The sequence below is a fragment of the Rosa rugosa genome, chromosome 4 (genome assembly GCF_958449725.1).
Source record: "Rosa rugosa chromosome 4, drRosRugo1.1, whole genome shotgun sequence".
Taxonomy (NCBI): domain Eukaryota; kingdom Viridiplantae; phylum Streptophyta; class Magnoliopsida; order Rosales; family Rosaceae; genus Rosa; species Rosa rugosa.
The window spans coordinates 15355297-15427385 of NC_084823.1; the positions used below are offsets into that span (position 1 = coordinate 15355297).

At 37.9% G+C, this 72089-nt stretch overlaps 3 protein-coding genes and 2 long non-coding RNA genes across 6 annotated transcripts; 1 reads left to right on the forward strand and 4 right to left on the reverse strand.

Annotated features, from left to right (window-relative positions):
- The first annotated feature begins 9977 nt into the window (after nt 1-9977).
- On the forward strand, nt 9978-16052 carry LOC133745612 (uncharacterized). Its single transcript, XR_009863681.1, has 2 exons — nt 9978-11115; nt 15772-16052. It is a non-coding gene; the product is annotated as an uncharacterized LOC133745612 (long non-coding RNA).
- Nucleotides 16053-18796: 2744 nt separating this feature from the next.
- LOC133745883 (putative methylesterase 12, chloroplastic) lies at nt 18797-23400 on the reverse strand. The gene is made up of 5 exons (XM_062174043.1): nt 22942-23400; nt 21587-21826; nt 21352-21495; nt 20449-20583; nt 18797-19258 (listed from the first exon to the last, which is right to left on the reverse strand). Exons 1-5 carry the CDS (start codon nt 23182-23184, stop codon nt 18986-18988), a joined length of 1035 nt encoding a protein of 344 aa, XP_062030027.1. The 5' UTR covers nt 23185-23400; the 3' UTR covers nt 18797-18985.
- Nucleotides 23401-28519: 5119 nt separating this feature from the next.
- On the reverse strand, nt 28520-40802 carry LOC133741964 (uncharacterized). 2 transcript variants are annotated; one of them, XM_062169666.1, is made up of 4 exons: nt 40430-40802; nt 31094-31323; nt 29874-30126; nt 28520-29312 (listed from the first exon to the last, which is right to left on the reverse strand). In XM_062169666.1, the coding sequence occupies exons 1-4, from the start codon at nt 40761-40763 to the stop codon at nt 29299-29301; spliced, it is 831 nt and encodes a 276-aa protein (XP_062025650.1). In that variant the 5' UTR covers nt 40764-40802; the 3' UTR covers nt 28520-29298. The 2 variants fall into 2 exon arrangements, with proteins under 2 accessions (XP_062025650.1, XP_062025649.1); XM_062169665.1 differs by lacking the exon at nt 28520-29312 and having other exon boundaries at nt 29593-30126.
- A 5731-nt stretch (nt 40803-46533) lies between these two features.
- LOC133743300 (uncharacterized) lies at nt 46534-47003 on the reverse strand. Its single transcript, XR_009863058.1, has 3 exons — nt 46976-47003; nt 46718-46789; nt 46534-46621 (listed from the first exon to the last, which is right to left on the reverse strand). It is a non-coding gene; the product is annotated as an uncharacterized LOC133743300 (long non-coding RNA).
- A 20005-nt stretch (nt 47004-67008) lies between these two features.
- LOC133744405 (putative methylesterase 14, chloroplastic) lies at nt 67009-68679 on the reverse strand. The gene is made up of 4 exons (XM_062172519.1): nt 68652-68679; nt 68489-68568; nt 68262-68405; nt 67009-67149 (listed from the first exon to the last, which is right to left on the reverse strand). The coding sequence occupies exons 1-4, from the start codon at nt 68677-68679 to the stop codon at nt 67009-67011; spliced, it is 393 nt and encodes a 130-aa protein (XP_062028503.1).
- Nucleotides 68680-72089: the final 3410 nt, after the last annotated feature.

Sequence of the window (72089 nt, forward strand, 5' to 3'; positions counted from 1 at the left end):
AAATTCGAACCTTGTCCCACTGGGCGTGCCAAAATGTTTGGCTCCAGTTTTGCTGCAGCTGGTCAACAGTCTATTTTCTTGCGCGGGCGTGCCAGCACCGTTCGAGTGCGGTCGTCGGGGGTGTCCCTTGACCTGACTTCTTTCAAGCGATTGTAGACGAGGAGAGCACCAACCTCGTCGTGGGATTCTTTGTGCCTCGTGGTGAGGACTTTGCTGAAGTTTCTTCTTGTTCACAAGTCGATACTCAATATTGCAGATTGAGCAGAGCGAAATCACCGGGAAATGTTGAGATCTTGCTAAAGCGTGACTTTAGCTTGGCTGGGTTGCTAGGGCGTTACCCTTGCTTGGCTGGTTCTGTAACCGTTGTGGTCGCGGCACTACCGTCGGCTCCCGAGGAGACTAGGACCGAAGCACGTTGACAGAGGGTTTGGTGGCACTGAAAGTCGGCTTCTGAGAAGACTAGGACTAGGAGTGAGATCACCGCTAAGAGAAAGAGAATGAGAGGAGTTGCTCTTAGAGAGGTTTGCTCTAGAGAGAACTTAGATCATCTTAGAGATGTTGTTGTTGAATGTGAATGTGTGTTTTAGAATGAGAAGAGAATGTGTTTATATAGGGAAGAAAAAGAAGAGTGAAATGATGAGTGGAAGAAAAATAATGAAAGTGGAATATGAAAGTGATTTGTAAAATATGGAAAAGATAGAAAAATGATGAAATGAAAGCAAGGCATGAAGGTGCAACAACATGGAAGTGATGATGATCTATTAAAGAGATTGTCTTGAAAAATATATCCAAGGAAAAGAAGAAAAGCATCTAGCTTTCTTCATGTGGGTAGGAAACATGAACATGTGAATATTGAGCTGGTTTTAGGTCAGTTTCTGCCCCTTTATTCCTTCAATTATTTCTCCAACAAGACTTCATTATATTCCTTCGACTTCTTCATATGAAATGTTCCACTATGAGTGTAGATCATCCTGACAAATTTTCAGATTTTTATTCCATGTGGTTGGGCCGAAAATGCTGCTGGACCTCTTACAGGTCCAGTTTTCCAGTTTTGCTTCTGTAGAAAATTGGGCTGATTGTTTGAAGGCCTTCCACTCAAAAAAAACTCTTGCACTCTTCATAAGAAATGATCCTTGGGCTATCTAGAATGGATCTGGAAAGTTTCAGCACATTTCGATTTCATTTGGTTAGTCTGCCACCCCTCCTTCCTTGTCTAGCTCGGTTTTTTCCTAGCCGAAGTAGGAAAATATGCTAAAGTTGACTTGTCATACTTCCATAGTAGGCTTTATTTAGCCTCTAAATATATATTTCGAGCTTGTCGACAATATATAGCTTGAGCCACTGACATTGGCTCAATTTCTCCAAGACACGCCTTGTCAGGCCAAAATGTTCATTTTGTGTCCAAACAACGGTTTTCAAAACAAACCGGTTTCCGCCGTCGTATCCGGTTGTTCTGCAGAGAAAGGCTGCCGCCTGCAGCTGCGCAAGATCGAGTTGAAGCTGTGGGAGATGGTTTGGTACAGATTGGTGGCCGGCGGAGAGAGAGAGAGAATTGAGAGCTTTTGCTCTGTTTTTCGGACGTGAAACAGAGAAAATGAGGGAGAGTAATCTGTTTGCTAGCTATTGATTTGTTCTTCAATCATGCACAATCATGAAAGAGATAAAGCACCGGTTTCTACGGCCTAAAACAAGAAAAGGTGTCTGCCACAATTTCACTTTGACTAAAGAAGACAAAACTCGGTTATTACATTTATGCCCCAACTTGAGGGGGAGTGTTGACGTGTGAGTCATTATGTTGACATGTCAGTCATTATTAGTTGACGCGTGAGTCATCTAGAGAATATGTGTATTCAGTAGTTTCCTTATAGGAATTAGTTTCCTATACTAGATTGTACTAATGTGTAGTACAAATATAGTACAATAGGGTTTTGTATATATATCCCTTATACAATTGTGAATAATATAGAAGAATTCTCACTCACAAATATTTTCTCAATATTTGACTATAACAAACTCTGCATGCAGCTCGCTGTTATTAGCATAGTCCATATATATATATATATATATATATACATATATAGGTTGAGGAAAGAAGTGGGATTATACCTAGCTGTCAAAAGGTGGTGAGGAAGGTAGGAGTATGGAAACTAAAGCCTAAATGTAGGTGCTTAAACAGTATGTTTGTCCAAGCAGCTTTAGACCATTTAGTATGTTTGTCCTTTTATTTTCTAAATCCCAGCCTTTTCTTTATTTTGAAGCAATTATATGTCTATATTTGTAGGTCGATGATGAGTTAAATGGTGCCAAGTGATGCGCAGGCTTTTTCTAAAGATGACGAACTTTAATTTGACTTTTGAGTCACCAACTTTTAACCGGAGAGTTGACAAAGACGACACTCTAGCCAGTCATCCTAACGCCTTTCCCACGCTAGCTTCTATGAATCCAGGTATTGATCACTTAAAAGAACTATTGGTGGCACCCTTCAACCTTATTCACTGATCAATTTTTAAAGTTTGCCTTTTCCTTTTTCTGATCTGTGTATATAGAGGTCATGTGGAGGATACGTGAAGCTTCTGTTGTGTGTGTGAATAGAAGAAATTAAAGCTCCCTATATATCCGTACCAGGCATTTAGACACCAATTTTCTTCTGCTAAAGATGGTGTCTGACAGGTTCTTGATAATAAGTTTATGATCTGTTGAGCAATGAGGAGAGCCATAAATTTACTAATGGATCGATGAGTGCTGAAGAAGCCAGGCCGTTCGCGAAGAGCTGAGAATTAGGTTGGTAGATCCTTATGTGAAAGAAGTATGGAGGTATGAACCGGTCCGGGACATGGTACGTTGATCGTTTTAGTGGCCAGAAGGAACATGACCCTAGCAGGTGGTGACGGCCCTTACGTACCATTGATGTTGTCATATCATTTTTGCTATTTGTTGCATGTATCATCATACATGTGATCTTCTTCAATAGGCCATATTACTACTTGCTAGGTTTAGAGTTGAAATCAGTATAATTGAAGAAATTTGCAGAGGGGTACATATTAGAACTTCTAAACAACTCAGTGCCCCACTGTTATGTTAATAAAATTTGTGAAACTTATAAATAAATTATCTGATTAGTTGAGAAAAAACATATATTGCTTTACTTGGTTTTGGCTTCTCAAGAGGTTTGCATCGCTATGCAAATTATAATATCAATTTGCTGTCATGTTAACAATTTGTGAATACCAATGGTTTCCATGAAAGTCCTGTGAAATTGGTATGAACAAGTTTAATATAATATTGCAATTATACATTTAGTTTGTTTTGGTATCTCTAGCTAGAAAGAAAATAGTGTGAACCGGCTAATTGCATACTTGTGATGTGAATAAATCATGCATATATAACAGACGGATGTGGCGTGACATCAAATAAGATTAACATGTGATAGTGTGAAATATATTATAGTTGATGAAACCAAAAAGAATTTGTTAACATGTGATAATGTTAACAACACTTTAAAATATAAATCGATGAGGTATTAGAAGAAACTTAACATAGCTATAGGTATCATTTGGTTGCATACTGATAGCAGCATTTTAATGTGGTATTTTAATAGTTAATTCCTCACATTTTGCTTAGTTAATTCCTTAACGAATCGATTTTTAACTTAATTTCTATTTTTTTAGGTACATTGGAGTAGATGATGATGAAATGAGCATTAGGTCCATAATTACCTATAAATGATGGAGAAAAATGGAAATGTACTAAAAGGTCAATTTTACACATTTTCCTACTCCGGCTAGGAGAAACCAAGCCAAGCAAGGAAGAAGGAGCGGCCGCCTGACCAAATGAACTCCAAATGAGCTGAAACTTTCCAGATCCATTCTAGACATCCTAAGGATCGTTTCTTATGAAGAGTGCCAGAGCTAGAATTGAGCGGAAGGCCTTCAAACAATCAGCCCAATTTCCTGCAGAAGCAAAACTGGAAAACTGGACCCGTAAGGAGTCCAGCAGAGATTCTGGCCCAAAGGCATGGAAATAAATTCTGAAATTTTACCAAAATGATCTACACTCATGGTAGATCATTTCATATGAAGAAGTCAAGAGCCAAAAATGAATTCCTGTTGGAGAAATAATTGAAGGAATAAAGGGGCAGAAATTGACCTAAAACCAGCTCAATATTCACATGTTCATGTTTCCTACCCACATGAAGAAAGCTAGATGCTTTTCTCTTTTTCCTTGGATATATTTTTCTGCTCCAATAGATCATCATCACTTCCATACTTCTGCACATTCATGCCTTGCTTTCATTTCATCATTACTCCATCTTTTCCATATTTTACAAACCACTTTCATTATTTTTCTTCCATTTATCATTTCACTCTTCTTTTTATTCCCTATATAAACACCTTCTCCTCTCACTCTAAATACATTCCTTCATCCATTCCATCTTCTTTGTCTCTCCATTTCCTTTCCATTTTCCCACACATTCCTTCATCCATTTCATCTTCTTTGTCTCTCCATTTCCATTCCATTTTTCTCTCCATTCTCTAGTTGCAAAATTCTGCGTTTTCAAGTAAGAAGAAGAAGAAGAAGAAGGAGCCGGGAATATCATATCCTCCATCGTCCACCTTGAAGGCTTGCTTCCAAGATTCAAGATTTCAACGTTTCAAGCACTCCATCTCCATCTCCAACTCACGGTGTAATTCATTCTTTTTCCTTATTTAATTTCGTAGGAATTTGTTTCTAGTTAACAATAACATTAAGGGCAAAGTTTAAGCCCAAATTCTATGTTTGAATAAAAATTGTGATTTCTTTATGTTGATTTTTATGTTGCTTATGTGAGATTGCTTAATTGATTTTGGATTATGGAAAACTTTTATATGTATGTGTTCTTTGATGGCCAACTTAGGATATATGCATGTAATTGGTGCTAGATTTAAGTAGTAAAGGCTTTGGACAAAAGTCGAAATCAATTAAGGAGGATTGCAAATAGATGGACTTTTTCATACTAGGTTGTGCACTTTGGTTGACATCCTTTCTTTGTTCTTCATGCATTGAATGTGTTCTTGATTAGCTAGTTTTCTAGACTATGATTGCATGTTCAATAGGTTTAATTTAGGTGTTTTCACTTAGATTAAATATTCAAGGAAAGTAAAATATGGGAAATCATTTGCTTCGAATGTTTCACATGGTCAACTTATTTCTCATGACATAGATAATCAACTATAGGAATTGTAATTGGATTTCATTCATATGATTGTAGTTTTGATCTTTGTTTCTTGTGTTCCTCCCTTGTATATGTGTTTTTACACTTTCTTTATTTCATTTAATTTTAATTCCAATTCTATAATCTCAAAACCCCCCTTTTTATATTAACTTGTATATATTTTTATTCTTTATTTTATTTTTGTACATAATACTTTTTACTTTATTATTTTAATTCTTTATTTGTTTTTGACAATGACAGGTGTACCCTCAATCCCCGGAATAGAACGATCCCTATTTGCTTATACTACTAACGATGTTTTCAGGGTTAAATTATGCGCTTGCTTTGAGCGTATCACATACATTTGAGGTTATGAGATTAAATTCTTATTTGATGGAAATAGATTATGAGAGCATTTGAGCTTATGCATTGAGAATTGATTATAAGAGCATCAGAAGTTATGCATTGAAAATTGCTTGGAGGTATTAGTTTGAACGTAGAAGTAACATGATTAAATTTTCTGTAGATACTAATGTAGTGCTGTGTAAATATCACGACATTAGATAGTTTCTGCAAACAAGTATATTTTGCACATCACAAGTAGCCGAGTAGCCGGTAGGCGGTAGCTACTCTCAATCAATTTCCCATGAGTCCCATGAGCCTGCTTCAGATCAATGCTTCTATGAAGCATGGAAACCAAGCCCATTTTTAATTATCAACATACTATACTAGAGTCTGATCGTTTTTAGAAGGTAAAAGAGGTAAGTTTTTAGGACAAGGTGTGTAAGGTTGTTAGGAACAATTTAGGTAAAGGAAGATTTTGAAACAGAGGGCTTTCTTAGTGTTTTTTTAATTTATTTTTGGGACAATTTTGCCCTCTCCTTCTTTGTCACTTAAAGAAAGAAGTCATTGGAGACTTTGCTTGACTCCGGTGGGGACTCCAGGGACCGGTGACCGGACTCCGGCGACCGATGACCGGAATCCGGCGACCGGGCACTGGAATCCGGCCCCCTAATAATACCCAGTAACCATATTATTGCCCCCCAGTAATCATATTATTGCCCCCCAATACTCATATTATTGCCCCCCAATACTCATATTATTGCCGCCCAATACTCATATTATTGCCTCCAATAATCATATTATTGCCCTCCAGTGAATTGCATAAACTCCCAAAACCAAAAGGAATACACTACAGGCACAATTGATCAATTTATATGCATATTATTGCCCCCCAATACTCATATTATTGCCTCCTAATAATCATATTATTGCCCCGCAATAGACATGTATAACTACTCAATAAAACTTTTTTTTTCATTCTTCTTTCTTCTTTCCTTATAAGCCTTCTGCAAAATTTACCAAAAAAAAAAAAAAAACCTTTAAAATCGAGTTACCCATCATTTTCGAGTTACCCGGTCAACTCACTTCCACATAGCTCTCACTAACATAGACATAACCAACCAGGCAACTATGAAAGTTCTAGACCCAAAAACAGCCCAGAAACTATCTTCATGACATCAGCCCAACATTAGCCCAGCTCAACTAGTCGTCCTCAACATCTCCTCCGTCTTCTCCTTCTCGAGCCTCAGAGTCAAAGGAAGAACAAGGCCGCTGAATCCATCGTTGATCAGAATAAACTCGTCCCCGGCCATGATCTGGCAGAGACAGCGTTTGCCGGCTGTGGAGAAGGCGGCGGAGGAGCGAGTTCGATCTCCAAGAGGCGCTGACGATGTCGTTTTCGTCGATTTCCGGGAGGACCCATTCCTTCTTGCTCGACGGCTAACATTCAATCACAGCATCCTCATCATAATCAACGAACTAGCATTATTATTGTGCAGGCGATCTGGGAAATCAAAATTGAAGAAAGTTTAAAATCGAAATCCGAGGCAAACGGATTATGTGTCTAATCGCCGCTGGGCTGGATCGAATTCGGTCGCCTGTGATTTATGAATGGGAAGACCTCGGGCTCGGAGACATGGAAAATTAGAGATTCGGTGGGCTGATGCCATGGTTTGAGTCACCGGAGGCCTGGGTCGATAGCTGGAGATCAGTTGCAGAGAGAGAGGCCGTCGTCTAAGTTAGGAGAAGAGAGAGAGTGGCAAGCTTGTAGTTTTATAATAAGTTTCGTCCAAAATAGTCTTTTTACTTTTAAATGGAGTAAGTGGGCACACTAATCTCTTAGTGGAGTAAATAGGTTCATGTTGGCTCAAATTTGGGCATTTGGTCAAGACCCCTAATTGTTAACCACACATTAAGTGATAATTCTAGATACATTTAAGACTTTCTCAATTACATTAGAAACTTTGATAAAACATTATACAACATCAATCACTATATAGCAATACAAGGATCAAATCGTATCACACATAACGAACCATATAAACTTGCTGTACACAACCATGAACATATGCAGAATAGCTTTCCTAGAGGAATTAGGACTCCACCTGGATCAATGACACTTTGGATTCTAGCAGAGACGATTTGGCCAAGGTTTGACATCTTCAACAGCAACTAGGATCAGCAACACAGCTTGAGCAGAGCAAGTAGATCAAGGACCACCGCTGGTACTTGAAAGATACTCACTAATATCTTGCTTCAGAATGGGGCTGATCAATATGCAAATTAAGGCGTAGTGAGCACAGGGACTTTCTCCTTACTTATATAGAGGCCTAAAACCTATCTTGTTCTCATCCCATCAAGGAGTCCAAGATTAGCTTAATGTTTATTAGTTACGAGACTTAATGTTTATCACAAATACTTAATGTAAATCAGGTTATTTACTAATGAGTTTCATACTTCTATTAAGAGATATACATCTCAATAAATAACTGGCAATAGAGTTATTATCATGTATTTCTTGTTATTTTCATAGAATTAAATCAATTGGTTTTATCTTAATGTAGTTCAGATAATGTTAAGTCCATATATTCTAACACTTTCTACACTAGCTAACATGATTAGTCTATATTAATCTAGCAAGATTTGTACAAGTTCTAGATTAATCTAGATAACTAGAGAATAGTTTAGAAAGTTCCAATGTGCATCACTATTTTAACACCCCTCCTTAATGCGCATTGGTGATACTCCGAGCATTTCAATCTTGGCTTTCTGAGTGCCTTAGTGAAGATACCTGCTAGTTGTAACTCTGACTTGCAGTACTGGACCTCAATTTCTTTGTTGGTTGATGCTTCTCGTAAGAAGTGATGCTTGATATTGATGTGCTTCATTTTTGTTATGGAACAACGGTTTCTTCGTCATTGCAATAACTGACTTATTGTCGCTGAATATTCTTGTAGCATTTGCTTGGTGCTCTCCCATGTATTCAAAAATTCTTCTTAACCATATTGCTTGACATGCTGAGCTTGCTGCTGATACGTACTCTGCTTCAACTGATGACAAAGCTACTGTATCTTGTTTTTTTGAAGACCATGAGAATATACCAACTAGCTTTGTCTTTGATGTAGGCCAATACCAGATACCATAGTCAATGGTACCTTGAAGATATCTTAAGATCCTTTTTACTGCACCATAATGAATTTGACTTGGACTATGCATGAATCTTGATATATAGAAGGCTAGTTGCATACATTATGTCGGGTGGAGTAGTAGTCAAATAAAGTAAGCCCTCAATGAGACTTCTATAGCATGATGCATTTGCTTTCGGATATCCATCCTCCTTTCTAAGTTTCTCATTAGTGATGAGTGGAGTAGCCACGGCCTTGCACCCATTCATCTTAAATTTAAAAAAAAAAGATTATGTATATTTCTTTTGACATGTAAAAATCCCATTTGCTTCTTGGTTTATCTCAATACCAAGAAAATAGTGCATTAGCTGGGCCGAGGTCATTCATATCAAATGTCCTCTTCGTGTCTCGTTTGAATTCTTGAATAATTTCTTCACTAGTATAAATTAGATCATCCACATATAAAAAGATGATGAGGATAAAGTTACCTTGAGTTTTGGTGTAGAGTGTTGTCTCACTTTTGCTCCTCTTGTATCTGGGATTGATGAAGTATTTGACGATGCGACTGTTCCATGCTCGTGGCGCTTACTTAAGTCCATATAGAGCTTTCTTCAATTTGAACACTTTGTCTTCTCCTTCTTGCTTTATGAAACCTTGTGGTTGCTCCACATAGATTTTTTTCTTCAAGTTCTCCATTTAGAAATGCTAACTTAACATCAAGTCGGTTTTTCATTTCTTTTGAGCTACAAGTGCTACAAGGGCCTTTATTATGTCGAGCTTGCAACTGGTGCAAAGGTCTTATTGTAGTTTATCCCTGGCTAATGTGAATAGCCTTTAATTACTAGTCTTGCTATATATTTTTGTATTGAGAAATCGGGATTAAATTTGGTCTCTGTTAGAATTTGTGGCTTTGATACCACTGTTGTAATTTGGTGTGGAAGCTTTTGATAGTGGTGGGCTACAACAATGTGTTTAGAACTTGAATTTTAGGAGCAAGATCGTTTGGGAGAAGGAGTTTAGTAGGATAATAACTTTGAAAAAGAGGAGAAGATTGGAACAGAGGAGGGAAAACTTTGCACTTCTAGCTTATTTGTTTCTCCTTGATACTTCTTCTTCTTACAATTACAAGAGTTCATACACACGCGCGCGTGCGTGCGCGAACACACATATATATGACATGTTAACCGACTTACATCACCACTAGCACCACCGACCTTCTTTTGTGGTTAATTATCAACCAGATAATTGTGAACCATTCTAGATACATCTCCACTTGGTTAATTACATGATCATTCTAGAAATGTGCTACACAAACATGATAATTGTAGATCAAATTCTAGATTACTCTAGAAGCTCTCTAGACTTCTCTTGAATGATATAGATTATTTTAGATGATCAATGTGCATTAATTTTCAACACTCCTCCTTAATGCACATTGATGATACTCCCAACAATCTCGTAGTAATTCTAGTCATGATCTTGAAAGTGTCTTGACGAAGGTGTACATGCTCTTGCCTTCTTTTTCCATTGCTTTCCTTTGTTGCTTTTTTTCATTGCAACTTCACAACTTTTACGTTGTTGATGATATGAACTTGCTTCTTCATTGGCTTGATGTGGTGGAGTCTTCGGCTGCTTTCTTTTGAGGACAATATCTTTCTTCTTAATTTCTCCTTTCATGGCCATATGTTGCCATTGGATGGGAAAACTTTTATTTTTCATTCTATTTTGAAGATTAACCTTCTTTTCTTATCAAATATTGTGCAGAAGTCCCCATGAAATAATAGAACATATCCATTTTCAATCATTTGTCCAACACTTGGGAGATTATGCTCCAAACTATGGAAACTAATAGAACATTAATATATTTAGTTCCTAAGTTAGTCAGGATGGAAATCATATATTTTTCTTTTGTTTCTACCATTTCTCCATTTCCCAATTTCACTTGAGACTTTTGTGAAGTATCTTTTTTTTTTTTTTGAGAGGAATAAATATCTATAGATATAATCATGACTACACTGAGTCATTGCTAGGATAGTACATACACCAAAGCAAAAGCTCCTGAAGCATAACCTTACTTTGCTATTCAGCTGAACTAGAAGCAGATCCCTATCTAATAACATCCATTCTTCCAATACATGCTCATTTATTTAACTCCTAACTATAATGAAAAAAGCTAACTGGGTAAGACCCTAGACAACTATCTGAAGAATCACCAAGCTTTCGCGTAAGAACGCAATTGTTGTATGATTGCTTACCAATTCCTCCAAATAGCCTCCCACGACGTCTAGGATCAGACTTGTCAACCTGAACATGCTAAATTTTACCTTTACCCTTCTCTATAGAAGGATTAGCAGTGGTGGTTGGTGTCAAATCAGAGTACTTAGCCTCCTTCTTCTTTGTCTTATTTCGGTTACCCCGCGGCCTTCCTAGAGTCTTCTTCTTGCCCAATACACATAGGTCTTGTTAGAAACTTGTAACCCTAGACTTTACTAAACACACTCTGGAGCTCAAAGCCTCTAAATCTTTATTGAATGAATAACAGTTGGCTTTATACTAGCCAGGCAATACAGGAATGATAACAAAATAACAACCACGTTTACAAACCCTAATTCAAACCTAATCTAAACCCTAATGACTAGGGCTTTATTAACAGAATAACAATAAACCCTATAATAAATGAGACTAAGTCATAGTGACTTAACTAACAAGAAACCCTAACAAATCCTCCCTTAAACTGAACTGCTATCTACAGTCAGTTTACACACACCAAGTTGATCTCTCATCTTCAAGAACACCTCCAGCTTCAAGGGCTTAGTCATCACATCAGCAACTTGATCTTTTGACCCACAATGCACTAATTCAACTACTCCATCTTTCAATAAGTCACGAAGAAAATGGAATCTGACATCAATGTGTTTACTCTTACCATGCATGACTGGATTCTTTGACAACTTAATGGTTGAGCTATTATCACAAAAGATGGTGGTACACTTACTTGGTTTGTGATCAAGCTCTTCAAGAATTCTCTGCATCCACACACACTGACATGCACAGGAGGCTGCAACAATGAACTCAGCCTCCGTGGTAGAGAGTGTGACGACTGGTTGTTTCTTTGAGGACCAAGCCATTGCACCGAAACTCAATAAAAATACATAGCCTGAGGTGCTCTTCCGATCGTCAATGTCTCCGGCATAATCACTATCGGAGAAAGCCAGCAAACTTCCATCTCCACCTTTCTTGTATCGAATCCCTAGCTCAATTGTACCTTTTAAGTATCTCAAAACTCTCTTCACAGCTTGATGATGCAAGTCAGTAGGCCTTTCCATAAAACGACTAATTAAGCTTACCACATACATCAAATCGGGCCTGGTGGCCGTTAGATACATGAGGCTGCCCACCATTTGTTTATAAGCTGTGGCATCAATACATGCACCTCCTTCATCCTTCACAAGCTTGGAACCTGGCACGATCGGGTTTTTCACAGGATTGCAGCGTTCTATGCCAAACCTCTCTAGCACTTCGTTAGCATACTTCTTCTGGTTAATGAAAATTCCATCAGAGCTTTGAATAACCTCCACACCTAGGAAATACCTCATTTTTCCAAGGTCTGTCATATCGAAGTGCTGCTTCATGGAGTCTTTAAATCTCTCAAACATAGCCTCATCATTTCCTGTGAAGATAAGATCATCAACATACAAACTTACCACTAGAAGCTTCCCACCTTCTTCAGTCTTAATAAACAATGTGTGTTCACTAGGACATCGCTCAAACCCTTCAGCAGTGAAGTAAGACTCTATTTTGCTGTACCAAGCTCGAGGAGCTTGTTTGAGTCCGTATAGGGCCTTTTTCAGTCTGTACACCTTGTCTTCTTCACCCTTCTTTTCATACCCCAGAGGTTGATCAATGTACACTTCCTCATTGAGTTCACCGTGCAAAAATGCACTCTTCACATCAAGTTGGTACACACTCCATCCCTTGTGTGCTGCAAGAGCTAAGATCATTCGAATAGTATCCCATCGAGCTACAGGGGCAAACACTTTGTTGTAATCAATCCCATGCTGCTGAGTGTAGCCCTTGGCTACAAGCCAGGCTTTATACTTGTCAACCTCCCCATTCTCGTTCAACTTGGTCTTATATAGCCACTTTACTCCTATTCTCTTTGCTCCTTCTAGTAATGAACATAACTCTCAGGTGCCATTCTTCTCGATGGCTTCAATTTCACACTCCATAGCATCTCTCCATTTTAGACTATTGATTGCATCTTCAAAGAACACAGGATCAGCTGATGAGGTGTACATCACTAGGTTTTCTTCCCCCTCGGATAAACCTTCTCCGCTCACATAATCCTCCATCCATGTAGGTGTTCTTCGTGTCCTCCCTTGAACTGGACTAGATGGTGAATCTGACTCATTAGGTGAAGTTCCTGAGGCATCACCTCCTTCTTCAATCACATTTTCTTCTTCGATATTCTGCTCCCCTGCATCACTTTCTTCTTCTTGTTCACTTCCCTCCATCTCACCTTCATCTCCCCATTCTAGTACATCACTCTTGCTACCTCTATTAGCTGCATCCCAATTCCACCTCTCTTCTTCCTCGAACACCACATCTCTACTTATCACTATTTTCTTCAACACTGGATCATACAATCTATAGGCTTTTGACTCCTCACTTAAGCCTAAGAAGACACATTTGTAGCTCTTGTCATCGAGTTTTTGTCTCTTGTTGTCAGGAACATGTACATGCCCTACACACCCAAACACTCTTAGGTGAGCTACTGAAGGCTTGTACCCACACCATGCTTCCTCTGGGGTCATATCCTTCACTGCAACTGTAGGACATCTGTTGAGAACATGGACTGCCCAATTGACTGCCTCCGGCCAGAATTCCCTTGGAACTTGCTTCTCTGCTAACATGCATCGTACCATATTCATAATGGTACAATTTCTTCTCTCTGCCACCCCATTTTGTTGTGGGGTGTAGGCTGCAGTGAGTTGTCTTCCAATCCCATTTGAGCTACAGAACCTGTTGAACTCCTGTGAAGTGAATTCACCTCCTCTATCGGTACGAAGACAACATATGAAGCTTCCTGTCTCTTTCTCAACTAAGCTCTTGAATTTTTTGAACATGACAAAAGCTTCTGACTTGGCATTCAAGAAGAAAGACCATACTTTTCTGCTATAATCATCGATAAAAGTAATTAGGTACCTCTTTTGGCTGTTGGACTCAGGTGTAATTGGACCGCAAATGTCTGCATGAACTAGCTGTAATCTTTGTGATGCTCTCCACAAACTTTTCTTTGGAATAGCTTCACGGTGCTGCTTGCCTACCATGCAGCTGGTGCACACCTTTGTGGAAGCATTAAGTGATGGCAGCCCTTTCACTAGTTTCTTGTAGGACAAGGTTCTCAGGCCTTTGTAGCTAAGATGTCCAAGCCTCCGATGCCATAATTCAGTCTCATCCTCTTCTGTAGCCTTAAAGCATGTTGTAGCTTGAGTTTGCACTGATGCAAGCAAGATGAACATACGATTGGCAGACATGGCAGTATGCATGATCAACCCTCTCATAGGGTGATAGATTTTGCACATGCCATGGTGAATCAAGATGGCCAAATTTTTCTCTTGCAATTGGCCAATACTAAGCAAATTGTTTTTCAATTCAGGAATATAAAATACCTCACCAATCACCTGAGTTATCCCATCAATCTGTAACCTGATGCATCCCTTCCCCATTACTGCCATCTTCATGTTGTTGCCAAGTTTCACTACATGTCGGAATGACTCATCAAGGTTGAAAAACCATTGTTTGTTGCCACTCATGTGGTTGCTGCAGCCTGAGTCTAGGAACCAAACTTCCTCTCTTCTTGAGTTGTGGAGCTCCACATATGCCATTAACAACATCTCCTGCTCTTCATCAAGTTCTGCATAGTTAGCGCCTTTCTCCCAGCTAGGACACTCGTATTGGAAGTGTCCCAGCTTATGGCACTTGAAGCACTCCACTACTGCCCTGTTGAATGGATGCCTTCCACGACCTCTGCCTCTTCCTCTCACTATGCCTCGGCCTCTACCCCGGACTCCCATCCTCTCCTCATAGCTTACTTTCAGAGCTTGTTCTTCACTCCCATGGCCATTCATCCTTTGCTCATGGACCAGTAGACTACTTTGTAGTTCATCTACTGTCAATGTATCCAAATTATTGGATTCTTCCACCGAGCATACCACATAGTCAAACTTTGTGGTCATAGACCTCAGAATTTTCTCAATAATGACCACCTGCTCCATTCTTTCTCCATGGATCTTCATTTTGTTGACAATTGTGAGAGTCCTGGCAAAGTAATCATCTACTTTCTCTCCTTCCTTCATCTGCAAGACTTCGAACTCTTTCCTGAGGGCTTGAAGCTGTGCACGCTTAACCCTAGTTGAGCCTTGATATTTCTGTTTCATGGAATCCTAGATATGCTTGGCTATATCTTTATTGAGGATTGTTTCCATGATTGTGCGGTCGATGGCCTGGAAGAGATAGTTCTTCGCCTTGAGATCTTTCAGCTTTTGATCCTCAATCGATTTGCGTTGACCCTCTGTCAACTCAGCTCCTTCTACTGGTATCGTGACACCATTCTCGATCAATCCCCAATACTCCTTGGAGCGTAAGAAATTCTCCATCAACATGGCCCAGTGATCATAATGGCCATCAAATTTTGGGATCGCTGGCTGCACAAAGCTGCCCTCAGTTGCCATCCTCACTCACTCTTTTCTTACTCTTCTTTCTCTTCTCTCTCACTCAGAAATCTAATCTTGGTCAGGCTCCATGGTGGAGCTCTGATACCACTTGTTAGAAACTTGTAACCCTAGACTTTACTAAACACACTCTGGAGCTTAAAGCCTCTAAATCTTTATTGAATGAATAACAGTTGGCTTTATACTAGCCAGGCAATACAGGAATGATAACAAAATAACAACCACGTTTACAAACCCTAATAACGTGGAGCATTAGTTAGAGAATAATTCAAACCTAATCTAAACCCTAATGACTAGGGCTTTATTAACAGAATAACAATAAACCCTATAATAAATGAGACTAAGTCATAGTGACTTAACTAACAAGAAACCCTAACAGGTCTTTCAGAAGCCCCTCAAGGGACCAAGTTAATCCCAGGTTCTCCTCTTCGAGCCTTGCAGGGGCTAGCGAAAGTGCATGACGCCTGCGCTTGGGCTGCGACTCTTCCTCCTCCTCTCTAGCTCGGCACGTCCCAGTAATTCAGGTTACCCCTATTGTCTCCTGGGTTGCCGTAGCCGTTGTCGACGTACCACTTTTTGTTTTTCTCTTCAATCGCTGAGTGACATATATAGAAGATCTGCTCATCTTGCTCATTTTCTTCTGAAAAGTCCGCTGGGTGATTTTTCTTGAGAAAATAGTTTTCCTTGATATGACTAAACTTGTTGCATTTTCGGCATTTTGGTTTTCCCCAAAACCAACAGTCTATTTCTCGATGATTATTCAAAATAATCATCGAGAAATAGACTGTTGGTTTCGGAGAAAACCAAAATGCCGAAACTGCAATAGATTCAGCCATATAGAGAAAAATTTGTCAACTCAAGAATAAATACCAAGCCAATTTTAGAGAATGAGAATGAGGAGGACGAGCACCTCTTCTATTCTTGTCAAGCTGCATTTGAGGAGAAAAACAAGAAGTGGTATGTTGACAGCAGTTGTAGGAATCACATCAATATCTTATAGTTTTTAGAAGGTAAAGGAGGTTAGTGTTTAGGACAAAGTGTAGTTTTTAGAAGGTAAAGGAGGTTAGTGTTTAGGACAAAGTGTGTAAGGTTGTTAGGACAAAGTGTTTAGGTAAAGGGAGATTTTGAAACAGAGGACTTTCTTAGTGTTTTAGAAACAGAGGATGTATTGATTGTTTCTTAATTACATTGACATGTCTTCATACATATTTATAGAAAAAGTCCACCGACTTAGCTTCACCGACCTTCCTCATGTGGTTAATTGTTAACCACACATTAAGTGATAGTTCTAGATACATTTTAGACTTTCTTAATTACATGATAAGTCCAGAAACTTTCTAGTTAACATGATTATTCTAGATTAATCTAGCTAGATTTATACAAGTTCTAGATTAATCTAGGTAACTAGAGAATGGTTTAGAAAGTTTCAATGTGCATTAATTACTATTTTAACAGAGTACTTTTAGCCTACCACCTTATGGTTCAATTCGATCATGATCAATTTAAGGCGCCATGCATCTGGGTAATGAATAATGATTCATTCCAGATGACGTACTCTTGTTCATTACTCAGTTACACACACCAATTCAGCCAAAACAACCCCCACCAACCGTTCACTGTGCTGTATCGAGCTTCCTTGAGACCAAAGATTTACACTCGAACATTTCAGTACCACCACCATTATATGCTTCCACCACCACCCAAGTCCCAAAAGTGTTCACACATCACCAGTCAAATGGCCTCTAATCCTATGCTGAGCACGGAGGAAAACCACACTATCATTACAAAATGCCCCCAAAACAACCTTGGTCACGTACACTTACACTGACCCAAATCTAGTAATCTACATACTAGCAGGAAGCAAATGATCGAGGCTCGAGTTCAGTGTTTTGGAGAAGCGGAACCCATAGAGTCTCTATATAAGGCTACTCATATCTTTCTTCATAGATATGATGGCCATAAATACATCTCCACGGCTCAGTTTCACTCTAGCAGTGTGGTTAATTGGAATCAGTAATTCACACTGTACGTGTAAGAAGCCCTGAACCTATCACTAATGCAAGGAGTCGGCCTTCCTGCTCTCAGATAAAAGCAACGCCAAGTGTAAACAACACTAGTACTACTAGTGGAAGAAAAAGGTTGGACTCAAGCCAAGTATCAAGAAAAGAGAGAGCCAAACATTTGTTCTGTCAGGAGACATTCAAGCCTATTGGGGCATAATCGAAGGAGAGCACAAGCCCTGGTAATGGAAGTGGTGTAGGTAGAGAGTTACCCACAGAACAAACTAAAGGGAGTGTTTAACAAGAAGAATATGTACTGGTGGATTCTGAAGCAACACGTAACTCTTTTCACCCCACTCTTTTGAAGACTTGAAGATAAAGAAAACTAAAGCCTAATGGGGCTTAACTTGATCTCCAAGTAGCTTTCGAGCGACCATTTAGGCCATATATACCTTGCTACTTAATTGTGAAGATAATATTTTCTGTCAGTATGTTTGTCTTTTCTTTTTCTTTTTTCAAATCCCAGCCTTTTCTTTATTTGAAGCAATTACATGTCTATTTATAGGTTGATGATGAGTTAAATGTTGCCGAGTGATGGCCTGGGAGGCTCTTTTTTCATTGATGACCAACTTTTGAGTCACCAACCAAACTTTTGACAAAGATGACACTCTAGCTACCTTTCAACCTAATTCAACAGCTATTGATGGTTAACTAACTAGAATTAGAGACCTTTTATTGTAACCTTATGGTGATTTAAAGTGTTTCAATGTATTCATAGTGCAGTGAAGTCAGTTTACTACCCTGGTTTCAAATTTAAAGAGCTGTCATCTGTTGTTATAAGTATTTGTTGACTAGGCTATCATAAATTAGTAATTGTACAGAAACTTTATGTGTTTTGAAAGTTGTTAACTAGTTCTTTTTTCTGAGTTGAGCTTCAGAAATTGTGCAGAATGGCTTCTGTGGTAATTAAAGGATGGGCAATAGATAGATGACAGTTCTAATTGAAAAATTGATGCACCCTAGTAGTTTTAATGTGGGTTGGGATCCTTCCTGCGTCAAATTTCAACGCAGCCGATAATGATCAAAGTGAAAATTTTATATCCATGTTTTGTAAACCAAGAAATTATTGTTTTCGGTAGTTCAAGAAATGGGATTCCATCAATTCCATGCATTGCAGAACCAAGCGCTTCAAAGTATGTGTTATTTGTTCGGACCCTGTAAGCTGTGTCTTTCACTTTTCAAAGTTGAAGCTGCGCTCAAACTTGCACATAACTTGATTCAAAAGGTCAAAGAAAAATGTTGTGTCATCCCAACAGCGGGTACAGCTAACATTAGCAGAACAAAAAACACTGTCGTAAATTGAAGCTTCTTGAGCCATACTGAGGAATGACTACAAGAGACTGCTTTTCTAAAAAGTGAGTCGCATTTCTTTTGATCTGTACTAAGAAGAAATTGCACAAAGAAACTGGGCCAGAATGTTCTACATACAAACATGGCCTTCCATATGATCACATTGTGGAACTAAGCAATCAGCTACACTTCTGTTCTGTAAAGGGAAGGTAAAATACAGGAATCTCATTCCTGATATTTATGCTATGGGATTTGAGCAATTTCCACCAAAATTTTGTGCAATGACGTTGGCTTTGAGAAGAATGGGCAGTGGTCACTGCCTTTTATCTTGAACACACCCTCTGGTGGATTTTCCCTGACCAGCTTTTCTTGGACATCTGGTGAAAGTGCCCGATCATCTAATGTTTGAATGAAGAAGCGCCGGCTAGTTCCATACTTCTCAGGCGACAGTGATAGTTTTTCCATGATTGGACCTAGTGGGATAGGTCTCATGGACACCATGGCCAGAGCGACATCCTGGAATGAACAAATAGCTGTTATAAACTTATAACTAACAATAAAATAAAAAATGGATGAATTTTTCCATATAATTTTATCATGTCGGTGTAGAAACCCAGGTGGATTTACAAGGTCACAGAAACCACAACTGAGGTCGTGTTTTGGTGGAGAAACCCATACTTGTTACATACCAGAATGTTAAAATGAACTGCAGAATCTACCATGATTCGTGATTGTACTCAAGGTATCTATTATGTACTAGATGGTTAAGAAAACATCATCTACATTAAATGATTCCAATTTATTTTACATAATACAGATGCGCACGAAAAACTTTCGAGTGAAATCGATCCATGAATATGGACATTATATTGTCTGAACTTTGTTTTGATAGTTATAAGCTAGGATCTCTATCGTCATCCCACCCCCTCACTATAGTGATAAATCTGGCCACCTATACAGTTACAGTTCTGCATTTACACATGCATGTATGTCTATGCGTAAATACAGTGTTTGGGACATTAGACCAACCAAAGCCGCGTGCAGTTACAGTTACAGCTTTTTAATATATATATATATATATATATAGGAATTTTCTCAGGTGCGAACGTCAGTACCGAATTTTCGGTACAGATTTCCTGTTTTCGACCACTTTCCGGCCACATTTTTACATCTTAACCGTTCAGTTTTTAGGTCCTAGTGTATAGATCACCTCTACAAAATTTCAGCCAATTTGGTGATCGTTAAGGCATCCAAAACTACATTTTACACGAACGGACCGAATCTGTCGAACCGGAACCGTTCGTATATATAATGGTAAATTGCAGTTTTGGATGCCTTAATGATCACCAAATTGGCTGAAATTTTGCAGAGGTGATCTATACACTAGGACCTAAAAACTGAACGGTTAAGATGTAAAAATGTGGCCGGAAAGTGGTCGAAAACAGGAAATCCGTACCGTCCGCTCGGTACGGACGTCCGCACATGAGACGGACTGTATATATATATATATATATATATATATATATATATATATTAAAAAGGAAGTTAAATATATTTGGGCAAGTTGAGGGTGCAGTGGAATAATATATAATTTAAAAATAAGAAAGCCGATGTAGTTTATGCAAAAGTGCTGCTTCATGAAAAACTATTAGGAACCGAAACTTGGAAGAACTTGGACAAAGTTTTCTGCTTTAGTTGGGACATACCTTTGCAGGAGATTGACTGAAATATAACCCTTTCATCTGTTCTTTCTCAAACATAAATCCTGTAGGAGGCTGGTCTTTTCCATTTCCATGAATCATAAACTTTGATTGTTGCATAAAATCTTCCGCAGAACCAAGCTGCAATATAGATTTCCTTATCAGAACAAGAACATTGTACTTTCAAGAGTTGACATATTTTCTGATAACAGTCAAATATCTCATTTATCATCCTCATTAACCAATTAGTTTTCATGTAAAGTGAACTCTCCAATGTCCTTATAATCACAATTCTTGACATACACTGAATAAACTTCTACTAATAGAAATAGAAAAGCTCTAGATTTTTCTTTTACCAAGAACAAGAAAAAAGAAAAGAAAAAAAAGGAGGACCTGCAAAGAGTCGTGCTTTGAGGATGAAACCATGATAATACAAGAAGGAAAACAAAATTGGTTGCCTGACCAACAATTTCTAATAAATTACTTCACTAGCCCTCGTCATTAAAAAGGACACAAGCATAACTTTGCTAATATTGTTAGGAGGATACCGACCTACTCTTCAGTATGTGGAGTCCTGTACTTCTCAAATATATAGAAAATATCTATATATCACACATTGTCAGAAAGTAAGATAGTATGATTCAATCACGACCGTTCATATAGACAAGAATCAGACGTGAATCTTCATGATGTGGTTTTTATTGACAATCTATCAACATAAAACTAGTGTCCTTAATTCTTATTAGAACCTGTTGAAGATTGAACCCCTGACTATATAACTGTTCCTCTCAAATCTCAAAGAAAAATGAAGAAGCATATGGTGTTGTTCAGAAGTGGTTCTATAAATCCCCAAGTTTGACATGCTTAATTGATGTTAGGCCCTATCTGAGATATAATAAAATATTTTACCTCTTCAGCAAATACATCAAAGGGTCTCTGATCATTAGACACCATAGTGGCACAGATGAATATTGCTTTTGAAATTTTTTGCGGAAAATGCTCCAGTGCATAAGAAACACAGGCACCACCACTACTGTGACCAACCAAAATAACCTGCACAAGAATTACACAGATTTTAAGTTTAACCATACATTAGTACATTACTTGCAAATTGCAACGGGTTGAATAATACACAGCTTGTAACCTTTTCATCCTCTGGAAGGTTTTGTAGATAGTCAATCAATGGTTTTGAATACTCTGCTAGAGTAGCAACAGAGTTAGAATCTGTGAGATCAATACCAGAACCCTTGAGATCAAAGGTAATGGGAAGTAATCCTACTTCCTCCAGCAGAGTAATTGTTTTGTACCAACACCATGCTCCAAACCCTTCTCCATGTATTAAAATAAACTTTTTTGTCGTAAGGTTATCCAAATTTTCAGGTACCTGAAAAGTACAACGAAATTAATAATCATGCAGATCAATTCAAGGGAGGATGAATATGAAAGGGTAAATCACCACATCATTGTAGTAACTGATTAGAATGGTTGAAGGCTTGTCTGCATCAATATATTTGCAAGAAAAGGAAGCAGAGTAGCAATCAAAAGATAGGAGAAGTAGGAAAAGGTGATAGCTTAAGGAAATTTAGAGTTCTACCAAGAAATTTTTTGTATTATAACGCTAGAAGAGAAAGACTATACCATAATGGGTTGCAAGATCCAGTGTTAAACTTTAGACCTATAAAAGTTATGACATTTCGCAGCCCAGGTAAACAAAAATTGGATTCAAACAACTTTATCCTTCTAGCATTCAAGTGCACTTTTCTACACATTGATAATACATCATTCACAGAAAGGCCAAAAACTGTGAGAAATAGATGGATCCAGAATTGCTTAATAGCTTCAACTTATAACACAACTTTTATCTGTAATTAAATATAATAATATAAACAGTTTAACACTAAAAATCCTGAAAAGGAAAGTAATGCGGTTTAACACTATGATGGTTCGAAGGATCAAAATGGTCCAACAAACTACATATAAAGATCTCAATGCTCTTCTGCTTCACTCTGGGATAAGCACACCAATCACAGCTAGTGCCATGCCACTAATAATGGTTAAATGGCATAAAGGTCACTGACTCAATCATCCCTTCATTTTATCTGATAAAATATGAAGAAAGTTTCGCTTGAACCACTAATACTTGAGAAATATAACCACTAACCAATCCACATAAAATCTGCATGGGTCTCAAGAAAAAGGGCGTCTTCAATATACTTTTGCTTCTAGATAACGAAAAGTAAACCAAAGATCATAAGACTGCAATTGCAAGATCAGCAAAACAAGATAAAGCCCCCTCCTTTTGAGAAGCACTTTTCATCCCATCAATAAAAGTAGAATACTTTTCCAACTTCATTAACATTCACACATGACATGACATGGATTATCCACTAAGCTTAGAATTTGGCACATAATTAAGCACTTTTCAGAACAAACTTTTCATCACAGATCCCATCATCAAAAGTGAGACATGGGTTCGAATCAAAATAAAAAAAAACGAACCTGCTTTGCTACTGATTCGGGTAGAGTGGTTCTCCTAGAGCTGGTAGAGCCATTAATTCTCCTAGACATGGATCCATCAAACCTCTGAGACAGTTGGTGCTGATGAATAGCCATAGACAGAGCTTGCCTGTGCAATAACTCATCTTCTGCCAGCATTTTCCTCTGTGAGCGGTTCACCCTCTTACTTCTGGATCCATTCTCTTTGGGTTCCTTCTTAGACATGCAAATAAACCGATTACCCATTACTGGAAACCGAGCTGTGAGCAAAACCCAGAAACTGTTTTGGGAAATTGTGGCCGGAAGTGGAAGAAAGTCAAGAGCTTTTCCGGGAAAATGAAGATGGCATTGTAAATATTTAGAGAGAGAGAGAGAGAGAGAGAGAGAGAGAGAGTTGGTGAGGTTCGAGAGGTAGAGAGCAGTTGCTGGGAATAATAAATAAGAATGTGAGGTGAAAACCCGGAACTCTTCCCCAACTGAATTGATAGCTATTTAATGAAGGCATTGTTTTTTTTCTTTTTCTGTTTCTTTTGAGGTTTCAAACTTTCAATGCTCTGTTTTAACTGTCTGGGAATCCTAGAAAACGCAGTAGAAACTAGAAAGTGAGACAGCCACTTTGATCTTTCTTAGGGTCAGCGGAGAAGAGTAAAATCTGTGCAGTATTCTTTATGCGACGTGGCCTCGTGGTCGTTGACGGTTTTGCCTTTCTGACTTCTTGGTGTTCAGACTTCTTACTAGGTTAATGCCACCGTACAGGTACCAGGGTCTAAAGCAGTAAAGCTCTAGAGAGTTTTGACACAAATAGTCAAATAGACGGTCAAAGTCATGTATTGGGTAAGTCTAAACGGGAGAAAATCTGTAGTAAAATAACACTATTACGAGTATCTCTAGTAAAATCTCTAGTATGATCCTTGATTTTGTATTCATGTGGGCAACAAGCATGATTTATTACAAGCTCGCTTGATTGTGGTTATGATGAGTTTGGTTACTTAACTTTTCGACCACTAAGTCTCTGATTTGAGTTAGAGGCCCTAAAATTGCTCTAGTTCATGTCATGAGTTTTTAAGGAGGTCCAAATGGCCAAATCCTAAAATATAACCATTTTTTCATCTCCAATAACAAATTATAAAAGGGTCAAAGGGCCATAAAAAGACTATAGGGCTGCTAAGAGGGCCAAGTTTAGCCCTTTGGCTAGCCCAGTCCAAACTGGTGGTCCCACCATCTACCAGAATGTGGAGAATTATGGGCTGATAGAGGAAGACAAGAAAATGACCATGTGGTAGCTTGCCATTGGTTGAAATGGAACCAATTTGATTCCCAACTGTCAAATGTGCATCAATGGTTATCAATTAAACCTTGATTCACATAATTGCAAATCAATAGCCAATATTATATGGCTGTTATTTACACAACGGTTAGTTGCTTTTTCATTTTTTATTTTTTCAAATGTGCATCAATGGCTATCAATAACATAGATACCTCATCCAAACATATACTTTAAAAAAATTAATTTTTGTCTCAAAAATTAATTTTGGTCTAAATTAAAATATTATTATAATACAATAAAATGATAAATTTGAAAAATATAATTTAAAACTATAAAATAATTGCAAGGGCTAAAATTTAGCCCTCCTTATTGGAGATGGTTCACTATTTCATGAATAAAAAATAATATTTCTGGGGCTAAATTATAGCCCTGGCCCCAATATAGCCCTCTCCTACTGGAGATGGCCTTGTGCAAGAGAATTTTAGCCCTTGAGTCTTGATAAGCCTTGGGTACACTATTAAATATTTTTTAATAAATTGCATGTATAATAAATTAGCAACACGACCGTTGAACTAGAGTTATGATTGATCTCTAGCTATCGACCCTTTTTATATGCTTTTCTTACCTTTCTTTCCTCTCTTTTTTTAATTTAGTTCTTATAAAGCTTTCATTTTGTTTCCTTACAAATTAATAATTCTCAATTTCTAATGACCATTTCTATCTCATTGTAAATAACCATTCATAAGTTCTTAATTTTAATTAGGTTTTGGTGTGAACTAAAGCTAAGCATTGTTAAAGCTTAATTAGGGCTGTAAATAGGCTCGATACAGCTCGTGTTCGACTAGTATTTGACTCGATTTTAGCTCGTTTGGCTCGTGTTCGTAAGATAAATGAGCCTAGTTTGAGCTCAATACTAAGCTTGACAAAAAAACGAGCCGAGCTTGAACAAGTATATATCCAGCTCTTTTAGCTCGTGAGTAGCTCGTATTTTTCATGAGTAGCTTGAGCTGTTAAAGCTCGCTCGTTTGTTAAAGCTCTACTCATGAAAATTTATAAGTATAAATAAAAAGGGAGAGGATCCTCTCCTAAGCTACCTAAGCTTTTCATGGTAAGCCGCCATGTGTCCAAAAACCCATGTAACGGTTCCTATATTTTATTATAATTATTGTATAATTTGCAGCTTAATCCTACGGCTGAAATTGAACCAAACTACATCCATTCCTTATCTTCTTCTTCTGCTACTTTCATTCCTTATCTTCTTCTTCTGCCCGATCTCACTCTCTCTCTCTCTCTCTCACTCTTCCATCTCAATCTTCTTATTTTTCCAGCTTTCAATCTAAAAGGACAAATTGCAATGAGCTCTTGGATATTAGATTTAGGAAGGGAATTTCTTAGAAGTTTCAGCAAAGATGCTTGATCAATTCCTCAAGAACACCCACTCTGGCAAGTACCAATAAAACCCGGGAACACTGAAGCTTTTCTCTCCTCGTATTTCAAACTTTCTGGGCATCAATGAGTTCTGAGTTTTCATGGCATCTGGGCATTTCTTCAAATTGTGGATAATTTTTTTTTTTTTTTGGGTAACTAGGGGTGATTTGAGGAATTGAATTAATTTGGGCTCAAGGTTTTGAAAGGTCAGAATCTTTCTTCCTCAATTACACCATTTGGGTATGGGAAGCAAAATCTGAAGTTCAATGATTTTTGGGTAAAGGAAAATCTAAAATTTATCATGTGTGCCTGTGATGATTGCAAAATCTAAACTTTTTGGGTAAAGGCAAACACAGAGTGATAAGTCAGGAGACCAAACTTCAAGTCCAGTGAAACAAACTGTTGAGTTGAATTTGAATGTATTGGAAGGTGGAGAGAGAGATAAGCATGTCGAATAAGAGTCCTTTGAGCACAAATGTTTCGGAAAATTTTACCAGAATTGGGTATTGAGAGTACTGAGAATCAGAGTAATTGTCTTGGTGGTGTGGAAACGAAGGAACCAAATCTGGAAAAAAGAAGAAGATAGGAGAATAGGTGAAACCGTGAAAGAAGAAGTTGAGCAATGAAACTGTTGTCGTCCTATTTCAGCCGTTAGATGTGTTATTATACACGTGGCGGTTTAGGATGGAAAGCTTAGGTAGCTCAGGTAAATAAGCAGCTCAGGAGAGGATCCTCTCCCAAATAAAAATATAATTTTTCTAATATCATACCTTTAATTTTTTTTTGTTACATTCCTTTTCAATTGGAAGAGAATCTGAGAATTTAAGTAAAATATATTACAATAAAGAACAATAAATCCAAACTTGATGGTTAGACATCAAATTTGGATTCTTATTTTAAATTTTCTTTCTTCATTTTTTATTTTTTAAATTTAAAGTCAAATGAATCAAGCCAAGCCTATTCAAGCTCGAGCTTGTCCAATAAATCTAGCTAAGCCGAACCCAGCTCAGGCTTAAGAAAAATATTCAAGCGAGCCGAGCTTGAGCATGGAAAAAAAAAATTCAAACTTTAGCCCGGCTCGAGCTCGATAAAAAGCAAATGAGCCGAACATGATCACCTTAGTATTCACTCCGACTCGGCTCATTTACACCCCTAAAGCTTAATGTCTTAGATTTGACATGTAAAGTTACAATTGAAAAAGTAACAAAGTATGAGAAAATATGTCAAAGTCATCACCAATTAAATCAAATTTAAACAAAATGTCGGTCAATTAACCATGTCAGGTCTCAAAAAGCGATTGCCATCAATTCAATTAGCAGTTACTCTAAAAAACACCGGACCAATGAAAACATTAGCATACCAAAATCATTAACTGATTCATGAGTAGAGATAATTAAACAGTTAAACTACTCCCAGATTTCTTGCCTTTTTCCGCTTGCAGAAGTTATGCAAATTTCAAACTACGTGTGACAATTTTCAAAATTAGCTACATGTTTGAGAAGAAAATTGCAATGAAAAATCTCGTTAGCTCATCAAAACGACAAGATCAGTCACTGAAATTTCCATATTATGGAAGAAAAAAGGAAAAAAGGTCAATGTTAGGTGAGAGGGGACAAGCATCATATATTAGGAGATCGAGGTATCGTCGTTAAGCTAGCAATTAGCACTGTCATTGTCCATATTAAACTCTTAAGTCGGCACTACCTAGCTGTGAGTCTGATACTCTGATTCCATGCATATATTTATTCCACGGTAATACTCACACCCCTTCTCTCTCTTTTTGGTGAATAAACCGATATATTAAAGAAAAGAGGGAAAACTACCCTTTTCCTAGCTTCCTACTTTTACTGAACTCATTCCTGTAATAATTGCGACAGTATGAAGGTTCATTAGTAAGTTAAAGAACATTAGTATTTTAAGTAACCATATATTCCTTCTGCAGATTCTCCTTCATATTTTTTTCCTAAATTGTCAGAGTTTGGCATAGACAAAACTAAAGGTAGAGTGATGCCATTGTTTCCGAATAAACTTAATTGAGCTACATTAAGATATATAGTTATCAATCATCTCAGACACTGTTCGGATCTACAATATGTGTAGGGTTGGAGCTGCTAAGGGGATTGGTAGAGAAACTAGATGGAAATAAGGAGCTTTTCCCCAACCTCAATTCTCCTTCTCTTGTTCGAATTCTCACTCTCCCTTGGTCCTCTGGAAATCTTGGTAAAAACCCTTCACTACTGCATGAAAGGCTACTCGTCTTTGCATTCATAATCTCTTTTGAGTATTCCCTTCACCTGTAAGCTTCCAAACGGCTCAAATGCTTCCCTCCACACGCTTGTGCAGGAACAATGAGAGATCATTACATTCCAACAAAAAACATCCCTTTGCGGCATTTGTCAGACAAAAAGAATGAAATATTGAAATCAGACAAAAAGAAGAATGAAACATCAAAACCAAAGAACAAAACTATCGAAACTGAAGAAAAAGAATAACATTGTGATTCTATCTTTTCACACCCTTTTCAACATGCATCAGTAACTAAAATTGGAGCAACAGACAGAAGTTGAAAAATGTGACCATAAATTTCAAAATCATGGCAAGATCATATGCATGATTGCATTCTATATTATTAAAAAAAAAAAAATTGAAAACCACGAATGAGCAACAATCATGACAATGTGTCATTGATAGCATGAATGGAAAGATTCAACCACCTTGGAGAGTACGTACTATTATCAAGAACGTACTATTATCAAGGATATCATCCAAATTTCAAGACCATTTGAAGACATTTTCTTTTAAACAGATTTGGAGAGAAGCAAATTTCCTTGCAGACTCAATAGCTCACCTTGGCCATTCTATTCCTATTGCAAGTTGTAATAATGCTCTGCCTACTTCGGCTGCTCATGCTTTTCAGTTTGATTTTTCTGAGCTAGGTTGTATTAGGGGAGATACTTTGTAGCTGTTGTATTATTTTTCCATCGAAAGAAAAAAAAATAAAAAAAATCATGTCAATGCACACCCTAATTTCAAAAACACAATACACTGTTATTTTTGTGTTGCATAATTAGCCTGCCACTCCCACTGACAGAACATCATTCACACTCACTATTCTTCGTTCCCATTCGTGGCCTTTTCAAGTTTATGTCTTTAAAATATCATCAGCTTCTTCAATTTCAGCAAAAGCATCACTTCTTGCTTGTCATTGGCAATTTCAAACCCACTTCTTGATGTTCATGAACTCCAGCAGTCCAGCAAGTGGGGGTGGGTTTACATCAGTATTAGAGTTAGATGGCACAGAATAGGAACAAGAGGCAGTACCAGCAGTCGCAGAGATTCCTTTAGCATGATGATTCTCGGCTTTTGCATCACTTCTGGTTGCTCGAGTAATAGATCTCTTCTTTTGGGGAAAACCAAGTGGGAAAGCTGCTTCTGATTTATTTTTTGCACAAACGTTTTTTAAAGGGTAATTTATAAAATGAACGATCCGGCTAATGAAGGACAACAGAAACCATAAACCCTCCTAAAATAAGTTATTTGTGTCTGCTTGCCCATAGGACCAAATTTTTCTGGCCTTTCAGTAGGATATGGGCCTAATATATTCATGATAGGGCCAGCACTGCTCAGCTCGTGTATCGCCAGAAAAGCTTATTCGAACCCCCGTTTTAAAGACCTGACACTGCCCATTCAATTAGAACAAAGAAAAAAGAACCAGTCACCACAAAAACGTTTTGTTCACCGGAGTAGTGAAACAAAATATGCTAAACATAACTAGACTGATAATGCAATAAATGGTTTAAAGAATTTCCCATGCCTTCTCAGAGGTCAATCCAAGTGTCTTACGAGAAAAACTTCTGAGAATGCAATGCATGGTAATTCAAGTCCTTGTGCAAGAAATATTGGAAAACTAAATTACTGTCATCATATTTTCACAAGGAACACAAAAACTGAAAAATATAATAAATAAATAGGCTCATGTTTTGAATTATGCTAAATAGTTGTTGAAAATCAAATAACTCGACGGATATATTTCAGATAAAGTGATCATTTACAAATTGGCAAAGTTTCATTACACGACTCATGTAATAATCGCATGACTCAAAGACCTTGCAGATTGTTATTTTCTTATTCAACCGTTACACTTGCAGGGTGGTATCAAATATGTCTTATATTACTGTAGATTATTTTCTTATGAATATAAATCAGCATGAAATTCAAAGGGAAGAGAAAATAGGGACACCTGGCAAGGTGAGTCCTGCGTCTACAATGTAAATATTGCCCGAGACATATTCAGAGGAGTCATGTATCAAATAACGAGCTAGTGATGTCAATGCTGGATCTGAAGTGCCATATGTTCTCAAAGGGACAGTCCTCATAGCCACATTGTGTAGCCAATCTTTTTGCATAAGACCCTCTGTAATTTCAGATCTGAAAAGCCCAGGTGATATTGCATTCACTCTGATCTTGTGTACCCCCAACTCCACAGCCATGACCTGTTAAACATAATAGAAAACAGTATACTTCCATCACTCTACCAACAAATAACATTTGTGAAGTACATACCCATAAGAAAACCCTAAGATCAAACATCCTTGAAGATTATGACAGTTAAAAAAAAATTTAAAAAAAAAAAAAAAAATCTTAAAGCGTAATAGTATTATTATGCTATGTGTTGAACAGGCAAAATTGAGGATAATACAATACCAAAAACAAAACTTGAGGAGAAGTTGTAAGTATAATGCTATATGGTGCAAATAAGTCAAACAACTTCAAGTCCACTATACTATACAAGACCAGCAATTTAGCTTTTACTCCAAAACACTTGTAAGTTGCAACTACTGAACTAAAGATACCAAGAATCAAAACTTGCCTTCAACAAACAAGGGTGATGTAAGGAAAAGTAGAAGGCAGAGTCTTAGAGCAAGTTCACCCGTTGGGTCACTGCTTTTTAGTGTATATTTTCATTCTCTGGGTCACGAAATACACTGTGCCCGTGACCTAGGGCATGAAATACACTGTGCAGGTCACCATGGTGACCCAAAACACTGTACAGGGTGACCCAGGGCACGAAATACACTGTACTCGTGACCCAGAAGGTGAAATTAACACTACAAAGCAGTGAATAGTGGGTGACCTGGTGACCCAACGGGTGAACTTGCTCTTATAGGCCCACTTGCAATAAGCCTTTATTAAATTATAAACAACTGAACTACTTGTAGACCCAGTTCTGTTTTGAAGTATAAGCTCCTACAAATCCATCCCTCCTCTATTCATAGACTTTGTAAGTTGTCTTCTTTAATGCTAATGTTGAGCAACATTCACCACCCAACATGGCAGGCATCACTTCAAGTAGTTATGTTTCATTGCCAAAATCCATATATCAAGCTACTAACACAAATATGACTCATTTCTCTTGAGTTACTGATAATATTCAAATAATTTGTACTCCAGTGAAAATACCTTTGTCAAGGTGTTTACGCCAGCCTTTGAGCAATTGTAGGCTAAACCTCCACGCACAGATCCACGATCAAGACCAGAAATGGAAGATATATTAATGATTGATCCTCCCTTACCTGCATCACGCATGCATAAGGAAACATATTTTGACACCAACCAGGTGCCAGTCAAGTTTGTCTTGAAAGTGCTGTTCCACTCCTCCTCAGACAATTCCAATGGAGACGCCACATTACCTAAGGAACAGAGAGGGAAGTGAGGATGCGAACTTAATCTGAGAGGAATTTTAATTCAAGTGGTTGACATGGGCTTTACCAGTTGAGTTTAGAGAGTAAAAAAGTTGGACCGGTGAGTAATCATGTATCCGAAGAAAGACGATGTATGTTGCCGGAAAATAAGATAAGTAGGGAGCCTGTTGGTTTGTGCTGTGTCCAGCACTTGTGAGTTGGTGTGTGCACAAATATATGTTTGTCTATACATGCAGGTGCATAAATATCACACCCAAGTACACCCAACCCTAAAATAAATGTTGCTTAACAAATCACATGTAATCGAACCCATGTAGGCATAATCGTCTAATTCCAAGATCACAAGCTAAGACAACATATGGATTACCATCTTTCTTCACAATAAGACAACACAGCTGCAAGGTGACAAGAACCACAATGGAAAGAGGAGGAACACACTGAAATCCAAGGGGCCAAAATGCAAAGACATCTAATGGGCACAATTTCAAACAGGACAGGACAGGCCAGAAACTTTCTCTAATGGGCACAATTTCAAACAATATGATTCATGGAATGCAAATATCCATTGCTTAACAGAATAAATAGTACAGAAATTAGATATAAACCCAATTTTCTAAAGAGATATTGGGAAAAACTCATGCATATTTTTCTATATATTAATCTACACCCAATCCACATAGGCAACATTCCTTGTAGAGTATATATTGATGTATAATTAATATTTTTTCTTGTTTTTCTATATGCCTGATTTATCATTGGGCAATCTTCCTTATAGAGTATTGATGTATAATTATAACATTTTGAAAAGTACGTGATTTATAGCTTAATTCATGCATGCTTTGATTTCAAATTTTCATTGAGGAAAACTTTTATATATAGCACCATGATTTCAAACTGAGAAATTTTAGGGACTTGATTTCTCAGAATCGTCCTCAGATCGTTTTTTTTGTGTGAGACGAAGATAAGTAGAGAGAGGGAGTTCGAAACTCTACGTAAGGCGCTAGGGTTTGCTAACGTAAAGGCGGTGCTCAGTGAAGGCCAAGCTGGTGGGCTAGGGTTGTTTTGGAATGACGATGTGCATCTGAATCTAGGGACGACGTCAGCACATCACATTGACGCCGTGGTGGTTGGGGAGTCTGGAGTTCCGTCTTGGAGAGTGACTGGGTTCTATGGGTATGCCAGAACGAGTGAAAGAGATCGCTCCTGGCAATTATTACGAGATCTTTCTGACCTGGATTCGCTTCCCTGGATTGTGATAGGAGATTTCAACGAAATCTTGAACAATGGGGAGAAGATTTCTGGTCCAATACGAGCGGAAAGACAAATGAGAGGCTTCCGTGAGGCTTTAGGATATTGCGACTTGTTGGACCTAGGGTTCCATGGCGCTATGGCCACTTGGTGGAATTCGGAGACGTTATTGCGTCTAGATAGGGCGATCTGCACTCCATCTTGGTTTGATTTGTTTGGGCATTCGAAACTATTTCACCTTCCGCCTTCAGATTCTGACCATGTACCTCTGCTTCTGAAGGTTAGCACAGCCCCTCTGGTGGTGCGGTCCAAAAAGCATAATTTCAAGTTTGAGGCATTCTGGTTACAACATCCTGAATGCGACGGAGTGGTGAAAGAGGCATGGGGGACGGATGTTGCCGGAACACCTATGTTTTGTGTTACGAAGAAGATTGTACACACTAGGATGCAGCTTGATAAGTGGCAGAAGCAAGTGTTTCGAGGTAGACAATTACAGATGAGAGGGATTCGAGCTAGACTGGAGGAACTGTTGGAGGTACCAATCTCAGTGGAAGTGCAGAATGAAAAGAAGACTTTGATGGACAAGCTTCAATCTTTATTATACCAGGAGGAGTTGTTTTGGAGACAACGATCAAAGGTCACCTGGTTAAAGGAGGCGGACCGCAATACGAGCTATTTTCATCGGAAGACTGAGAATAGGAAGAGGAAGAATATGTTACAGGGCTTGTTTGATGAAGATGGGCAGTGGCACGATGATGATTCTGGTATTGTAGGGGTGGTTACGGACTACTTTGCTAAAATGTTCATGGCTTCGGAGATTGATTATGAAGCTGTGGACAAAACTTTGGAGGCCATTATGCCGGTTGTAACTCCGGAGATGAATATTCAACTTTGTACACCCTATACTCGGGATGAGGTGCGTTCTGCACTTTTTCAGATGTACCCGACTAAATCACCAGGGCCGGATGGTATGCCTCCTCTCTTTTTCCAACATTATTGGGAACATATTGGTGATGATGTTTTTGAGGCAGTTCAGAGCTTTTTGCAGACGGGTCAGCTTCTTAAGCAAATCAATTTCACTCATATTTGTCTCATTCCCAAGGTTGATAATCCCGAACATATGTCTGATCTGAGACCGATAGCTTTATGTAATGTTATTTACAAAATCTGCTCTAAGGCAATTGCAAATAGGTTAAAGGTAGTTTTACCTTTTGTGATATCACATTTTCTGAGTGCTTTTGTCCCAGGTAGACTGATCACGGATAATATTTTGGTTGCGAACGAGATTGCTCATTTTGTGCATAATAAGAGGGAGGGCAATGAGGGTTTCATGGCCTTGAAATTAGATCTGAGCAAAGCCTATGATAGAATGGAGTGGGTTTTTCTGGAAAAGGTTATGTATCGCTTTGGCTTTGCTCATAATTGGATTCAGATGATTATGCAATGTGTCCGTACTGTTAGTTACTCTTTTCTGGTGAGGGGTAAGCCACGGGGATTTCTCCAGCCAAGCAGAGGACTACGACAAGGGGATCCTTTGTCTCCCTATCTATTTCTCATTCGGGCTGAAGGCTTCTCTATCTGCTTTGTTAAAGCAAAAACAGTCTACAGGACTGTTACTAGGAATTGGGGTTTGTTCAGGGGCTCCTCTGGTCAACCATTTATTGTTTGCGGATGATAGTATGATCTATGCTCAGGCTTCATTGGAGGCTTGTTTTGAGTTGCAGGATGTCTTTGAAACCTATGGACGGGCTTCGGGACAACTTATTAACTTCAGTAAAAGTTCCATAGTATTTAGTAAGAATGTGACTGAGGAGGTGCAAGAGGAGGTGTCAGATTTTTTAGGCGTTGAAGTAGTGGCTTCGCATGACAAGTATTTGGGGTTACCCACATACGTGGGACGCAAGAAAACTTCGACCTTTCACTATATAAAGGACAGATTGGCCAAGAAACTGGCTGGTTGGCAAGGGAAGTTGTTAAGTGGCGCTGGGAAGGATATCCTAATTCGAGTGGTGGCTCAGGCGTTACCCACATATGCCATGAGTGTTTTTCAACTGACCCAAAACTTTTGCGAGGACCTTGAACAGATGTGTGCAAGGTTTTGGTGGGGTAGCACTTTGGATAAACGGAAGATTCATTGGAAGAAGTGGGATGCCTTATGTAACCCGAAGGAGGAAGGTGGATTAGGGTTCCGAAGCCTTTCTAATTTTAATACAACGATGTTGGCAAAACAAGCTTGGCGAGTCCTCAACAACCCTTCTTCACTTATTGCTCGTCTCTATAAGGCTAAATATTTCCCGGATAGTACTTTCTGGGATGCACCATCTCATGAGTCTCCTTCCTTTTCGTGGAGGAGCATTTTTTCCACTAAAGAACTGTTACAGAGTAGTTATTGTTGGCAGGTGGGGGATGGTACTAGCATTTCTGTGTTCTCGGATAATTGGATTCCGGCTTTGCCTTTGGGGAAACCAACGGGATTAAGACTGGCGGTGGATGAGGTTCACATTGTGAGTGATTTGATGTTAGGTACAGGGGGTTGGAATGTTGAGTTAATTGCTCGTCTATTTTCAAGCGAGGAGGCTGCTGCAATCATGGCTATTCCCTTGAGTAGACGAAGTGTGGTGGATAGATTGAGTTGGAGGTTGTCCAGAGATGGTAAATTCTCAGTTAAATATGCTTATAGGTATGCTTTTGCCCATTCTTCGAGCTATAGTCCCCTGACATTACCGGTGGGAGCTTCGTTTTGGAAGAAATTGTGGAAGGCTTCGATTTCGAATAAGGCTAAGATTCATATATGGCGGGTCTGTTTGGATATATTACCCTCTCTAGGGAGTCTGGCATCGAAAAGAGTAGTAGTGGACTCGGCGGAGTGCATGCTGTGTGGGTTTAATAGGGAGACGACAATCCATTTGTGCAGGGACTGTCCCTTTACGCAAGAAGTTGTGCAATCCAGGGCCATTCTGAAGCAGGTATGTTATAACCCACAGGTGGTACAGAGTGATTTACTTGGTTGGTTGAATTTCTGTGCCAAGGAATTATCTTTGAGGAATTTTGGGGAGTTTATGTTTCTCTTATGGGGAGTTTGGAAGGAGCGCAATGAAAGAGTGTGGAACCAGAAATGTACTGTGGCTTGTGATGTTAGTCTCCTTCTTGTATCGAGACTTCAGGAGTTCAGGTTTCATAATCTGAAACAAACTCAATCCACTACTGGCAGAGCTCGAGTAGTTCGGTGGTGTGCACCTGAAGTTGGTTTTTTGAAGATCAACGTCGACGGATCGTTTAACCATATTACCAGGCAGGGAGGCCTTGGTTTTGTGGTTCGGAATGCTTTTGGTCATATGCTAGCGGGGGGGGCGTGTCCTCTCAGTGGGCTTATATCACCGGAACATGCTGAAATTCTTGCTTGTAAGAGAGCTGCAGAGTTTGCAGCTGATCATGCTTTCCTACCGGCTGTTTTGGAGACTGATGCGTCGGAGTGAAGAGGCAACTTACACAATACATGTCTTCCAACACATCGGTGTTGGGAAGACTCTTTGATGATGTGGGCAGTTTATTGGAATCACTGGGGGTCAGTGTGTCCTTTGTTGGTCGGAAAGGCAATCTAGTTGCGCATCTGTTAGCAGCACATGCCTGTACTCTTAGGCAAGATTCTTTTTATTTTTCTACTCCCGCTTTTCTTCAATCTGCTATTGTAGCAGAGATTTGTAATGTTTGAACTTTTTTCATTTCAATAAAGGGCTATCGTACTTGATTCAAAAAAACTGAGAAATTTTAAATACACACCCCTAATCACTTAATACACATCTCTATTATTTTATATTTCAAATTAGATTTTGTAGGTAGGTTAAATGACCAAAACAGACATCTATGCATCAGAAGAAGAAAAAAATAGTCATATTTTCCTTATATTATTCTATTTATGTATAAATAGTTAGATAAACACAACAAATTTCTATACATGGCCTCCCAATTTAATACAAGAATAAAGTTAGAAACTATCTAACTTAATTTTTTTCTTAAATAAATTGTAATTAAATGAGGTTTGAAACCATAATATTTAGAATTTCAAAATCAATGGCATTAAATATTTTTAAAACATATCGCTTTACTCCTATTTTTTAGTTAATTTCCTTTTTTGTTCTAAGAGTTATGATTAATCAATTTATTTTCTAATATAAAACATCACAGGTGAAAAAACTTTGTAATTGTTAATTTGTTTGGCCCCTCTAATGACAACTTTTTAGTTCCGCCATGATGGAGAAACTACTGGTATAGTTTTGGTTGAATGTTCAACTCATAATTTTATACTTGATTAACATGGTGTTTGGTGGATGAGAGCTCAAATAACACAAAACCTATTTATATGCATCTATTTAAAGGGAACAATAATAAATCTTTATGGATTTCTCAATAACTAACACAAGTAATCAATATGGTCATTTACAAAACGTCAATATACTAATCATATTAAATAGTAACCTTAATATAGTCAAAAAGTAGGATATTTCATGATTTTTGAGATTAAGGGTATTTAAGGTACTTTGGGTTGTGTATTTAGTAAAATATTAGAATGAGAAATTAAATTGGTGGTGTATTAAGTATGAAGTCTGTATTAAGTAATTAGGGGTGTTATTTAAAACTTCTCTTTCAAACTATACAAATACTAGTTCAGTTCATGTAGACCATAAGAAAGAAGTTCAAATTTGTTGTTGTGAACTTGTATATCACCTATGCATTCGTGACCATATTGTCTTTCGAAAGTATGGTATCTATTAATAAGGTATGTTATTCATGAGATTTAGTTTTTCAAATCTTTTCTTTTCTCATCATTGTACCTTGAATTTTCTAATGGTAAATTATTTTGTTCTAGGTTTGACCTTTTCCTTTTGTATATTATCATATTAATTCGATCATTGTTCATTCACAAATGTTACATAATCGATAGATATATGCATATAATGATAAGTTAGAGATTTTCAACATAAGAAATATGGTCAACTCGCAATGATAAAATACATAAGAAAGAGGTTGATATGAAAATTTCTAGAAGTGTAACATACATGTACGTCTAATGTTAAAGTTGTAATTAAAATAAAAACCTATTAGATAGGTTAAAAACTTAAACCTCTACCTTTAAGTTAGGTTGCAAGTAAATTGATGGAAAAACACAAAATCTACCTTTAAAATAGAAAGTTTAAATTACCAAAAAGTAAATTTCATATTCATTTAAATCTGTAAAGCCATTGAATTCAAAAAAAAAAAATGTAAAAGAATGCTCCATAATTCTAGCAATAATGATGAGTAAAAGGAAAACTGCTATAATAATGGTACCAATGAAAAATCTACAATTAAGATTTTTAAAGAGAACGTTAATTTTTATTCTCAAAAAAAAAAAAAAAATTTGCTAGTTGACTAATGTTTATCAGCTTTAAATAGTGACAATATGTGTAATTTAGAAAAAAAGAAACACAATATTTATCCTAGTCGGCAATAATTGGGTGCAGATTGAAAAAAATAGTAGGTGAATTTTTTTCATTAGATTTTATAAGAATTGGGTCTATAATGAATTTTCCCATAATTTAATAATGATGCATATACAATTCCAATGGTGAAACGAGATAAAGTTATAAAACAATGAAGAGAGCAAAACAGACGAGTTTACATGTGAGAGGCCAGGATCAGGAAGAGATGATATCGAATTGCTTTTGGGTATCTGGTTTTATTTGAATAACGTTTGTGAGTGAACTAGTGAAGGTAACTTAATCAAATCTTCAAAAAAAAAAAAAAAAAAAAGTATAGTAAATAAAAAAAGCAAGTTTTCAGTCGGCTTCCCCTGTGTAAGTTATCCAACTAAGAGGCTCATTAATGGCAACTACTTGGCCCCTCTATACTCTCTGAAGGCTCCCACCAGTCTCGAAAACAAATACTTTCTTTGATAATTTATTCCCAACTTAGTGTGAGTTGAAGCTGCCTCCCAACAAAAGATCAGAAAAGCACAAAATAAAAAGGGAAAATTTCGCAAACAGTACACCAAGTAAAGGTCACTAATAATTATTATACATAAAGTTCCAAACCAAACATTTCGGTACACGAAATCTGAAACTCGACCCACTATCAGTACACGACGTCAATTTTTGACACCAAAATATCTATTATGCCCTCAGTTTTTTTTTTTTAATAATTTTTTTTTTCTGTTATTTTTTTTCCTTCTTTTTTTTCTGTTATTTTTTTTTCCTTCGTTTTTTCTGTTATTTTTTTCTATTATTTTTTTTCCTTCTTTTTTTTCTGTTATTTTTTTTTCCTTCGTTTTTTCTGTTATTTTTTTTCCTTCGTTTTTTCTGTTATTTTTTTTTCTGTTATTATTTTTTCCTTCGTTTTTTTCTCTTTCTTCTTCCTTCTTCCGGGCTCACTCCCTCGCTTCCAACGCCGCCCTTGCCCTCCAATTGGTGAGATTTATGGTCCTACAGCTTATATTTGTAACTCAGCCAATATTTAGTCATGTGAAAAGAAAGAAAGAGATAAAAACGAAGGAAGAAAAAAAAATAACAGAAAAAATTAAGGAAAAAAAATAATAGAAAAAAATAACAGAAAAAATGAAGGAAAAAAAATAATAGAAAAAAATAACAGAAAAAAATGAAGGAAAAAAAAATAACAGAAAAAAAGAAGGAAAAAAAATAATAGAAAAAAATAACAGAAAAAATGAAGGAAAAAAAAATAACAGAAAAAACGAAGGAAAAAAAATAATAGAAAAAAATAACAGAAAAAACGAAGGAAAAAAAAAATAACAGAAAAAAAAAAATTATTAAAAAAAAAAAGAACTGAGGGCATAATGGACATTTTAGTGTCAAAAATTGACGTCGTGTACTGATAGTGGGTCGAGTTTCAGATTTCGTGTACCGAAATGTTTGGTTTGAAACTTTATGTATAAGAATTATTAGTGGTCTTTACTTGGTGTACTGTTTGCGAAATTTTCCCAAATAAAAAACTAGTGACCAACTCCTAAGCCATGCTAAAAATTACATGTTGGGAATAAAACAGAAAAGAAAATAAAAATGTTGTCTTTGTAACCAATCAAGCTGGTTGAGAAGATTTATCACATGTTTCACAAAAAAAGAATTATCATATGCCATAAATTGAATGCAGTTGCACAGTTTATTTTTTTATATTTTGGTACCTATAGTGTCATCTCTCTTTCACATAAGTAGGAGACCAAAGATATCTGGAATGATAGTAGCTGACCAGAGTAATGCCAGCAAACGGCCTCCACATGTTAAAACTTCGAGATTAGTCTAAAAAAAAGAGAAGCGACTTCGAATGTCAAGCATATGTAGCCTTCAAATGTTAAAACTTCGAAAATAGTTATAAAAAAAAAAAAAGTGAGTTTAAATGTCAAACATATTTCTAGTTATGTTCACAACGTGAATCGGTATTGAAAACCCAAAACGGAAAACGAGCAATTCTTACCAAGCACACTTGACTCATCTCATTCGACATCAGTACTTCGATCAATGATAGAATTGATATCTTAAGGTGCCAAAGAACATGAGCACGCAAGTCAGCTCAAGCTGAAAGCACTTAACAATATTAAACCACCACATCTAACCATAACATTGTTTATAGAAAGCTGTTACCAAATTCCTACATGTCCAGACAAACCATACGTGCCAATGCAACACTTTAATATTCCAAATTGCTTTGAGTTTACCTTAGTCCTAAAACATATAACGAAACATCAAGGGATATGAGATTTGAGTTCAGGAGCAAATTCAATATTCAATTCAAAATTCTCAGAGATTTCAGGTTAGGAAAAAAGAAGCAAAAAACTAGATAGAGATGAAAGGCAAGCAACCTCTGACACCGGCATTGTTGATGAGGGCATCGATGCGGCCGAAGGCATCCCAAGCCTTTTGCACAGACTTCTGAATAGCAGAGCCGTCGGCACTGACGTCGAGCTCGACCGCGACGGCCCTCGGCTGCGGCGGCGCGGTGGAGAGCTGGTTGATTTCATCACAGACAGACTGGAGGCGGTCGACGCGGCGAGCAGCGGCGACAATCCGGCAGCCGGCTTTGGCCAAATCCAAACAGAAGTCACGGCCGAGGCCGGAAGAGGCGCCGGTGACCATGACGACCTTGTCTGGTAGGTCGCGCCATGGCTCCAGGTGATCGGAGACTTGCTTCGCCATTGCTAAGAGTGAATGGAACAAAGCGGAAGATGGTATTAGTGTATAGTACTTACACGTGCAACTCCACTGACGACTAAGACCACTAGTGTTGGACTATCGTACAGATAAATAGGTGTTAGAAAAATAATTTTTTTTTTCCAAATTCAAACTCCAGGACACTTGGAAGGACCAATGACAGTGAAACTTTTGCCAAAGTTATTGTAACCTGCCAAATATGGTAGGCAAGAAATAAAACCATCTTTAAAGGAAATGTAAGCCTTCCTAATGCAGTAGTGGCGGCTTCGGCTGCTTCCGGCTGCTTCACTTAATAACATGCGTACAGGCTCCCAGACTGGCGGGATGAGGACTGCCTCAAACCACTCAATCACAATTATCAATTATGTGGCACCCTCCCCCTCCAAAGTCCAAACTATGTCAAAATCAATTTTCACGGCTCTGGAATGCAAAGTTCTGCTGCAAGTGGTTTTGTTATCAAGAATTCTTTTAGCAAACCTCTTGTAGCAGCAGCGCTAAAGGTTTTGGAAATACCAATGTTCCCGTAGATGAAGCAATGGCTTTGAGGAATAGTCTAATTATAGCAAGACAATATGGGTTCACACATATACAAGCTGAAGGTGACTCAAAACTGGTCATTGATGATGTGAAGGGTCATATTCACCCCCCTTTGGAGGATTGCAAAGCTCATTCAAGACATCTGGCAGCTTGTCACTAGTTTTTCTTCTATCACTTTCAACCATGTATTTAGAGAGACAAACTTTGTGGCTGATGCTGTGGCAAATGTAGGACATATGTCTTTTGATGGTTTCGTGTGGACTAACCGCCTACCGGGCATTGCCTCTAATGCTCTCCTTTTCGATGTTGTAAACTCCGGATGCTCTAGAGGCTTTTGCTTATAATTATAGTCTTTTCGCATCAAAACAAATAAAAATAAATAAATTTTAATTCAAAATTCATATTAAAACCATGAACGAAAGTAGTTCATTACATCTTCCCCTTCATTTGAGGTGAGTCACAACTCTGGTGGTGATCGTCTGATATCTCATGGTGTTTATGGAGGTTATAAAGTTTTGAATTATGTTACAGTATAGAGTTAGATTAAGAAATACGAACATGAGAATAGAGTTATCATGAGAACACAAGCGGTTATGACAAGACCTGCCTCGGATTTCACCCTGAAATCTGAGGTGGTCCTGCCGGGTCCAACTTAGGAATAACTCTACCGAAAAGTCAACAGAGTCACCCCTAAAGATGGGCTACCCAAAACCTGTAGAAAACAATACACTTCTAAATCAAACACCATCCTTAACCATGCTCCCCGATTCACAACAAACTCCACAACACAACACAAGTCTCAACTTGAGAACATTTAGCCACTAGGTTATCAGAGCAATCTGATTACAAGGTATACAAGAAAATAAATAGAAAGGTAAAGGATCGATAAGTCCTAAATGCGGAAGCAGTGATAGCTATGCCTCAACTCCATGTACGCCCAACCTCAACTATTCTAGCCTGCAAATTGGGCATTTGAAACCGAATGGCCCATGGAAAAAGCATTTAAAAACTTTTAGAGTGAGTGGATTCAGTGGACGAAAAATAAGTAATCTCGAAGGAAAACAAATATAAGATTTAATGCTTTTCCAAATTATTCTCTTAAAAACCAAGCATGTAGTAAGGTCTCGTGAAAAACTCTTAATCCTCCTCTTTACTTGAAGTCTCAAACACGTATTGTAAAAAATCTCGAAAACCGTCTCAAAATCTCTTCAAAATCTCATATCTCAAAATAGGCGATGACTAGAAGGAACTGCCGACTAGTCATCTCATGCCACCTGGAAGTTATTGCCGACTAGGGACTCATCGGAGGGTACTGCCAATCAGAAGAGAAGGTGATCTATGAGGGTACTCCCAACTAACTATCTCATGTCATCTGGAGGGTACTGCCGACCAGGTAATGCATGCATGCGCTGACATATTTACTTCCTCGAATAACTGAAATCAATCTCATCGATAAATGCTTTCGGAAAAGAAACTCAATATTAACTCGGTAGATCAATAATAAATCATCAAAAGCATAATTCGTGAACTCTCGAGAAATAGATCATACTAAAGTATCTAAATATCAAACTCGTACCATTTAAATCTCCATTAATCTCTCAACACTCGATATTCAAAATGCTCAATATAAATCATCTTAAAATCTCAATAATTCACCAACTTTCTTAAAGAAATCATAATAATTTGAATACTCGAATATTTTCACCATGATATTGAAAATGAATTTAGGAAATTCCGATAAATCATCAATTAAAACAAATCATTAAATTGTAAAATCATATATTAAATTACAATATGAAAATAATAAAAATACTGCATGCACAATTAATTTAAAAATAAATGTCCACTCATAGATTGCGGCTACAACAGTCGTCCAACTATTTCTTCCTCGAACTTGACTTACCCATCGTCCTGAACAAATCAATATAATAACTAATTGTTTCTCAAGAATCGAAACTAAATTTACGATAATAAATTCGAAACCCTAAAACTGATAAATCATCGGATGCTCGAAATCACAATGGAACGAGCCCAAACTTCATACGTTATTTCTATTCAATAATTATAACAACCTATCAAAACCTAGGGTTGATCCAACTGTCGGATCTTCCCAAATCAAAACCCAATTTCAACTATGACAAAGCTCAATTTCAAGTCTAATTATCGGAAATTACCTCGAGACCTCTAGATTTTTCTAGTTGTCGATTCGTCGTTCTCCCAAAAAATTGGAGCTACCCACTAGTTGGGTTCGAACTACGAAGAAGAGAGCTTCAAGATGTGGGTAGTGGCGCTGCCTGAGGTGGCCGGAAAATGGAGATTTGGCCGGAAAGCCCAAAACGACGTAGCTGAAAAACTTGCTTGCTGCACCTTCTACCGCCACAATCGCCACACGCCTCCACCACAGGGAGGAAGAGGAAGTTGAGGCGGTCTAGATAGGACCAGTTTCACTGCAGGAGGTGGCCGGAATCCACGCTAGCAAGACCGAGAAATTCGACGACAATTTCTCTCTCTCTGGGCTCTCTCTCTCTCTTCGATTTCCCAAGATGGAAATCACCCAAAATTGTAAGTTTGCCCTTCGGGAAACACCCCAATATACTACAATGACCTCCCAAAATTACAAAATTGCCACTACGTTTAAACCCTTATAACTTCTTCGTTACAACTCCGATTTTAACGTGCCGCGTGTCCACGAACTCGGTTTATCATGCTTAAATGGAAAAATGAATTATTCAGACCATTGCTTACATTTAACTTAGCCACCGGGCATCCTAGATACCATTGGCTACAATGTTAACTACTCTATTCCAGTAATAAGTACTTAAACATAAAAAGATGCAACAAGGCACAAATGGAAGCAATTTTAATCTCTTTCAACATTTCCATTTAAGTAATAAAAAGTTATGCAACCATCATCAAAAGCTTGGACTGGGGGAAATAATAAAAGGGATACCCTAATACTGGCTTAAGGCCATTGTTCAAAAAATGGGTAAACTAGTACCATAGAAACAAAAAACTACAAAGCGCGAAACTACTCCTCGATCAGCTTCTGTGTGACTCCCGGACGCATCACCTTTGGCCCTCTCTTCAAGCTCCTTTGGGCCTCTTTCTCCTTTTTCTTCTTCTCGATAAGCCCATGCTTAAACTTCCCTTCATCCATCTACCCCGCAGCCACCCCACTCCCAGTACTTCTCTATCATGGCCTTGTCCTGAACGATAAGCAAATCGACCAGATCTTGGGAACCTTTGTATTCTGCCACTGCTTCCCAGCGTACCTCAGGAACACGACCTTCCAGATACTTAGTCTTGCCTCTCCAGCAGTTGGCTTTCTCCTCTGCATCCCGCAGGGGCTCCAACTCTTTCTTTAGCTCCCCCACCATACCCTCGAGCTCCGGGATCCTTTTCTTCTCCTCTTCTAGCTCGCTGATTTTCGTGGTTAAGGAGGCTACCTTTTGGGTCAGGAAGTCCCGCTCCTTCTTCAGCTTACTTTTCTCCTCGTGTAGGCACTTCACCTGCCCGGACAGGCTGCTCACCTTCTCCTTCATCTTAGTATCCTCCTCGCTCGCATCGATTGCATAAACATTATACAAAGCTTACAACACAGTACCATGAGTACAAGAGCAAGAGTATTTGAAGCAAAGTACAAAAAGGATACAAGCTCCTTACCCGCATCATAGAGTCCCGCGCCAGTCGACGATTCACTAGAGCGGGAAGCCTGCAACCCCGTTGCCTCGGCCTTTCCTTTCTCAGGATCCCCACCGTGACTACCTTACTGGCCGAGACGCTTTCCTTGTTCACGATGGGCGCATTTGGGTCCGGCTGCCCATACGTGTCATCAGATATCTCCAGCAGCATCTCCTCTAGCATTCTCCCAGTCTTCTTGGTGGACAAGTCCACATCAATGTGAAGGGCATCCTCCCCTTGGCTAATCAATCTATCCATCAACTTGGCGTCATCCATCCTATCTTCGGGTTTTCCTTTCCGGGTTTTCCTCTTCGGTACATTCACTGCAAGAAGGTTAAATATTAGGCAAAACACAAGTAAAAAAAAAAAACCCAACAATCTATTGGTGTCCATCTCACCGAGTACTCTTCTTATCCCCAACCTGTCCAGTATCAAGTACCGGGTGAACCTATACGAGCTCCTATCTTCAGGGTCACTCCACACAGCATACACTCTTGCTATCCACTTCCTCTCCACCTCCGACAAAGTGTACGACTGGTCCCCGATAGCTTGAAATGTTCCAGTTAAATACCACTTCTTATTCTTTATCTGCCACCGGCCACCAACGAGAAATACCTTGTTCCTCCACTTTTTACTTTGCGAGCTGGGCAGATCAGTTACCAATGGTTCATAGTCCTGGGCAGTAAATGTTACGGTACCCTTGCCCATAAACTTCTTTGAGTAAACCACACGGTAAACGGCCCGGAACTCGTTAATTGACGGCCACCCCATCTCGCACAAATCCCACATTGCAATCATTGAAAGAAGTTGATGCCAAGAGTTTGGAGATAACTGTCCCGGCGCCAGGTTTAGCATCCTCAACATGTATTAAATGGGCCGGGTAAGCGGTAACGACAGCCCTTGATATAGCTGGTTCTTGTGGAGCGCCACCCACCAGGGGAGAGGATTTGAGGCCAGCTCACTGGGACATAGAGGCCTAAGCTCCACCTCTTGCAGTATTCCCCACCTAAGCCTCAGGGAGGTGATCTCCTTCATCGTCATTCTCCTCATAGGCTTGTCACATATAGTCTCGTCCACGAGTGTGTACCGCGATTTTGGTATCCCCTGCGATATAGCTATAGTCACCTCCTGCCCACCCCCAAAGCCTGAACTCTCCCCACTCTCTGAGCCACCAGTGCCACTACTAGCAAAATTGACTATACACACTGATTAGAATCAGTGTGTATAAATGTTAATACTCACTGATATCTGTGTGGGAAGCCTATTAGCTACCCTACACTCACACATTTAATTTTTGTCCCATTTGAGGGGGGTGGCCTTTGGTCTTCCCACACTGATAAAAAAATCAGTGTGAACTCTTTAGAGGGACCCACCTCTGCACCTGATATGCCATTAAATTACTTGGTATTTAAAATCAGTGTGAACTAATTAAATATTAAAAAGTAAAATAGTCTATTTCACAATTTATGAATTTAATGTTGAAGGAGATATTTTTAGTATTTTTGTTTTTCTTAATGTAAATGATGCAGTTTTTCTTAAAGCATCTTTTCCTTCATTATCATCAAATCTCCAAAAAGTCACTCCTAAATAACTGGCGATCACTGTAAATGAAATATCAGGAGAACCTTGCAAGAAAAAATAAAATAAAAGATTAGATACAAATGAAGACCCAGATCAAGAATGTTATACCAATTTATCAACGAGAGATTAATGACAATTACCTGTTGTTATTGCGGCGAACTCTTAAAACGCAGTTGAAGCTCTGAAGATGGCCCGGCAGAATCATCGAAGATCTAGAAATAGCAAAACCACCCAATATTTAGAACAAAGAACTTGGGAGTGAAGACGGAAATCCATGGGCTTCAACAAATGAAATGAATTTATATGGTGACAAACCAAAATTCCGAGTTGAAAGAAAGAAGAGAGAAACAACAATAGACTAACTCAGCTAAAACAACGATATCGTAGAGAAAGTTCACCTCCAATACCAGAATCAATTTCGCTGATAATCAACTCATCAAAAAACTAGGGTCTCCCAAAACATGATGTCCTGCAACCAATTGAAACACAGGATTCAATAAAGAGATAATTAATTTCAATTACATGAAAGGATTTGAAGATTGAGAACAGAGGTTGAGAGAATTACTCTATTTACAATTTGCAAGTGAACTGTGAAGTAAACCCTAATTGACTAGCTTTAAGAGAATTAATAATAATTATTATTTTTAATAAATGGCAACTGAAGTCAGTGTGCCTGCCGCTCTTTTTTTTTTTTTTTTTTTTTTTTTCTTTTTTCAAGTTCTGCTTTTTTTTATTTGTTATTATTATCTCTTTTGCCCTTATTATCTGAAAAATGTATCTTTTCCATGCTAATTATGAATGCCCACATGAAACTTTAATGACGATAAAAAAAATATTAGGTTTTTGTTACAGAGGAAAAAAAAATTTAATTACACTAATCACTTATTAATAGGCTTTTAAATTTTTACAATTTCTACCATATAAATTAAATCAACCGTAATTATCCTTTCCACATGACGGGTAATTACCTTTACCATATAAATCGAATAAGATTAATTACATTAATGAACTTTTAATTCTTTACCATGATTGAAAAGATCCGTAACTTTTTGGGAAAAATTTTTTTAGTCCATAATCAGAATAAACTTGGAAACATGAGGGAGAAGATCACTATGATTTGTTTCTGATGATTTTAATCATCAATTCACACTGATATCTGTGTGTATTAACAAGAATAACACAAACGGATATCTGTGTGAGATGCAAACATGTCACTTCTAACACATGTTGACACAGATATCAGTGGGAAAGTAGCAATTGCTACAGATATCTGTGTCAAATAACATACAGATATCAGTGTCATTTCGACATTTACACAGACGACAGTGTGAAAATTCATTGTTACAGATGTATGTGGGAAATAAAATTATTTTGCAAATTATAAGTTTGTTATTACTAACATATATCTGTGTGTGTATAATTCACACAGATATCAGTATAAGTTAAATATTTAGTACATACAGACATCTGTGAGAAAGTCTAGCCACACTGATTTCAGTGTGTAAAAGTGTGAGCATGTTCTTATGTAGGACTCAGTCATTCAATTCACACAGATATCTGTATCTACAAGTTAAAACCCACTGATTTTTTATCAGTGTGAGAGTCAGTGTGTTTAAAATCTGTGTGCATTGCTCTTTTTGCTAGTAGTGTGCCCTCATTACTCACAGATAGCGCCCCAGCAGAAGACACGCTATCTTCAATACTTGACCTATCCCGCGCACCGGATAGCTCCCCACTTCAATTTTAAACCTAGAAAACCTAGAAATTCAAGCATAACCCAAATCGCTATCTACAAATCATTATCCAACAACACAGACTACATTCTACTCAAATTTGTTTGGTTTACCACACCAAATTACTATTGCAAATGCAAGTACAACAGCAATAGAACCAATATCCAAATCCAAAAACAAAAAACACAAAAACACTACCAGACAGTAAACAAAAGGGAAAGGCTGATGCAGTACGTACCTAACAAACTGGCTTTGCCGATTGCGCCTTTCTTTGAAATCCCAGCTCTCACAATCCAGGCCACTCCACTCTGACACCCTCAACATGAATAAGATACAGTTTGCGCAGAGGCTGAAGAGCGACAGAAACCAAATCGACATAGTGTTTGGGACATTAGACCAACCAAAGCTGCGTGACTTCTCTAAGAGGAGTTTGGGAAGGTGGATTATAAAATTTCGATCATTAGGACGGACTCAGCTTTCAAAAGTGACTAGATAAATCTATGAGGCAAAATAAATGTAAATCTGGAAACAGACATGAGTCATATACATATAACACACTACAGAAATGCTAATATGTTGTAGATTATTCATATGATTTGACTTAAACTTGTACTATGCAAAAACTAGAGCTCATTCTAATACTGAGATTCCAATACTTTATGGGTGGAAATATTCAATATATATGATCAAGTACCTAAGAACTATTTTATCGATTACGGACAGGACTCGCTTATATCCATCATATAAGAGATTGTTTTCATTGCTGAGAACACAGTGCCAAACAGAATCTAAAATGTCCAGTATCACGATGTCTGTAGCACTATTTGCCCCTTTGTAAGAGAAAAGACATTCTCATCCTTTCCCTATTTATTAATCTGTCTTCCATGAGGATGGTTCTAGACTTCTAGCTCTCAAATTTTTGAATCAAAGCACCGCACCCTTCTCTTTTTCCACTCTAGACTGCCATATAATTGGCAATAGCTTCAAACATTCTCATCTTTCAAACTCAATAGTTTTATTTTTTTCTTAAAAATACGCAAAAGATAAACAAACAACGGTTCACAAAGATCTACAATTTGAGTGTCATGTTCATAAAGATGAGTACCAAAAACATTAAAGATGCAATAAGAGTTCCATATATATATATATATATAAATCTTTGTGTGTGTGGAAAAATGTAGTTAAATATGTATCTGGGCAAATTGAAGGTGCAGTGGAATAATATATAATTTTAAAATTGTTGATTAATATTGACATCTGTGTGCCTTATCAAACTATGATTAGTTCTATGATTGTAATAAGAGAGAAGGTTCTAGAATTCCTAGTTTTCCTTGTATCATTAGAATATGTACTTTGGAATCCCTATATATAGGGCTCCTATTATCAATAGTGGAATACACAATTCTCTCATCAATCTCTTTCAATTCTTTTATTCTTAAACATGTTATCAGCACGAGCCCTAACCCTGAAATCAAAACAAAAAACCACAAACAAAAATCCCTTGCACCTAGCCCACGCTAGCCGTACCACCGCCACGGTTTCACCACTGCCGAAGTACACCACCGCCGCACATCCTCCGCTCCATACTCGGTCTCATCCGAGCCGTACATCCCCTCCACCGGCCAAGCATCACCGAGCCATCTAAGGTCCCACATCAACTCGACCTATAACGTCTCCAAAGTTCAAGAATTCAAGACCCAAGGTTTCAAGCTCCGAATCAACAAGTAAGTATTTAAGATTAAAGTTCCTGCTTTCTATTCTTTAAATTCTTTTCTTTTTCTCGGGGACTTGCAACCTCCCTTCTTCTACATCCCATCTTTCTATAATGTGGGTTCGATTCTTTGAAAAGCAGAATCGTGGGGATTCACACTATATACGAACTAAGAGTGTTCGTAAGCATCAATTTATGACCATATAAACATCATTGTTTCGGTCTAATCCAAATATTCTTGGAAATCGATTTCTTGGTAGCATAGCTATGAAATCTTATTATTTATTAGTTTTTGTGGAAGCTCTGAAACTAATCTATTTCTTCTTCTTATTTTCAGGATGTCGAAACTGAAGCTCGACTTTCCCATGCTTGATTCAACTGGCTCGGAATACCACAGTTGGGTCACAGATGTTGAGAACCATCTCACTTTAAAAGGGATCCTACCCATAATTCAGGCACCAAACCTGAGCTCATATTCAAGCGTACGGCTACAAATAATGCCACTGCCCTTATCTTGATGAGACGCCACATGGATAAATCACTCCGACTGGAGTACATGGCCATCAAGGATGCTAGAGAACTATGGGTTGCTAGAAGAGCGTTTTGATAATGTCTAGGATTCCCTCCTCCTTGACTTGAAGGTTCAATGGAGCAATCTAGGATTCGTCGACTTCAAGTCCGTCTCTGAATATAATTCGGAAGCTCTACTCCTCAAAACCATGTTGGGGTTCTGTAGACAACCAGTCACAGAGCAAGAGCTAATTGAGAAAACTCTCTCCATCTTCCCCATCTCAGCAATCTTAGTATCCAAGCAATATAGAGGTGAGTACAACGTTGGATGGATCACGAGGTTTTATCAGCTAATTAATGTCATGTCTGTAGCTGAGAAACATGATAATATCCTCGTGAAGAATTTTAATTCAAGGCCCTCTGGAACTAAGAGAGTTCACGAGGCGAATTATAATAATGAACCCAAAGGAGGGCGCAAGGAGCGGAATCCTAAAATTAAGGGACAAAACGGAGGTATTGGTCCATACAACCGCCCTACAAAGGAAGGTAACCGTCATAATGAAGGACGGACACGTGGTAACACATGGAAACGTGGGAGAGGGGGACGTGGGGCTCTAGGACCTGGAGGGGCAGCCCAAGGCCGTGGTAATGGTGCCAATCCCTATAGGGGACGCCAACCTAGTGAAAACAATGCACCTCAATTGAAGGGAGGCAATCACAATGACATGTGTCATCGATGTGGATCAAGTGAGCATTGGTTCAAGCAATGCCATGCAAGCAATCAATTAGCTGCACGACACAAGGCATATAGGGACCTGAGGGAGCAAGAAGTCTATCTTGCCGAAGAAGGAGATGATGGTGATGACAATGACGTCAACCTCACAATAGCGGACTTCAAATATGACAAAGTAGAGCACAAGGATGCTGCAAATTTTGATTAGTGTGGTCTTTTATTTTTCCAAGAATTATGTAATGGCAATTATGCCTTAAATCAATAAAATGATATTTTGTATTAACTCTTTCTCACTAGGCTCATCCAAGATTAATTGTGATGTCTAGGAAAGTTTTGAACTGAGAGAACAGTTTTAAAAGTGAGCACTGCTCCACCAAAATCTCGCCTTACCTTACCTGGTCACAACCAAATTGGAGTTACCGAACGGATTGAGTGACTACAATTTGTCTAAAGTTTGATTTTTATTTTTGGATTAGATTTTGGTCAAGAAACTTTGATGTAATTGTTGGATCATAATTCATATACATATTTGTCTCCTAAAACATGGAAATTACTTGTTCTAAAGTCTAAATTTAATGTTGACTAATCCAATTTCATTATTTCCCTAATCTTGTACTTTTGCTTAACCTTTGTGTTTATTTATATATATTTATTATGTTTTCCTTATCATGCTAGAAAATGATGGAGAAAAATGGAAATGCACTAAAAATGTCAACTTTACACATTTTCCTACTCTGGATAGGAGAAACCAAGCCAAGCAAGGAAGAAGGAGCGACCACCTGACCAAATGAACTTCAAATGAGCTGAAACCTTCCAGATCCATTCTAGACATCCTAAGAAACATTTCTTATGAAGAGTACAAGAGCCAACTAGAAGTGGAAGACCTTCAAACAGTCAGCCCAATTTTATGCAGAAGCAAAACTGGAAAACTGGACCTGTAAGGAGTCCAGCAGCGATTTCGGCCCAATGGCATGGAAATAAATTCTGAAAATTTGACACAATGATCTACACTCATGGTGGATCATTTTATATGAAGAAGTTACGGGCAAAATCTGAAGACTTGGTGGAGAATTAATTGAAGGAAAAATGAGTAGAAAGTGACTCAAACCTAACAAATTCCATTAGTGTTTAAATATTCAAACCTAACAAATTCCATCAATGTTTAAATGCTCAAACCTAACCCATCATCATTTGTTTAAAGCCAAATAGTTTTGCTTGGTAGCCTATAAATACAGGCTACAACAAAGAAGAAAATCACCAATTCCTTCATCCATTACATCTTCTTTCTCTCTTCATCTCCTTCACAAAACCTCCATCTCCACCTCCCAAAATCCAAACTCATACTATCCATACTACTCTATCTCCTCCATCACCACCACCATTTCTTATCCTCTACCTCCATTAACACCATCACTACTACATCATTTCTCCACTCTCTTTTCTATCATCATTTTCTCCATCTAGTCCACCTATTCACACAATACATAATACAAGCTTCACTATCTTTTATCATCAAATCTTCAAGAGCAAGAAGGAGAGGGAATCACCACCACCACCATCACCACCAAGACGTGAGCTTGGGGACCATCCGACACACCACTAAGCCAACTCTATCCCTTTTACTCTAGATTATATTTTGGTGTTTAATTTGATTATGAAGTTAGTATATGTAATTATGAGTGAGTAGTACTTTGTTGGGGCTAGGGTTGAAAGCCCTAGCCAAACTTGTATGAATTGATATTTTAATTTACATTTGAAGTTATTTGTTATTTTCATCTTCATATGCTAATTCAAGAAGTGAATGCATTCATTCAAACTTAACTACTTTGAATGTGTTGTGTTTGTCATCTCATGAAAAAATGTTTAGGGAGTAGTTAACCTTGAGCATTGATAGCATGATAGCATCCTCTATGTGCATGTGAAGGTTGTGAGTTAAAATCACCTAGATCTAGGATTGGTTTGCTTGCATGATTATCTAAACTCAAAGCTTTATGCATCTAGGAACAATGAATTGAGACTTAACCGGTAATAGGATTTGTTCTTAGGTAGTTAATTCTAGACTTATCCGGTTGGAATTGATAACATTAAAGGAGTTTAAGCCTTTGTAGTCTTATCCGGATGCAAAGAGGGTAATTGGAAAATTAGAATATCATCACTTGTATTTGAATTTCAATACTTGCAAGGGAGGTTAGTGGTAGACAATCCAACCCCTAACTTCATCCATTATATCACTAGTTTAGTTTAGAGTAATTTAGTTTACATTTGAGCATCTAATTGTTTTCAATTCAAAACTATCTTCAAAAAACCAAAATCAAATCACTACTCCATCTTGCACATACTCACCATGAACCTAGATTTCCTTGTGAATTTAGGTTTGTGATTGTACATTTGCATATTCTAGCTCTCCTTAGGTTCACACCCTAACTAGTGAAAGGAATCCAATCCTCGTGGGTTCGACAACCACTACTACAAATATGGGCTACAAGGACATCAAACAAGGACACATAATTTACAAGGTGTCCTTAAAGGTCATTTAGGACACTCTTTATTTAAATGAAATTTTAAGCGGAAGTATGTTTTTTTTCAAGGACAACTAGATTTGAATATGTGTCCTAAAAGTCTTCAGTCGACCTATTCAACAAAAAAGAAAAAAGTTTTCGCGTCTGCCCATTTTCGAGTTTTCCCTCCCAAAAATTTTAGATTCCCTCTTCCTCCAAATTTCAAATTCCCTCTTCAATTGAAACCCACCAATTTCATTCCCTCTATTTCTATTTTATATGTTCTATTAACCTTGCTCTGTTCGTCAGAACAGAAGAAAAGCAAATTTGGTTTCCCGATCTCCTATCAATCTTATGCTCTCTCTGACCTAATTTGGTTCTATCAACCCAGATAGAAAGGTTGAGGACTGAATAACTCCAAATCAGGACTATAGAAGATGCAGGCTTTCAGGTACTATTATCTTCCTAATTTTCAATTGGTGGGTATTCAGATTTATGGGTTCATGTTGGGGATTACACTGTTTATTTATATGGGTACTCTCGGCTTTAAGAGATAATTGCTTCATCTTTGAATCCTCTTGTAGATGGAGGGGAGGATAGATCTTAGGTCTTGAGCGAACGAGTCATATACAAGTCAAAGGTGTAGAAATCCTATCGAGCTAGCATCACCCAGTACGTTCCTTTATCAACACCAAGTTTTCAATTATTTTTTGAACAATCCAGGTTATCGATTGTTGCCTTTATTCATTCGGTTTCCTTGTCTGAGCCGCTAAAAGAGATGTAGTGGTTATTGTCTAATAATCCAGGTTATCGATTTTTACCACTTTCAAAGAAAATCATTTCCATTATCAAGCCAAGGAAGTCATGCACACCACCTGTTTGATGAAAGTTCCAGGTGACTGAAAAAAGTGCAAGTTTTTTAACAATCATTTTGTAATATACCATTGGCTACCATATAGTCAGATCGTTGATTTTATATATTGCTGCCTTATCAGTCGTAGCTCTTCGAGATATTTACAAGACCCTGAACCAACTGCCACAACTGAGACACTGGAGCATAATTGTGTCCCTTCTTTGGAGACTACAAAACTCCCCTCTTGATCATTCATTACATGATTTGTCGTCTAGAAATGTAGTAACTATTTTAATATTCGCAAAGCTCGTTAGTTGTGATATCTGTGGTTCTGATGGAAGTAATTTTTTTTTTTTAAGAGTAATTTGGTATTGTTTATAATTGAAACAGGTTGGTGGCAGACCTGCTCGGGTCGAACTTCTGCTTATCCATAATTGGTAGTTTTACCTCTTTATTATAGAAGTATAATTTTTCTTTTCGTTTTGCTTACAAGCATTCATAGTGCTGCATTTGTTGTTTAAAGATGAGGCTAATGTGTTTCACTTGATAGGTGAAGCAACTTGATGAAAATCTTCCATCTGATCTCGAGGAAATCATAAATAAATATAATGGGATGGAAGCAGTGATGAAATCGGTTAAAGTGCAAAAGCATCTGATACTTTTGCTAAAGGATACATACCCCAACTTGTCTCACTTGAACCAAAAGAAGTAGCTGTGGTATGCATCTTGTCTTTCAGCAGTATATAATATGTACTTTCCAGGTTTTGTACATGAGTGATTCATACATAAATATTGCAGTCGCATAACACAGTCCAGTTGGAAAAAGTGAAGTCTCTGAAGGATGATGAAAAGACAGGAAAACGCAAACGTCAGGTAAGTCATACTGGGCAATGCTGTTAACTAGTGCTAGATTCTCATTCCATTTCTTTTGAAACATTTTATTATCTTTCATTGGGCGAGAGAAGTTTTCCATTTGTCTGATGTAGACCTCTTGCTATGTGGCAGAATGATGAATTTTACAGAGCATGAAAATGTTTAAAGTAAGAGCTGCCCTTGAGGAAAAATTGAAGCAGAAGGGTATTTTCAATTCCATCACCCCAAGAACTGATAGACAACAATAACATCTAAAACCATTAAATGGGTATGACTTTACTCTTATACTTTGTAATTTAACTCATTCCTCCATTGTGCGAACTAATTCAACCAACTTAGAATTGAACAGGAAGCTGAATCGTATGATGATTTTGATGATGACCCTATAAATGCTGAAGGCGCTAACCAGGGTCATGCAAGTTCATTGAGTGCAAGTAAAGTTTCCCAATTTGTTGCTGCTAATCGACATAAAAGTTAAAGGTATGAACCTCATGACCTTTTTTGTAAACGGCAAAACCTAGTTCTCTTAACTGTTCTTTCTCTGAACATGCACCTTAATGGAAGTTACATAATTCATTGAATTTATTTCCCCTTGTTTTGCGTGAGAGATTCCTATAGAAAATAGATCTTTTCTTAATTACAAGCCCCAACTTTATATGTTTGGTATATAGGTTTTTTGTAGAATGCAATCTGAACATTAGTTTCCTAGTTATATGCTAGCATGTGAACTTGTTAATCAGGATTCACATGATTCAGAAAACATGAATGTGGTATTTCAGAGAACATGACCTCGAAACTTAATGGCGGCGGCAAACATGAACTGCATGAGAGAACATTAGTATTGAAGGATTGAAGGTACAATATTGAACATTGCTCATATTTGCATAAGAGGTTTGTTGATAACACATATTGATATTGTGGACAATATATATAATATCCTCTGCTGGAAGTTATACACCATCTTGATATGCTAAATGTTTCTGACCAGGACAGTCTATTACATCTAAGCCCAAGTCAATGTATCTTGCAGTTGGATTTTAGGTCAGATCGCATCCTTTATTGCGATTGCCATTTCATATTTGAGTTACAAGTTTTGTGTATCCATCCTCTTCAGAGCTTTCATTTATATACATGTTTGTATTTTTCTTTCAAGTTTACCTTGTATATTTTGATATGTTTTATAGTGTTTATGACTACATAAAGTAGGTAGTAAAAGAAACAAGAATTATGCTCTTCTACTCTATTTAATTGTTGTTTTTTGTGGCAGAACACGTGCTCTACTTGAAGATATTATAATAGGTAAAGTAAGGAATGTTTGTATTTTGATTATGACTTATTGGTTTACACTATAAGTGTACCAAGTCATCAAGCCTGGTTACCTCTGAGCCTTGAGGCTTGATGGGATAAATTGTAATCTCAAGTTCAGTTTTCTCTGATCCCTTCCTGTTATTTATCAACTAGTGATCTGCACAGGGCAGGGTTATACCAGTGGTTGCTTCGAATATAGCTATTTGTTCAGATTCCATGACTCATGGTTAGTATCACTAATCCTTAATGAGTTTATGTTTTTGAGATTATGTAAATGAACTAAGGATCAATGCTGAATGCAGTTACATTTTTTCGTTTACTTATGTGCTTGCAGGAAATAAAAGATCAAGGCTTTTGAGTAGCAGATGATTAGATACTTAAAGCCATGAAGGTCTGCTTCCATCTCTCTCTCTTTTTTTTTTTTTTTTTCCTTTGAATGATAGTTAGTTCCCCTTATTATGTATCAATGCATAAGAGGTTCGTTGATAACACAACGTTGTGTTTTTAATTTTTATCTTGATTAATATGATGAAAGGTGCTTTAACAAAAACAGAATATAAAAAAGTTGATGCATGCAATTGTTATCTGTTAACGGTTATTATCTTTGCTCTCTAGAGGTATTTTCCCTTACAAAGTAGATTTATCTGTTAACGTTGACACTGGTGGCAGAGAGTTAGTACCTTATGCTCAATTCAAACAAATGAATATCTACCTTACATGTTCTGTTTTAAGCCAACACCCTTACAGATTCTTCTTAGTGTGTACTAGTGCATTCATTAAAGCCTTATAGATTTTCCTCTATTTGTTATTTCAGGTCAATTATATGTACTGTTGTCTTTGATTAGTTGTGCACATGCTTACTGGGTTGCTTTTTTGTTTAATGTAATATTCACTAATGCTCATCATTTCAGTTTAAGGAAAAAGACACACTCAAGAAGAGGTTGATGTCGTTCGAGTAGAGTGGGCAGAGCAAGTTGATGGATATATCCAAGATGAACTAAAATAGTTAGCATATGTATATGCAGATTTCTTACTTCTGGTATGAATCAAATTAGTTATATATATTTGAAGCCTGCTTAGTGTAGCAGCAACTTTGAATTAAATTGGTCAAAACAGTAGAGTAGGACATTTTGGATCTTTATGCTCCTTTAATGAGATGGACTTATGGTGTTTATAGACTACTTGTATTGGATATTTTCTGTATCAGTTTTCATATTAATTATAAGGACTTGTTGATGTGTCATCTGTATGCAAATTTGATGGGAATGTACAGAAAATAGGACACAATGCATTCCTATGTGTCCTAGTATAGAAAAGAGGACATATGAGAATGTAATTTTTGTGTCCTCATATTGATTTAAGGACTCCATTTTCAAATCTTTGAGGACACAATTTCTGTGTTCTTGTATAAAATAGAGGACACATTTGAGTGTGTTGTTTTTGTGTCCTCTAATAGATTTAAGGACTCATTTTCAAAGCTTTTAGGACACAATTTGTGTGTCCTCATACAGAAAAGAGGACACTTATTTGATAATATAAGGATGCAATTTAGGTGTCCTCTTATAGATTTAAGGACACCACTTTTATAGCTATTAGGACACATAAACTGTGTCCTTGTATAGATAAGATGACACATTTTCAGTGTCCTTATTTCAGACTTATGATGACACCCAGATAGAGGACTCTTTTTTAAAGAGTCCTTGTATGTTTTTAAGGACACAGTTTCAGTGTCCTTAAATCATGTTATTGTAGTAGTGAACCTTTCTTAAATTCCTATACTATTACTTGTACCCCTTATACTTGAGGGTGGCTATTTGGCTAACAGTAATCATTGGCTATTTTATTAATAAAGTATTGATTTATTTTTGTATGTCTTGAACATATTTTAATTTCGAACTTTATTATTTTTTCAGTATGTTTCCCGAAGAGCTAGAATGTCTCGTGGATAGTGCAACCACACATACTATTCTTCGAAATAGGCAACTCTTTTATGGATGATGCCTACTCGATCTTCTGTGACTACAATGGCTGGATCATCTAAATTGATTCAATGTAGAGGACCAACCCAATTTATGTTGCCAAATGGCACAAATATTAATGTCACCGAAGCTGTTTATGCTCCTAGGGCTGGAAGAACCCTATTGAGTTTCAAAGATATAAGAGCCAATGGTTTTCATGTGGAAACACATTGTGAAAATGGACAAGAGTTCCTTTGCATCACCTCTAATGACTACGGACATAAACGAGTCTTAGAGAAACTTATGTGTCGATCTAGTGGGTTGTATGACGGAGTTTGACCTGATGGCCACTCAACCAGCAATTCTCGTACTTCAATACCTAAACAAGGTCTGCCTTCGTCTACAGATGCAACCAAGCCAACAACTAAGCCGAGAAGAGCCGGAAAAACATAGGCAGCCCAAACGATGGCCGGAGTCGCCGGGAACTGCAGAACTCGTCGGAGGTTCTTCAAGCTTTAGACCGTCGATTCTTCATTCCCAGTCACTGCATGTATGATCTGAAACCACAGGGACGTAGGCGACACCGAGATGAAGCTTCTGATGGCCGCGCGCGGTCGTGGGGTGGTCGGACGTGGAATTTCCGGTCGGGTAGCCTGCCGGGTCGCGCTGCGTCTCGGGTCAGAGAGCACCGAGCTCTCTCTCTCTCTCTCTCTCAAAATTTCCTGTATCTTCCCACTATCCACCAATTTATATAGATAGAAGTGTCCAATTAATGCTGGACGGCTAGGATCAAACGGTGGAAAAGGTGGATGGCTAGGATTGCGCCACTTATTTCTATTTCTTAAATTAATTTCCCATAATCCCAAAAGTTTGGACAACCACGATAAATAGCCCGGTGATCCGAATAATTCTCTGTGTTTGGCTCCAATTTTGTTGCAGCTGGTCAACAGTCTCTTTTCTTGCGCGGGCGTGCCAGCACCGTCGGGTGCGGTCGTCGGGGGTGTCCCTTGACCTGACTTCTGTCGAGCGATTGTAGACGAGGAGAGCACCAACCTCGTCGCGGGATTCTTTGTGCCTCGTGGCGAGGACTTTTGCTGAGGTTCTTGAAAATCACAATCGATACTCGATGTTGTAGATCGAGCAGAGCGAGAACCACTGGGAAGTGAGGAGAACTTGCTAAAGCGTGACTTTAGCTTGGCTGGGTTGCTAGGGCATTACCCTTGCTTGGCTGGTTCTGTAACCGTTGTGGTTGCGGCACTACCGTCGGCTCCCGAGGAGACTAGGACCGAAGTACGTTGGCAGAGGGTTTGGTGGCACTGAAAGTCGGCTTCTGAGAAGACTAGGACTAGGAGTGTGATCACCGGTAAGAGAAAGAACAGGAGAGGAGTTGCTCTTAGAGAGGTTGCTCTAGAGAGAACTTAGATCATCTTAGAGATGTTTTGATGTTGTGAATGTGTGTTTTAGAATGAGAGGAGAAGATGTTTATATAGGGAAGAAAAAGAAGAGTGAAATGATGAGTGGAAGAAAAATAATGAAAGTGGAGTATGAAAGTGATTTGTAAAATATGGAAAAGATAGAGAAATGATGAAATGAAAGCAAAGCATGAAGGTGCAGAAACATGGAAGTGATGATGATCTATTAAAGAGATTGTAGTAGAAAAATATATCCAAGGAAAAAAAGAAAAGCATCTAGCTTTCTTCATGTGGGTAGGAAACATGAACATGTGAATATTGAGCTGGTTTTAGGTCAGTTTCTGCCCCTTTATTCCTTCAATTATTTCTCCAACAAGACTTCAGAATGAGCCTTCGACTTCTTCATAAAAAATGTTCCACTATGAGTGTAGATCATCCTGACAAATTTTCAGAGCTTTATTCCATGCGGTTGGGCCGGAAATTCTGCTGGACCTCTTACAGGTCCAGTTTTCCAGTTTTGCTTCTGTAGAAAATTGGACTGATTGTTTGAAGGCCTTCCACTCAAAACTAGCTCTGTCACTCTTCATAAGAAATTATCCTTGGGATGTCTAGTATTAATCTGGCAAGTTTTAGCTCATTTAGATTTCATTTGGTTAGTCTTCCGCCCCTCCTTCCTTGTTTAGCTCGGTTTCTCCTAGCCGAAGTAGGAAAATGTGCTAAAAATGTGCTAAAGTTAACTTTTCATGCTTCCATGCTTCCATAGTAGGCTTGCTTTAGCCTCTAAATATTTATTTCTAACTTGTCGACAATATATAGCTTGAGCCACTGACATTGGCTCAATTTCTCCAAGACGTGCCTTGTCAAGCCAAAATGCTCATTTTGGGTCCAAACACTCTGCAAATTTCTACGAACTCAACGTGTCGTGTACTTTATTATCCAACTCCTAAATTGAGGATGTCACTTTATGAAAATTTCTGAAAATTCTCTCGAGCGCGTGGATGATTATAGAGATCGTTAGACAATTTCTCGAACGATCTCCACTAAACTCAACACACTTTTCCGGGGCTCACAGAAATGGTCATGCCAAAGCCTATATGTGTCGGAATCCCATAAGTCATCTCTCATGACATGGTTGGATTCAATAATTTGAATAGTGCCGATCGAGTTTCGAAAGTAGGCTGGACGGAGTTGATCAACTCGGCGTCGACTAGGCTATCTCCAGCAACTGTGTTCTCCGCCCTAAGGTCTCACCTGCATGTCGACTACTGAAGGTAAAATCGAAGTCTGCTCTGTGGTACTTGTGACAGGGATGAATTATGGTGTTGGAAGTGAAATTGAAGTTTGAATGCATGTGTGGATCGGGTGTTTGAGTCTTGGATTGAATTGGTTGAGTTGCATATTGAGAAATTGATCTGGATTGTGGAATAGATATTGTGGGTACAAGAGGTTCCTGTGAAAATTGATGATTAGTGATGAACGAGTAAATTGTATTGTTGTTACGATTGGGTTATGGCTGTTGTTAGTTTGAAGTAAAGGTACAGAAATTAAGAATTGGCTATGAATTTTGGGAATGGCCTAGAATGGTATTATGGGTGTCCATAGTAATTTCCGTCGAATTACTATGTGACGAAATTGTTAATTAAAGAAAAGGAAATAATATATTGGGTGGCCTTAGTAAATTACGGGTACACCTAATATATTTGAAACTAAGTCATTGCTTGATTTACTTCGACATAGTCGTAATTGGTCAAACAACGGTTAAATTTGGTCAACTCTTGGTCAAACCAGGAAAAGTTGGTTGTACGATTTGTTTAGTTCAATGCGATATTAACTATCGAAATTATGAAACTTAGGACTCCAGCTACCCGAGGAACGGAAGGTTCGTGATGTCCGAACAACGTGAAATGATAAAGCTTCGAAATCCAGTTAGGGGACTCGGGACTCTCTATTGGCTAGTGATTTTCCGTATTTGATTATATACGTGATGCATGATGAAAGTACATTGTTAGTTCAAATTTAAAATGTTTTTAAGTTAACGTGCGTATAAGATTGTTGATGGTGGTGTGTGAGAGCGGAAAGGTGGCCGATGACTTCCTTGGGGATTAGCCACCCCTAAACCTCCGGAGGGTTAGCTACACCGGTCGGACGGTGCGCAATCGCAATGACGACCCGGTTCTGTGTGTGTAGCTAGTGTGTTAAGTTTTGCGCTCTGTGACTGGTAAGGTCAGATATTGGTTCTACGGAACCAGGCCATCAGGTAAAGCGCACGTAGTTTTCTAATCATGCATCGAGTTTTTAAGTTTGTTGTTCTTATATATATATTCTCTTTGTTTTCACACTGGGCCAAAATCCAAATTATTACAAAGTTGAGTTGATTTTCAAACCTAGTGGTGGTAGAGTTTCCTGCAGAGCAGCGAGGACGAAAGCTCACCCCTACAACAGTGTCGATGCAGGTACTGTGCACTGGTGACGGGACAAAAGCGGACGGAGCTGGGTGTGCGGAATAAGTCTGGTAAACCATTGTTTGGACTTTATTCTACATTCTTTTTCTCGAACTTCGTGTTCCGAAACTTGTTGATAGTTAGCTTGTGTCAATTTTAGTTCTCATTCCTTAAAGTTCGTATCCTTCGTGTGAACATTCATTCAAGTTCTGGACAAATGAAATAGATTTCAGCAACTCAAGTTTTTCACCTCAAAAACATTTGTAGCTTCCGCTGTGTTTATACAAAAAGTTTTTCAAAAAAAAAGCCTAGCGATTCTCTAGGATGTAAATCGAGCATTCGGTTTATGTTTTAGAGACTCACGGCACTGTAACTAGCTTAGGCTGGTGAGGTGCAGCTTGGGGCGTTACAGTTTGGGATATCCAGGTCGTGATATGATGATCCGCATATTAAAAATTTCACACGGACATAAATTCCTTAGAACGAAAAGAAGTAAAAATCAAATTTTGGACCGAGAAGGAGCACCTATGCCTCACGGCGCCGTACCCTTGTAAATCCGGCCATCTATGGCCGGCGCCGCCGTCCCCCTGCGGCCCAATAGTGGCATTGACGCCACATATGCTTCCGTGCTTCCAAATTCTACTTCTACAGTCAATTGTGACTTCATGGCTCAACCAAAATCCTCATTGGTTGCTTCAAAAACCCATCTTTCGTTTTGCAAAGCTTGCTCTTTAGCAAAATTAGGATCGAGATTATCCTATGCAAAGGACATTAAAGAAAATATTCCATTCTTACAAAGAATCCGAGGTGATATTTGTGGACCTATTCAACCACCTTGCGGACCATTTAGATATTTTATGGTGTTGGTTAATGCATCGACACGCTGGTCACATGTCATGCTTTTGCCCACAAGGAATGCTGCATTTGCTAAACTCCTAGCACAAATTATTAATTAAAGGGCAAACCACCCTGATCATCCTATTAAGTCCATACGACTTGACAATGCTGGGGACATAAAAAACTTTTGATGATTATTGCATGTCCATTAGGATTGAAGTTGAACATCCAGTTCCTCATGTTCACACCCAAAATGGTCTCGCAAAAGCTGTCATTAAACGACTACAAATGGTCGCTAGAGCATTGGTAATGCACACCAATCTCCCTATTTCTACTTTGGGCTATGCAATATTGCATGCAGCTGTGCTTATTCGTATGAGACCCACTGCCACTCAACCTTTTTCTACATCCCAGATGGTGACTGGGTATGAGCCTGATGTCTCACACTTACACATATTTGGGTGTGTAGTTTATGTGCCAATTGCGCTGGCACATCGCACCAAAATGGGTCCTTAAAGACGATTAGGCATTTATGTTGGATATGACTCTCCAACTATTATCCTCTACTTAGAACCCTTGACAGGCGATCTCTTTACCGCTAGATTTGTGGATTGTCACTTTGATGAGACAGTCTTCCCGTCGTTAGGGGGAGATAAGAACATAAATGTTCAACAAGAACGACAAAAATTGTCGTGGTCTGTCCCCACTTTGTCTTATCTTGATCCCCGAACCGCACAGTCTGAAATTGAAGTGCGAAGAATTCTTGATCTTCAGAACGTAGCAAATTCGTTGCCTGATGCTTTTTCGGATATCGCTAAAGTGACGAGATCACACATACCTGCTGCAAACGTGCCTGCAATGATTGATGTCCCTAAAATTAGGGGACATAATGCCATCTCTAGGGAACCTGAGCATGGCGCCAACGTCTCTTTCATATGGTGACATTGTGGCTAGGCCCATGGTTCCTGCTAGGAAGCGCGGGAGGCGCAAAGGTTTGATGGATTCTCGCCCAAGAAAGAAAGCGAGTTTGGCACAAAATAATCCATTAATCATCGATGTAAATAATCCGTCTCATGAGAATATTCTGGATTATGGTTATGTCCAAGAAACATCATTGGGGGACGCTCCAATATCAGAACCAATTCCAAAGAATAGGGAGATCTCCATGAATTACACTAGTGTACATGAGATGATAAATAGAAACTCTATTTCTATTGATGATGCCTTTGCATATTCTGTTGCAAAAGGAATTATAGAGTATGATGATATCGAACCTCGCTCTGTTGAAGAATGTCAACGAAGAGCGGATTGACCTAAATGGAAAGATGCGATACAGGCTGAATTAGATTCACTAGCAAAGAGACAGGTATTTGGGCCTATGACGCAGACACCCCCAAATGTAAAGCCTGTTGGCCATAAATGGGTCTTTGTTAGGAAGCGTAACGAGAAAAATGAGTTTGTTAGATATAAAGCCCGCCTTGTGGCGCAAGGTTTCTCACAACGTCTTGGGATCGACTACGAGGAGACATATTCTCCCGTAATAGACGTTATAACGTTCCGCTACTTTGTCAGTTTGGTAGTTTCCGAAAAACTTGACATGCAGCTTATGGATGTACGTGGTTACAACATATCTCTATGGGGATCTAGATTTAGAGATATATATGAAGGTCCCAGATGGACTTCAATTACCCAAATCAAGTGGCTCTAAACCACGGAGTGCGTTTTTAATAAGATTAAAACGCTCACTATATGGATTGAAACAATCTAGACGGATGTGGTATAACCGTCTAAGTGACTACTTGATTAGGAAGGGATATATCAACAATGAAATATGCCCATGCGTGTTCATTAAAAGAACAAGTTCCGGGTTTGCAATTGTAGCAGTTTATGTCGATGACATGAATATAATTGGAACTCTAAATGAGTTAAAGGAAACTGCTAAATATTTTAAATTCGAATTTGAGATGAAAGATCTTGGGAAGACACGGTTTTGTCTCGGTTTAGAACTCGAGCACCGTAGTAATGAGATTTTGATCCATCAATCTGCATATACTCAGAAAATTCTAAGGCGCTTTAATGAAGATAAAGCAAAGCCTGTGAGTACTCCCATGATTGGTCGTAGTCTTGAGCCTGGAAAAGATCCATTTCGTCCAAAGGATGAGGACGAAGAGTTATTAGAGGCCGAAGTGCCCTATTTAAGTGCAATAGGCGTATTATTGTACTTAGCTCAATGCACAAGACCGGACATCTCTTTCGCAGTGAACTTGTTAGCTCTACATAGTTCTACACCAACACGCCGCCATTGGATTGGTGTAAAGACAATCTTTTGATACTTAAAACGTACGATTGATATGGGCCTATTTTATCCCTATAGAGAGAGGAGGATTGACTGAAAATTGGGATCGGACCCCATATGGCAAGTCGCCGCCGTCCAAGGTATGGCCACTAGCCATGTTGCCGGCGCTAGCGCCGCCGCCACCAATGGTGGTCGGCATTCTCCTCCTCCCCTCCATCAAAATGACAGTGATGTTTTGATGGGTTTTGCTGATGCAGGGTATCTCTCTGACCCTCACAAATGCCGCTCCCAAACATGTTATGTCTTCACCATGGGAAGCACTGCGATATCTTGGAAGTCTACAAAACAGACTCTTGTTGCTACTTCCTCAAATCATGCAGAGATTATTGCTCTACATGAAGCCGTGCGTGAATGCATATGGCTAAGGTCTGTAATTAGACATATTCGAGGAACTTGTGGTTTGAAGTCTATCACAGATGAACCTACATGCATTGATGAGGATAATGCAGCTTGTATATATCAAACAAATGAAGTTAGGTTTCATCAAAGACGACAACACCAAGCATATATCGCCTAAATTCTTTTATAATCAGCAACAACAATCACTTCTAAAGATTGAAGTGAATCAAATTCGATCAGAGGATAATGTAGCGGACTTATTCACTAAGTCGTTACCTAAATCCACCTTCGAAAAACATGTGAAGAGCATTGGATTGAGAAAGTTATCTGAACTCCCATGATTGTAACAATCAGGGGGAGATATCGACATCAGGGGGATGTATGATGTCTACATGTTCAATCTCGAAGAGTGAAGGACGTGTTGTACTCTTTTTCTCCTCCTCGAGGTAGTTTTTGTCCCACAGGGTTTTTCACTCGAGCAAGGTTTTTAACTAGGCAACGGATGAAGCGTCACCACCAAGTTTGAGCGGCACAAGGGGGAGTGTTGAAGAATGTTGACATTTGTGTGCCTTATCAAAGTAGGATTAGTTCTATGATTGTAATAGGAGAGAAGGTTCTAGAATTGCTAGTCCTATTCGGAATAGTTTTCCTTGTATCATTAGAATATGTACTTTGTAATCCCTATATATAGGGCTCCTATTATCAATAGTGGAATACACAATTCTCTTATCAATCTCTCTCAATTATCTTATTCTTAAACAAAAATAAGAAAACCGATGTAATTTATGCAAAAGTGCTGCTTCATGAAAAACTATTAGGAACCGAAACTAGGAAGAACTTGGACAAGTTTATCTGCTTTAGTTGCGACGTCATACCTTTGCAGGAGATTGATTGAAATATAACCCTTTCATCTGTTCTTTCTCAAACATAAATCCTGTAGGAGGCTGGTCTTTTCCATTTCCATGAATCATAAACGTTGATTGTTGCATAAAATCTTCAGCAGAACCAAGCTGCAATATAGATTTCCTTATCAGAACAAGAACATTGTACTTTCAAGAGTTGACATATTTTTCCAATAAATTATTCACAGTCAAATATCTCATTTATCGTCCCCAATATTACCAATTAGTTTCAAGTAAAGTGACTCTCCTATGTCCTTATAATCACAATTCTAGACATACACTGAATAAATTTCTACTAATGCAAATAGAAAAGCTCTAGATTTTTCTTTTACCAAGTACAAGAAAAAAAAAAAGAGAGAAAAAGAGGACCTGCAAAGAGAAAGTCGTGCTGCTTTGAGGATGAAACCATGATAATACACGAAGGAAAACAAAATGGGTTGCCTGACTAACAATTTCTAAAAAATTACTTCACTGGCCCTCGTCATTAATAAGGACACAAGCATAACTTTTCTAATATTTTTAGGAGGATACCAACCAACTCTTCAGTATGTGGAGTTTTGTACTTCTCAAATTTAGAGAAAATATCGATAAATCACGCATTGTCAGAAAGTAAGGGGAAATTCTAGTGTGCTGGTATGTATCCCATACCCACACTTACAAAGTGAGAACAAATTTGTTCTCAAAATTGTAATTTGAGTCCTACTTTGTGTAGTCTTTTGTTCTAATAATGGTAATTACACCTCTTACGACACTTTTACAAGTTTTGAACAAATTCGTTGTCAATATTGTAATTTTTGTTCTCAATGTTGTAAATAGTGTAAATGAATATGATAAATTTTGTTCTCAATGTTGTAATTTTGGTTCAAATATTTGTAAATTTTTGTTCAAATTTTTGTTCTCATAATGGTAGGTACCATAGCTTGTCTCGAAAGTAAGATAGTATGATTTGATCACGACCGTTCATATAGACAAGAATCAGATGTGAATCTTCAAGATGTGGTTTTTATTGATAATCTATCAACATAAAACTAGTGTCGGCCTTATTTCTTATTAGAACCTGTTGAAGATGAACCCCTGACTATATAACTATCCCTCTCAAATCTCAAAGAAAAATGAAGGAGCATATGGTGTATGTTGTTCAGAAGTGGTTCTATAAATCCCCAAGTTTAACATTCTTAATTGATGTTAGGCCCTATCTGGGATATAATAAAATATTTTACCTCTTCAGCAAATACGTCAAAGGGTCTCTGATCATTAGACACCATAGTGGCACAGATGAATATTGCTTTTGAAATTTTTTGCGGAAAGTGCTCCAGTGCATAAGAAACACAGGCACCACCACTACTGTGACCAACCAAAATAACCTGCACAAGAATTACACAGAATTTAATTTTAACCATACATTACTTGCAAATTGCAATTGGTTGAATAATACACAGCTTGTAACCTTTTCATTCTCTGGAAGGTTTTGTAGATAGTCAATCAATGGTTTTGAATACTCTGCTAAAGTAGCAACAGAGCTAGAATCTGTGAGATCAATACCAGAACCCTTGAGATCAAAGGAAGTGGGAAGCAATCCTACTTCCTCCAGCAGAGTAATTGTTTTGTACCAACACCATGCTCCAAACCCTTCTCCATGTATTAAAATAAACTTTTTAGTCGTAAGTTATCCAAATTTTCAGGTACCTGGACAACGAAATTAATAATCATGCAGATCAGTTCAAGGGAGGATGAACATGAAAGAGTAAATCACCACATCATTGTAGTAACTGATTAGAATGGTTGAAAAGTGCTTGTTTGCATCAATATTTGCAAGAAAAGGAGGCAGAGTAGCAATCAAAAGATAGGAGAAGTAGGAAAAGGTGATAGCTTAAGGAAATTTAGAGTTCTACCAAGAATTTTTTTGCATTTTAACGTTAGAAGAGAAAGACTACCATAATGGGTTGCAAGATCCAGTGTTAAACTTTAGACCTATATATAAAAGTTATGACATTTCGCAGCCCAGGTAAACAAAAATTGGATTCAAACAACTTTATCTTTCTAGCATTCAAGTGCACTTTTCTACGCATCATAATACATTATTCACAGAAAGGCCAAAAACGTACTGTGAGAAATAGATGGATCCAGAATTGCTTAATAGCTTCAACTTATAACACAACTTTTATCTGTAATTAAATATAATAATATAAACAGTTTAACACTAAAAATCCTGAAAAGGAAAGTAATGCGGTTTTTTCGAAGGATCCAAATGGTCCAACAAACTACATATAAAGATCTCAATGCTCTTCTGCTTCACTCTAGGATAAGCACAGCAATCACAGACAGTTTATTGTTCTGGCGTTTTCTAGGATTCCCAGACAGAAGATGTGAGTAATCCTCTCCTCTCTTGGCAGCATTTCATTCCTTGGGCTGCTGCTAAGTGGAAGGGTAATTCTTTATCTGTTGCAATAAAAAAGTTGGCTTTGCAAGCTGTGGTTAATGCTATCTGGCGCGAGAGAAATAACCGCAAGTTCCGTAACGAAAGCCTTCCTTCTACGGTTGTGTTCAAAGCAATTGTGGAGTCCATGCGATATGTTTATTGTCTTGGAAGATCCCTCCTTCTCCATCTAACAATTACATTATTCATGATTGGAGACTCCCTTCTTAATGGTGTCATCTCTGGGATGTATAGCCGTTAGGTTGTATGGTTTAGTTTCTCTTTTTTCTGCTCCCTCTTTGCTGAGGTAGTTGCTTTGTTAGCTTTTTAGCTACTGTTTCTTGTTGTTTGTCTGGCTTTTTTTGAAGCCTGGTTTCTTCTATATATTCATTCATTTACCAAAAAAAAAAAAAAATCCTAGAAAACGCAGTAGAAAGTGAGAAAGCTACTTTGATCTTTCTTAGGGTCAGCCGAGAGTAAAATCGGTGCAGTATTCTATAGGCGACGTGGCCTCGTGGTCGTTGACGGTTTTGCCTTTCTTACTTCTTGGTGTTCAGAATTCTTTCTTACTAGGTTAATGCCACCGTACATGTACCAGGGTCTAAAGCTCTAGAGAGATTTGACACAAATAGACGGTCAAAGTCATGTATGGGGTAAGTCTAAACGGGAGAAACTCTGTAGTAGAGAATAACACTATCACGAGTATCCCTAGTAAAATCTCTAGTATGATCCTTGATTTTGAATTCATGTGGGCTACATGCATGATTCGTTACAAACTCGCTTGATTGTGGTTATGATGAGCTTGGTTACTTAACTTCTTGACCACTAAGTCTCTGATTTGAATTAGAGGCTTAGATCCGGAGTAGGAATATTATGCAAGAGAATTTTAGTCCTCGAGTCTTGATAAGCCTTGGGTACACTATTAAATATTTTTTAATAAATTACATATATAATAAATTAGCAACCCGACCGTTGAATTAGAGTTATGATTCATCTCTAGCTATCGACCCTTTTTATCTGCTTTTCTTACCTTTGTTTCCTCTTTTTTTTTAATTTAGTTCATATAAATCTTTCATTTTGTTTCCTTACAAATTAATTTTAAAATTTTAATTCTCAATTTCTAATGACCATTTCTATCTCATTGTAAATAACCATTCATAAGTTCTTAATTTTAATTAGGTGTTGGTGTGAACTAAAGCTAAGCAATGTTAAAGCTTAATGTCTTAGATTTGACATGTAAAGTTACAATTGAAAAAGTAACAAAGTATGAGAAAATATGTCAAAGTCATCACCATGTCAAGTTTCAGAATTTGTAGCTAATATCGGTTTCAAATAATAAAAAGCCATTGCCATCAATTCAATTAACAGTTACTCTAAAAAAACCGGACCAAAGAAAACATATATATGTAAGAATAGCATACGCAAATCATTAACTGATTCGTGAGTAGAGATTACTTGATTAGTTAAACTACTCCCATCTTTCTTGCCTTTTTTCGCTTGCAGAAGTTATGCAAAGTTCAAACTACGTGTGACAATTTTCAAAATTAGCTACATGTTTGAGAAGAAAATTGCAATGAAAAATCTCTAGAGAACCAGCTCATCAAAACGACAAGATCAGGCACTGAAATTTCCATATTATGGAAGAAAAAAGAAAAAAAAAGGTCAATGTTTGGTGAGAGGGGACAGGCATTATATATTAGGAGATCGAGGTGTAGTCGTTAAGCTAGCAATTAGCATTGTCATTGTCCATATTAAACGAACAATTCTTAGGTTCGCCCCTAGGGAAAATAAGCAAATTCACTCTCTCTTGCGATTAACGCATAATAACTTTATAATTTTCTAATCCAACCATTCATGTTGTATAACGTAATACAAAGATTAGGTCTATAAAAAATTAATCAAATTGAAGACCTTTTAGTTATTCATTTCTATGAAATACATGGACGGTTCATCATAGTAGTAATAAGTGTTGTTAGAACCATCCATTTGTTTAATTCAATTAGATAATTAAACGATTTCTGATTCAATTGATTTTTTACAGAGATGATCTTTAAAGGATAGTTTAAGATATAGACCGTTAGATTATAAATTTAGTTAATTTCACCATAGTTTTTAACCCGATCGAATTGCTTAACCGTAGTAACTTGTATATCCTCTTGGTTGACCGATGGCATGATGACCGCGAAACGTGCTTATTTTTTTCACATCATGTTTGTAAATATTCTATCGATGGATGTGCGTGGACATAAGATAAAAATTAATTACAAAGACATTGACCTATACCAATTTGTCTACTAAGGTTATATGACTTATACATTGCATTTAAATTGTTGAGGTTCATTCTAAAGCAACCATAAAGTGGAAAATGAATTTGGAGAAACCATCCGCTCGATGGAGATATTGTAATGTTTCATGATGGTTGTCAAAAATTCAGCCAATTTGGTTCTCATTTCGAATTCGATCAACTAGGTCAAACTTAGTTACTTTTATAAACCTATATTTATATATCATATACTTGAAAGAGCATCCTCTATCAATTCAAATAAAATGGAAAAACCGACCGTTTGATGAGATTATTACAATAAATTAAGCGTGTGGTTAAAAATTTAGTCAGTTTCACCATAGTTTCAAA

Coding starts and splice junctions, on each gene's coding strand:
- LOC133741964 (XM_062169665.1), bottom strand. CDS start 40,763: ATGGCGAAGCAAGTCTCCGATCACCTGGAGCCATGGCGCGACCTACCA. Junction 31,324..40,429: donor CAACAATGCCGGTGTCAGAG/GTTGCTTGCCTT, acceptor TCTGTTCCTTAG/GTAATGTGGCGTCTCCATTG. Junction 30,127..31,093: donor GCGTAAACACCTTGACAAAG/GTATTTTCACTG, acceptor TATGTTTAACAG/GTCATGGCTGTGGAGTTGGG.
- LOC133745883 (XM_062174043.1), bottom strand. CDS start 23,184: ATGGGTAATCGGTTTATTTGCATGTCTAAGAAGGAACCCAAAGAGAAT. Junction 21,827..22,941: donor CCGAATCAGTAGCAAAGCAG/GTTCGTTTTTTT, acceptor TGTACTTTTCAG/GTACCTGAAAATTTGGATAA. Junction 19,259..20,448: donor TCAGTCAATCTCCTGCAAAG/GTATGTCCCAAC, acceptor TGTTCATTCCAG/GATGTCGCTCTGGCCATGGT.
- LOC133744405 (XM_062172519.1), bottom strand. CDS start 68,679: ATGGAGAAGGGTTTGGAGCATGGTGTTG. Junction 68,569..68,651: donor GGGTTTGGAGCATGGTGTTG/GTACAAAACAAT, acceptor TTGATCTCACAG/ATTCTAGCTCTGTTGCTACT. Junction 68,406..68,488: donor ACCTTCCAGAGAATGAAAAG/GTTACAAGCTGT, acceptor ATTCTTGTGCAG/GTTATTTTGGTTGGTCACAG.